Here is a 72,089-nt window from a genome sequence, read left to right as displayed (position 1 = left end):
GTTTCCTTCCCAGCCCAACCCTCTGGTATTGATGGAAGGATATGTCCCTCAACAGGCTGCTCCTAAGATTCAGATGTGTGGGAAGCAGGCAACAGGATAGAAACCAGGCATGAGTCTAGGGAGCCACACAGAATGTTCTAGAACTTGATTTCAGAGAAACCTAGCCTAGGGGCCAGTCATATCTTGGCTCCAATCTTAGTACCATCGCTTATTACAGACCTCATTCTTCCTTAACAATGAGGGAGAAGGTGACATCTTTGAGAAATGGAAGCATGAGGTGTGGAGCCCTGTCCAAAGGGCGGCTGCTGCTCATCTCATGGAAAGTGGGAAGAAAGACGCAGAGCACTGGCGACAGACTGGGACCATCACATGCACATCAGAGCTCTTCCCTCATACGAATAGACACCCAGGCAGTGAGTATCTAAAGGACTTTGCACAACAATCCCCCTTTCAATAAGTGACCTCTGAGCAATGCCAAGCTGCAATATAGGAAAAGAGAAGCCCCACGGTACAGTAACCCCAGAGATTGGTATACCCCCATGCTGTGCTTGACTGCCACAGGGCACTCAAACATGGCACTGTTATCTACTCTTCAACCTCTCTGAGCCCGCTGATCAATACTTCTTATTCATCTCCTAAGCCAGTAGTAGGTCACTGGCCCCAAAATATCACGGTACAATAGTTCACCCCGTAGTGTCTTACAAGGATGATGTGTTTTCGGGAAGCAGGATTCATCACCCTGAGTAACTGTGTCTTCCCTTCATGAGCTTTGTTAAAGAGCTGAGGCATAAGTCAACATCAGCATGTATAAATATCCAAAACTGTATAATTTGTCCCAAATGACAGGGGAAGAAAGCATGTCTGTAGTCTTTTCTATCCATGCCTCAAGTTCTTTATGTGTCTAGTAAAACTTGCACACATAAAACTGAGCAAAATCTTGAAAGAGGCATAAAGTATCTCATTCAGGCAAGCCCGAGTCCAATCAGTGACTCACCCATCTCTCAGCCTCTTCATAGTGATAAGGAGCCATGAAGCCTAATGTAAAGAGAGGTACCGAGATTCACTGCCTGCCAGGTTCATCCTTAAGATCAGGGTACCAAAGCTGGGGGACAAAAACCCTGTCCTCAACCTTCCCCAGACAATGCAGAAGAGGGTCCTCAGAGTGTCTCAGAAGTCTTGGAAAGTAGGCCTAAAGCAGTGCTGGGTGTCATCAAAGCCCCTGCCATTGAATCTCCCTTACCCTCGTCCACCTGCTCCTTGAGATGACTTCCTGTTAAGTCTCCTGTACCCCCACCCACAGGTCAGCACCCACCTTCTGGAGAATCTGCACTGCAATAATATTTAACATTCCCCGTGAACACTGTGGAAATCCACTGTATACAGTGCATGCTGTACACAGAATGGCTCTGGAATTGATGTCCAGGAGCTTAATTTTGTCTCTTGAGGCTTGGGCTGATCCAAGATCCCTGCCACCCCTATTATCTTAGGAGCTGGTATGTTCGACTATAGAATGTCTCCTTTGGTCTTATCTCTCAGATGTCACTCTACAGCCACACTCCTCTCCAGCTGTGAAAAATTCACCTGCCAAATCATTTCTTTGTAGCTCTGCCCAGGGGCAGTATGGCGGCATATGGCTCCCTGTGCCTGAGTTAATTATCTATGGAGTTCACACCCAGTGAAGATCCCTGAACCATAAGCAGAAACTGCACTTTGTAGACCAGATTCCAGGAGCCTCACTCCCCAGATTAGCTTTGGTTTAGGGGTGGTGATAAGCCTGGGGTCAAACTTGTACCTGTGACAAACTTTGTTGTCATAGCCCTTGAAGTTTAAGTGACCACCTCATCCATCCATCCATCCATCCATCCATCCATCCATCCATTCTTTCAGCTAGCACTTGCATCAAAACCCAGCGTCTTCCAGTTACTCTGGTTGCCAATGGGGTCCAGCTCATAGCAGGGAATACTGGATTCAGCTCATGAAATCACAGTGTGGTCTAGGAGTATGATGCAAAACAGGAGCAATGTGGGCTTTTGTGCTGGAATTCGGGACCCACCCAAGCTCAGCTTTCTAGCCACTACTACAATTGTACTTTTCTTTCAGCCCCTCATGATTCTCTCTTGAGCACTAGGTACCTAGACTCAAAGTGAGCATCTTTACTATCACTGACCCACTGCCTCCACACATCGTCTCTTCCAACTTTTGCACTGACAACAGTCTCATCATTCAACTCTCAGCTCCCTCTCGGGCCCCTCCTGACCTCGACCTGTCCACCTCCACCCACCTAGGCCCGACTCCATGAGACCTTCACTGCCTTCATCCCTACCCATAGCTGCTGCTTCTTCTTGTTTGTTCCCCTCCCTCACGCTGCAACTAGAACTCAGATACGTCCTGATCTCACCTATGTTATTCCTGGGACACTTACCACACTGCCCGGTGTCTGCATAGGTCACCTAAAGACTCCCAACAGGTGTCGGAGTTCCAACCATTAAATATCCATTGAATATCCATTGAATATTCATTACACATATCTGAAAAATATAAAAAAGTAGAATCTGTGATAGCACATTTAAAAAATGACACACAAACACAGACACACACACACACACACACACACACACACACAGAGAGAGAGAGACACACACACACACTGAAGAAGCAATGTCTTCACTGGAGTTATGGCTGCTCTGAAAGCAAGTGTTTACTAGGGAGAAGACAAACAAAAGGATATTGCAGAAAGACCCTGCAGCCTCTGCCATTAGACATCTGCATCACTTCCTGAGGGAGAGCACACACCCATCAGCTCCGGAGAATGGAAGCAGTTATCCTAGAGAACCCTCAGGGAATGGACTTGCTTCTGAGATTCTATCTGCTGAACCCCAGAGTTCACCCAAAGACCCTAGGCTGGGTCCTGGCTACAGTCCTCCTCAGCGAGACCTCCTATAGGTGCTCAATCAGAGTCCACTTGACAAGACCCATTAAAGGAATTCCCTGGGATTCCCCTGGCACCCTGGGGCCAGGCTTTCAGAACCACCCAACTTTGGAAAGAGAAATAAAAAGGACTGGGTAGCAGCTGTCTCCTGGAGACACTGACCACAGCTAAGAGTAGTGCCCAGTGTGAAAGTGTGTGGACGTGAGCTCCATACCTCACTGATACCGTCCACAGTGGGGTACAGACACTGTGCTGATGGAGCCAGGAGCCAGTGCACGCTGCCTAGGGTAGCTGTCGATGGAGGATGACCACTGAACCCCTTCACCCCATAAGACAGTGCACAGCTGCTATGCTCAGATGCTCTGAGTGGTACCCTTCCTCCTTGGTTATGAGTTTCCTTCCTCAGTACCAAAGATTACCTCTTTGCCTGACAGTGACACCTCGGTGATAAAGAGAGCATGACCCATGAGTCATTTTTCCTATGAGGAGACACATTTGGGCAGGAGAGGATTGAAGCCATTACCTGCCCCACCATAATTTCAAGGCTACAGTAGATGGTGGTGAAACTTGGGTCCATCTGCCTTGTATCCACAGAGGACATGTGATCAAGACACGCTAACAAGAAGGGAAGCCCACTCCCAGGCAACCCAGATCACCTCTGTCCTTTGAGGGACTAATAAAATGCCAACCTATACTTGTAATTCCTCTCCTCGGAGGCCACAGTGTCCTCCTGGCTTGAGGGTTAGGCACACCATTCAGCCTCAGGCTCAGGAGTGGAAACATTCAATTTCTACTTCATGGAAGCTAGGTATGTGTCCCACTTTGTGCTGGCCAGCCTCAATCTTTGCCCCTAACTCTTTGCCGCATCTACTCAATGTCTGGCTTGCACTTAAGAGCAAATTTGGTGGTGGTAAGATTTGTCCTGGCTTCTGTGTGCCTGAAGCTGTACAAAGGAGGTAGCTCCCTGGCCTGCCGCCCTAACTAGTGCAGACCAACACCCACAGTTCCCTGTCTGTGGCTTTGGGTTCTCAGAGCCTTCTTGGAGCAGAGTTCTCGTGGGAGTTGGGCTGAGATGGAGTGTAGAGACCTGCACACTCATTGGCTAAGTCAGTATGGAAGCACTTTCCAAGCAGAGGAAGGGGTTTTGAGAAGCAAAGGATGAAGAGAGAATTTCCAGTACACAGATGAGACTACTCTAGACCTTTAAAATACATAGGGTCATAAATCTGAAAAAAATGAGTAGGTAGGGAAATCGGTGGAGCTGGACCAAAGAACAGCACACGAGAGATGGAACTGCTGGCCTTTGGGTCATCCTGCCTTAGTCCACCCCCAGTGACCCCTCTTGTCACCAGGCTATCTGACTATGGAGTCTCTGGAGCAGGGATCTGTTGTGTTGCTCTAGACCAGGATAGAAGGATCTGGGAAAGTGCCCTGGAGAAAGTCAGAGAGAAAGATGACAGAAGCCCTTGAATGCTTCCTACCAAGCAGTCTCTAGTCACCTCGTGGCCACCTTTGCCCAACAATTCCCAGACTATTTACAAAGATTGCATAGATTGATTGACTCAGAGATGTTAACCATAATGACCCAGTTTGCAAACAGGGAAAGAGAGGCTTGGGGTAGATGGAACAGTAAGTAAATGTTAGACCGGATCCAGGTTTGCATGACTCTTGCCAAGGAAGACAGCTGGGTTCCAAGAGATCATACATCTGTGGAGGGACTGTGGGAAGAAATCGTTTACCAAAGATGCTAGTATATGTGTATATGTATAAAGAGAAAGAAACTGACCGTGGGGGTGGGCTATGGGGGTGGTGGAGAGTTCGTGTATGTGTGAAAAGAGAGAGAATGCCTTGGCTCTAACTGGAAACTTTGTTACAGTCTTATGCTTCTCTCTGGTTTCCTCTTTGTCTTGCAGTGTCTTACAATGTTACTTCTGTAATTAGATATTTTAAAAGCAATGTTTTTCAGGCAAAGTAACTCATTCAGGCAGTCCGGCTTGAGGACCTGACTCTCGTCCTAAGAACCCATGGAGTAGAAGGAGAGGACACATCCCACCCTCACCCCGGGTTGTTCTCTGACTTCCATGTTTGGGCTTCAGTGAACGCACAGACAATAAATACATAAACAAGGTAATGTTAAATGGGTTTTAAAAACCATTGTTTTATTGTAAACCCATGTATGTTTAAATGGGAGCAAGGGAGCTGGGTAATGAGGAAACCAGAATGGATCTGGGGTAAGGAAACTTGGCTCCCCTCCCAGCGATGGGATCTTTCCCTGGCCAGCTGTGTGGCCTTGGCCTGTTCCCCTTCCCTCTCTGAGTTCTGTTTCTCTCATCTATAACTGGAGCTTTGGGCCGAAAGTGCTTGCAGATCTTTTCCTTCTGTCCTCTGTAGGTCACAATTGCTTCAAAGAGGAGAGCAGCCCAGGGACTCCCAGACCCCAGCCTTAGGCTCTGGGCTTTCAGTCCTACCCCTCCTTCCTTGGAAGGGAGGTCACCGCCGTGGCTACTCCAGCCTTCGGAAAGAGTGAGTAGCTGATCTCTGTGAACCTGACAAGCTGTTTCCAGCATGCTGTTAGCAAGGTTTTCCTAACCCTCATGTCTCTTTTCCATAGTCTCCCACACTAGGCACAGTGGCTTACTTGTCCTTTTGCCCAGCTGGCCAGACCTCTGCGCTCTTGGGGGATGCATACACACTCTCCTTTCTGCTCCCAGTAGGGTCTCTCCTAGCAAGTCTCAGGCAGGTGACAGCTTAGAACCTCTTGGAGTTGTCTGGACCTGCTGATCCCTGCTTTCACTCTTGGGGCTGTCTCTGCTCTGTCCAGATGTTTACACAGCTGGCTGGATTACTTAACTGCACTGACATCATATACCTTGATATTTCCTCCATGCAGAAATGGCTCAGATGGGAGAGGGGTAGGCTGCTGAGAATCAGGGTTCTCTAGGACTGACCCATGAGAACATTCCCACTTACTGAGACCGCTTTGGACTCACTCACTTGCAAGCACTGCTCCTGGCCTCAAGAGCTCAGTTTCCCCATCTGTAATGCAAAGGGGTCGGTTTGGTCTGCCCCACAGTACCTTTGTGTGCATAGAAATAATCTTAAGGACCACTTTCCTCTTCATGCAGATTTGAGGCCCAGGAAGAGAGCTGATTCTATACGACTGGCAGCTAACAGTAGGGATCAGCCAAGAGGCAGGAGTGGGCATTTCTTCCCTGCACCCTCTGATCCCTCATGGTGCATGTTTCCAATGTAAGACTGGAGAGGGGAAACTGAGACTCAAAAGGGATCCCCCATTCTCTATAGACTTGTGTCCCTGGAATCCCCCTCTCATCGTAATTAATGCACACTGGGTTTCTCTCGGGAAGAGGCTGGCATTTCTTTTGAACCTCAAGCCCAGCAGATCTGGCTTTCTTTTGGATTTTGATACTGAAGCTCACAAGCTCACCAAAAGACAACCTGGTACCTGCAGGTTCTCACCCACGTGCAAACAAATGCCTACTTCCTTAACTGTTTCCCAGCACGCATGCCTGGCATTCATTCCTGGTGCTTGAGTTTAAACTGAGACAGGAGTCAAGTTAAAAACTAATGTTAACATACTCAGAAACAAAGTCTGTACCAGGTGCTCGGAGGACCCTGCCTTGCTGATAAGTGGTCTAGAGAAAGCAGTATTTATACTGGTCTTTGAAGATCAAGCAAGAGCCCCCAGGCAGCCTCTGAAGATGCGCGCTGGCTGTAGCTGATGACCCTGGTCCCTGCTCATTCTGGCTACCTCTGCTCTCAAAGCTTTCTCATCAGATGAAGGACCCACGAGGACTTGGATCTGAAAGATAACTCTATAGGCAAGAATGACCTGCTGGTCCAGGTCGCTCCTACTTGTCAGCTCCTCAAGTCTTGCTTGTGCCAACATCTGGCACAGGGCAAAACATAGTTCACATTTGTAGAACAAACAAACAAACATCGCATCTGCACGAATACTCTCCAGTGGCAGGAAAAAGAGGAACCCTTTTGCCTCCATGGTCATAGGCCACCAAAACTAAACTCCAAGCAGGGCACAGTTAAGTTCCCTACTGACTTATGAGATAAAATAACTTTTGTCCAAAGTCACCTGATTAACAAGTGGCAGAGGAAGGATCCATACACAGGCCACAGGGACCTCAAAGTCCATGCATCTTTACTATGCCCCTCAGTCTCCTCTTTGCTCCTGGAAGAAGGACCATGGCCTCAGGCCTGAGATGCCACAGCCCTAGGAACCTATTCTGGGTCTCCTTGTCTTCCCACATCTGGTCGTCACTCCCCTTCTGGGCCAGTTAAACCCTGCCTCCTGCTTGCTGTAACCCGGATATAAAGGAAGCTGGAGCCAGGGCCTGTGGTTTGAGCATTCTACCCAGCCAGAGAAGGGTGTACAGTGTACTTGGAGTATGTCTTGTTAGCCTGCAGCGGGGCTAATATTTCCACAGATATTTCCACAGCATCAGAAGTGTAGACTTCCCCTGCTTCTCAGATCTCCACACCCTCAGCATGGTCCTCCTGCAAGGTTCCAGCTCTGCAAGGTGAGAGGAAATGGAACTCTGCCTCCAGCCCCTCCCGGCATCTCCCACTGCATACTTCCTTTCCCCTATTCTGCTGCAAGCACCCACAAGGATGGAATTCCTCTTTGCCTCTTGAACAAGAACAGGGATGTTTTTAAAGTGTTCCTTTTCAAGGTGTGTTCTGCAACTATTGGTCCTAAGTGACACCTAAGAAAGAAAGAGACCCAGGTGCTACAATATATGGTCATGCTGTGTGCTCTGCCTGTGGGTTTCCAAAGCACATGAAGACCTATAGCGTGTCCCAGAAATGCTCTGTACCTTCATAGTACATGTTTCAATGCAAGACTGGGGGAAGGGTGCTGAGACTCAAAAAGGAGTGTCCCTTCTCTACAGACTTGTCCCTCTGGAGCCTCTTCTCATCACACTAAATACATGCTGTGCTTCTTTTGGGGTGGAGGAAACCTCTTGTTCACAAAAAGGGCTTTCCCTGCTAACTCCAAAAGCGAGAAGTCAAGTTAGGAGGAACAGCTCCAAGGAGCCTGGAAGTACTCCAGGCAGACACCTGGGCTACTTGAACACATGCATAGTCCATAAAAGTACAGCAAGAGGGGCTAGGCTTAGCCCCTTGCTTCTCCACAATCCTGAGCTATACTCAGGGGGAACTGGAAGGTGGGTGCTTAGGCCTCTAGGAACTGATCCCATGACTGGCACATGCAGCCAGGGAAGAGTTGGAGGGAGATTATTTGATTGTTTTATTAGTAACTACTGTCATCAGTTACCCTGAAGGTTGAACTCTGTTTAAGGGACATTGACTGAGCAGGAATATCAGTAAGAGAAACATCAGCTAAGTTTTCTTTTTCTACACACACACACACACACACACACACATCTATTTTAGGCTGAATATTCAACAGTCAGCTATTCTCAGCACTTTGACAAATAATTAGTTCTGTAGTAACTGCTGGCCCCTGCAAAGGCAAACTTCTCGGACCAAAGCTTTGATGCACTAGTCTATGGACAAAAACGCAAACATTTAGAAAGAAGTTTGATAGCACAACATACCCACTTAACAAAACAAACGTAGATGCATCTCCTCTCCCTCATATGGCTTTGACTGAGTTTACAGCTGGTTATGGGCACTGATGACTTTTTCTTATTCAGCTTCTATAACATCTTCTGGCATTTTGCTAGTCAGTGAGGGAGAAGCTTGCAGATCAATTCTAGCATCATCCATTTTGTGTCCTGCAACCGAAGCATGTGGTGTCTTCAGCAATAGGGTTATACCATCTAGTTCTGATGGCCAACTAAGAGTAGTGATAACACTGATTCTGCTGCCTGGGAAAGCCTTAAGGACCTCCCTGAACAACAACTTTCAGGAAGCCTACCCAGGGAGCCACATCTATAAATACAGGTAAGAAAGACATTGGCCTAGGGCAGCATCTCAGTAAGGTAGTTGATAACCCCTGGATCCCTGGTTCCACAAACCAGAACAAGATAGGCTTTCTCAGAAAACTGTTAGGAAAAAGAGCATGCATCGTATAGACCCAGACCCAAAGACAGGTTATTAATCAGTGCTGAGTGGCTTTGCTGACCTCTTCCTAGACTTGACATGCAGCAATGGGTGCTCAGTGGCCGATGTGGCATGGAGGCTTCGAGGTTTGGGGGTTGGAACAACTTGGAAGGTGCCCAGTTCAGAACTAGAGCCCTATTAGCATTCAGAGGTGAGGAGGAAAGTCCAGCTCGCAAGGAGGCCATGTGAACAGTTATTAAGGATTATGACAGAGACTTTATGGGTTCACAGTAACAGGCAAGGCACCGACTTGGTCCAGAAAAGTCCACTAAGAAGTCCTGGGAAACTCACGAGGTGTAGGAAGAATGAGATCACATGGTGGGTAGCACCGTTGTGGAGGACCTTTGTGTCTTCACATTCTTAACATGTTTCAGAGGCTGTCCTTAGCCCTGCTAGGCTCTTCATCCCCAGTCAACACGATCCTTAGCTCTTCTTCTCAAGACAGATTCTGTGAGTCCTCTTAGATGGTAGCAAGATTTCCTCACTTTCAGCATCATGGAAAATCTACCTCTCTTGGCTTTCAACACCAGGCCCATCGTACCCTTCCCAAAGCCTTCACCTAAATATCCACTCCAGAGAAAGAAAACCCCGCTCGCTTGCCCTACCTCCCAGTCACCCTATTCTATCTCAGCATCGTTGTTTGTCTCCATGAGCCTTTATTTCATAACTTGGTCTCCTCGGTAGCTCATTTACTTACTGTCTGGCTCTTCCATTTGCAAACCCCTCCAAGAGGGTGTCGCCCTCAGTCATTGGCAGCTACTATTCCTGCTAGTCTGTGTCTGTCATGGTGGTCATTACAAAGGCCTATAAGTATTGTGTGAATGCTGAATTAAGAATGGAGTCTCACTTGCTTGGCCTCCTGCAATTGTCCCTGCCACACTGACCAGTAGTCCCTCCTCAGTGGTGGAAGCCCTCCCACACACCTCTCTCGGGCTTGCCCAGTTACTAGAGTCACCCATGCGATCCCCCAGCACAGACACTGCCACCTACTCACCGTGAACTGTATTTAAAATGTAAATAAAAAAAGGCTTTTAGGAGATTTAAGTGTTTCCCTTGGTATTTAAATTATTCAATTATAACTAAAGCTATTAAAATACAGTTAATTAAAATTGTTAGATTGTTTTCCTTCGCACTGATCGCGGCATCGCCGGCTTCTCCCTCTAGCTGTTTAATTCCTATTAAAAATGATAATGCCCTGCTTTATTCATAAATGCAGCAACCTTCCCATACATTCTTCAAGCGCTCTCCCTTCCCCAAGCCACACCATCATCTTTGCTCCTAGCAGTGAAGCGGAAACTCTGACTTAGTCTTCAGAGGTTTAATCAGCAGTAAAAAAGACTCAAAATTTCAACATTAGCATGACTTACAACAAATAATACAGTCCCCTGGTTTTTTTGTTTTTTTAAATAGCCTTCCAATTTCAATGCAACATAATGTCATTAGAGACCAAAGTGGGACCCCAAGGTTTAATGGAAGGTGGGTCCCAGATAAAGGCTTTGTAACTCACGACATAAAATTACTAGATGGTACACTAAATATTTATTTGAAAGGTCCTGTAGCATTTCTGGGGGGAATAGCTCAGTGCTTTGTGCAGATGGGTATATGTCTCTGGAACAGGAAGAAAAAACTATAGGCAAAGCCAGTGCCTGCATCTCTAAACAGGTACCTTCTGAGAACCTAACAGTTACAGTGTTTCAATGCCTGAGCTGTGTGTTTCACCTCAATTATGACTCTCCTAGGTGATAATGGACCAGGCTGAGATGGGTTTAGCTTTCTCAGAAGGACCAGGTACCATCTCTAGTATTGGGGGTGATTAGTGAACACATCTGAATGGTGCTTCCTTACATGTCTCCAAATGTCACTGCAAAGGGCATGGCTACAAAGTGACTCAGTTACTAAAAGGTGTAGCTGTCCTCAGGGAACTTGAACCCACCAGCCATGCAAACTGCGCATAGGGTACAAGGTCGGACGGTACTGCCACTGATGCTTTGCCCTGTGGATATGGAGGATTCCACAGAACAGGTGCTTCTTTGGTTGACTGAAGTCATCTCCTAGGCAAAGGCAAAGGGAAGATGAAGGGGAAGGGACAAGAAAGTGGTGGTTCTTGGACACTGAGACCTTACTGCAGCTGGAACATGGATCAGGTGAAGCTGTATGGCAGAATTTAAGGACCTGGTTAAGTGTAACCCTATACACGTCTCCTCTGGAGGCTGCCCATCCAAAATGGATTCACAGTGGCTCATCAAAGACACATGCAGCTCTTAGAACTGGGCTGCAGGTGGTTGGTGAATGACCAGATAAAGAATACAGCACCTGTTGTGTTCTGGGTACTGACTGGAAATACCCCCAGGGCTGGCTGCTGAGCTGCTGGGGACCCAATCAGAAGCCCGGGTTAAGTAATCTGAGCTCATGGACCTTGTTCTGCAATATTCTGAGTACTCACAGTGGGACTTCAGACTTTCTTCCCAGGCCCACCTCCTTCTGTGCCTGTCAGAGCCTCATTAGCTGCTCCAAATGGACACAGTATTCAGGGGAAGTAGAGAGAGACTATGAGTTTCATTGCTGGTCATAGGGAAGTGTAAATCTAAACCACACTGACACCCCATTGTGCAACGAGCAAGGTGACTACAGGCAAAAAGAACAAAAGGTCAGCTCAGTCAGTCCATCATGGGGCAGAGATGAGGGGAAATGAGCTACCACCATACCACTGGTGGACATTTACTGTACACACAGTAGGCAGCTTCTTCATTCCTAGGGAGACAAAAGAAAGTCTATGTCCACTCTGAGATTTGGATGCAGCTGTTGGCAACAGTTTTAGTCAATAACAGCCTACGAGTGGAAACAACCTAAGAGGAATGGTTAACGAAACTGTGGTATATCCATTCAAGAGAACAGGCCTCAGGTGTGAAAAGGGACATGCTGCTGAAACGTGACACAGCATGAGCAAATGTCTGCGTAATTATTCACAGTGAAAGGAGGCAGGCAGAAGGGGGAGGGGTCTGCAAGCAATCCACAGGGGTAGAGAGAGTGCGCCTGGGCATGGATAGTGAGGTGGGCTGTCAGGAGGCATAAGGAAGCAGAAAGAAAGATTAGGGACTGATAGCTACATTCACTCTTGACTGCAGTGATAGATTCCTGCCTACAGACAGATGTCACAACGTATCAAAGCACACGCTTTTAGTTTATTGTATGTCAAACACACCGCAATAAAGTGGCTCTAAAAATATCAAAAGCCCAGACTTTAGAGGTTTCTGTTTTATAATTTTGACTGTGTTATGGTTCTGAGTGCATAAAGAAGCAAGAATAGTCAGGAATCCCCTAAATCGATTTTCCTCAATCAGCCCCCAACCCCAGTCTTTACTTCCCCTCTTCCCCTTCTTCCTGAACACTTTGAGAGGTAAGTCCAAGATGTTGTCTCCCTTTAACCCAACACCTCAGGGTATATTTCTCAAAACATGGTATCTTGCTTTCCATGGTTCAGCTCTTGAAATGGAGAACTTGGGCGTGGACCCATATGTGACTGTCAGCAATGGTTCTGTAATGTGGTTGACAGCTGTCTCTGCAGTGAGACATCCTTCCGGGATTCCCCGGCTCGTACAGCTCTGGCTCCTCTGACCTGAGTTCAAGTGCTGACCACAACTACTAGCAGTTCTGTGACCTTGAGCCTTCACTCCAGACCCTGACACATGCAGCAAGAATCGAATGAGTCAGCTCTTGGGATAAAGGAAGAGGAACGGGAGGATGACTGTGTGTGCCTTCTGCATTACAGAAACTGGGGTTAGAGTGAGCAGACACAGGCACTTAGGACCATCATCATGCAACAGTCGAAACACTGGATACTGAGGCTGGATATCCTGAGTCACACTGACCCAGCTCAATGAGCCCCTCTGCGACACTAGTCAGGAGCACCCTCAGATTGGTGTAATGACCTCTCTCTCTAGAGCTTGGGGCTGCAAACTTCCTTTCTATGTTTTGAAATCTACCCTACCATGGGAAGGAAGAACGGTAAGATTCTAGAAGCCAAAAGGTTGAGGACTCCAATGAGAACATAGCTCACAGAATCAACTAAGTGGGGTTCATAGGGCCTCACAGTGATTGAAATGACAACCATGGACTCTGTATGAGTCTGAGCGAGGTCTTCTGCTTATACTTTGTGAATACATAGCTTGGTGTTTTCGTGGGAACCCTGACAGTAAGAGTGGGGGTTGTCTTTGATTCTTCTGTCTGGACTTGAGAGCCATTTCCTCCTCCTCCTGGGTTGCCCAGCCTTGCTATGAGGATTCTGTATATGTGTGTACGTGTGTGTGTACGTGTGTGTGTGTGTGTGTGTGCACACACACACGTGCCTTGTGTTGTTGTGATTTATTCTGCCATATTCAGTTGCTATTCCTGAAAGTCATGCTTATGTGTTTCTTTGTTTGTTTATGGAAACCAAGGACGAGTGGGTATATGGGGAGGGGAGGGAGGAGGAAGGAACACTTGGAAGGGTTTAGAGGGGTAGAGAGGGTAAATCGTGGTTGAGATGTAATGTATGTAAAGAATACAATTTAAAATAAATAAAACCCACTCTTCCTTCCTCACTAACATTGTTCAAGTGCAGAGAAAATGAGCCTCAGCAGTGGGTGCCCCTGCCTTGGCAGGGTGTAACCTGCCTCTTAACATTTCTTTCTGTTGATGCCAGAACACAACGCTTGCACCTTATGGCACAGTTAATCTGCCAGGGGACCCATGACCAGGATAAGAAGGCATAGGACCTGCTGCCTAGGAGCCTTCAACTGACGGTGTTGCCTGTCCTGGTGACTTCTGTTTGTTAAATCATAACATTAGCTCAGGGTGGTGAAAGGTTGGCTAGATAATATGAGATATTCCAATAATATCCTAAGCATTAGAAAGCTCGGGATATGGTGTCACATGTGCTCCTAATTCAGAGATACACAAGACGAGAGGAGCAAGGCAAATTGGAGCTACTCAGGGTGTGGGGCGGCGGGGCCTGAAAGAAGCTAAAGGTCCCAAGGTGGGGAGCAAAGCAGAGGGGGCCCACCCACATTGGCAAAGGCAGGGGGAGAGCCTCATCCAGTCAGTCCATCCCCACAGTCCTTCGGAGCCCTGACCAGAGTCTCACACTGCCTGGTTCTGTTTGTTTCCTAGTGCTGCCTAGGTAACAAATGACCACACACTGGGTGGCTTTAAGCACTCTGTTGTACAAGCCAGAAGTCTAAAGCAAAGGTGCCAGCTAGGCTGGCTCTGCAGGGTGTGCAGGCTGACCTCCTGTGAGTCAGGCCTCCTCTCCCCCCCACCCCTCTGTGTGTGTGTGTGTGTGTGTGTGTGTGTGTGTGTGTGTGTGTGTGTGTGGTTGTCTGGCTATCTCTCTGTCTCTGTCTCTCTGTCTCTTTCTCCGTGTCCGCCCCCACCCCCCAGTGTTCTCCCATCTTGCAGTCCTTGCTACCCTTCTCTTCTCTGCCATGTCACCCCGGCCTCTACCTCCACCTTTACATGCACCACTGATGGGGCTTATGGGCCATAGCACTGAGTGTCTGGTCTTTTTTTTTCCCTTGTAAGGGACACACCTGCCACTGGATTCATGCCATTCTGCCCTGGGGTGGACTTACCCAAAGACATGTCGCAAAGAACCTTGTTTGACTGGTGCTCCATTATAAAATTTTGTGAGAAGCCATTGCACGTGGGGGGGGGGGGCACAATTCAACCCTACATACAGGTTGTGAGCAACCAGTTTATCATCACCATGGCTTCCCTGGATTCTTCCTGGCCTGTTGCTAGTACAATCAACTTGGGGTGTGTGGGGGAGTCATTTTCAATGGTCCCCTAAGCCAGAAGGAAGGAAGAACATAGACTTAGAGGAGGGGGTAGGGAGATGGCTTGGTGATCTCAGATCCTTGCCCTCCCCCTCCCGAATCTGAGCTTCCCGGTGTGCAATGCTGAGGTGCACAGCAGCAGATGCCAGGGTGAGGAGAAAAACCCAGAGCACACAACCCAGCTCAGACAGCTTCACTGGCCTCCTCTGGAAGCTCAATTTTTCAAAATGAGCTCTGAGCATCTACATTTTATAGCAGGATGTGGTGTGAGGGATAGAAAGTTTCTTGGCTTGTGTTTTTAGGGTCATGAGAGTTCAAGATAGTTGGTGAGAGCACTGGGGAGGGCAAACACCTTAAGACCAAGGTAGACAGAGAAATCCTGCACACAGCCAGAAGGAGGCAGGTAGTACTGAGCTATGACATAAAGGACATTTAAGAGTTAGATAGGACAGGGAGATGTGTATGGTGTGTGTGTGTGTGTGTGTGTGTGTGTGTGTGTGTGTGTGTGTGCCATGAGTCAGGGTAGACTGGAAAGTGTTTGATGCAGTAAGAAAGTGCATTTTGATTTCCAGTCTGGGGAGGCAGGGTGGAGTTCTAGAAAAAAAAAAATAAGTAAAACTTTGCAGAGACGTGGAAAGCAACGTTGGGTGCAAAGAAGTCAGAATTTTATTCTGCTCCCTCCGGCGGCTGATGGAGGCTGTTCAGCCAACTGCAGAATGAACAAATGTGTAATGCAGAATGATCACTCAGGCGGCTAGAGGGCACAAGCCGGGAGTGGGAGCCAAGCAGAAGCCTCTTGCCTCACCCTTGAGAGATGATCAGGGCTGAGGTGCAGTGGAGGGGAAGGAATGGATGCGGGAGGCTCTGGACGGTGGGCGGCACGCATGGGGCACGCTGACCTCACACGAGCCCACTTGGCAGGCCTGTCTCTAGGTCGCAGAGGAAACGGACGTGGCACACTTTGGAAAGCGAGGAACACCTTGCCCTGGCAGGGGCTAGTTTGAGCTGGATCCTGAAGTGCAGCCTCTCTCATCTCCTCCCGGGAGCCTCTCCTCCCTGCTTTCTTTGCCTGTAAGCAAAAGAGAGAGGGGAGGTGAAAAACAGACACATTAAGTGCCAAAGCTTATGTTAATACAGCATTAAGGTTGAAAATGTAATCTCCTAGGAGTCAGGAAATTCCGAACAAGGGGTTTCCATAGCAACTCAGCCACACTGCTCCTCTGTCCATTTGGGCCCTGTTTTCCTTGTTAAATATGATCCTGTCATATATTATATTTTAACCAGCTAAATGTGCTACCCACAGCACACGGAGCTCCAGCGATGGCTCACGGAGCTGCCAGAAATGAGTGTGTGTGTGTGTGTGTGTGTGTGTGTGTGTGTGTGTGTGTGCACGCGCGCTCGCACGCACATGTGTGGCAAGGAGCAGGTGCCTGCAGAGTGAGCCTGACATAACACAGCCACATCCCAGTATCTAATAAATGAGTCGTAATTGCATTAAGAACAGCTCCCTTATACATCAGTGAGCAAGGGCTCAGCAACCTTTGTGTTCAGAAAGGGTGGATCAGAGTGCCCACTCTGGGGGCCCAGAGGGTGGGTGGTAGGCACAGTTGGACTCTTCCCAGACCCCAAGAGGAAATCCAGCCTGAATGGTCAGGAGCCCTCTTAGATGGTGCTGTCAGGATGTGGGTCAGAATTACCTGGTCCACTGACTCTTCACGAGTGCCAGCCAATCAGAGATTATCTGTCACTGTTCGTTAACATCCCCGGGGTTCGCCCACACGGCAAACACACACGTAGAGGAAATGTGACCCTCCCACCCCCCACCAAACACACACAGTACAGTGGACAAAAGCTTTCTATGTGGCTGCAGAGATGTTAGGAAGGGAGCTAGGAAAAATGAACCGGAGGTGGAGCAGTGGAATGACTAAGTAACAGAATGTGTGAAAACATCTGCCCTGTAATGCAGTGGGAAAGGGCTGGAATTTTCGACTCAGGCTGCTGGGGCTCAGTTATCTCCCAGACATGTGGTCTTCAGCAAGCCCCTTAATTTCTCTTTGTCTTAGTTTCTCATCTGCAAAATTGGGATAAAATTACCATTAACCTCACACAGGCTTGTTGGGGGATTAAATGGGATAATTGATGCACACGCTTGCTGGAAACTTCTAAATCCCAAATACACATGTCGGGCTGCCAGCGAGTTCTAGAAAACCATGCTGCCTTTTGGATTCATATACTGGGATCCAAATATGTTGTGCTTGGTTCTGAAAGTTTCCAGTGAGTTCCGGGTGTATTATAGGGTCTAGAACAAGATTAGTCAAATGTTTTCTGGGGAGATTTTTCAAAGAGTATGATGTTGAACTTTGGAGGCCACATGTACTTACTCTGCTCCAGACCGCACACAAACAACTGAATGAAGCTGAGTTTCAATAAAGCTTTATTTTCAAAAACAGGAAATAGACAGACCTCCTGACCCATGGGCTGTAGTGTGCTGGTCCTTGGTCTAAGATATTCTATGTAGAGAAGTGTGTGGTATTTGAATATAGCTCTTTTGCTGAGAATTCAACTCTTTTCTCCTGACTCCACCAATACTCACACAGACACAGCCTCTGTTTGTAGCCAACATCACTTCCTAAAATCAGTAAGCACGGCCTGCAGGGAGCAGCGGTGTTAGCTTCCCTACCCTTGACTGCCTCTGTCATCAACTGGAACTCTAAAAGAGCCAGCTCTGCTACCCAGTTAGTAATTCTTAATGGTGCAATGATGTGAATGGTGTGTGTGTGTGTGTGTGTGTGTGTGTGTGTGTGTGTGTGTGTGTATGTGTATTCTTCCAACTCATTCGAAGCTTCTAGAACAGTCAGAGGCATGATCACCTCACCACGTCTGTGCCCACTTCGTGTCATGGAGCCTGTCAGCTTCCTCTATGGGTGTAAGGGTGAACCTAGACAGCATGCCAGAAGGAAGGAGCAGGTGGGCAGGAGGGTCTAGCTCTGGTGAGATACTCGACAGCTCCTCTCCCTCTGACGGAAGAGCCCTGTGTCAGCATGAGTAAGCATTCGTGTTAGTGACGCAGAACAGCCTCCGCATGCCCTCTCCTCCAGCTTGAGATTCTAGAAGCTTCCAGAAGTGTGGCAGACTTTCAGCTTTCATACTGGCAAGCTTCCCTCCTCTTCCCCATCCTGGACTGAACAGTTGGGCAGAACCAAGTTGTGTAACTCACCTCTGAGTCACACTTCCTTAGCATGGTGTCCGCTGTGTCCTACAGAACAGAGCTTCTTTGCGACATGAGACCCAAGCAGGTGACTTGTCCAGGAATCAGGGCCAGTTGGTGGCTCTTGTTCCAGAACTAGAAGTAGGGATGCTACTACTTCTAGTTACATTAATAGAAGAATATATGTGAGGATGTGTTTAAGCATGTGTGGTGAGGCTCCAAAGGTATCCACAGATCACTGCATGCAAGTGTTGGGGCAGACTGTGTGTGTGTGTGTGTGTGTGTGTGTGTGTGTGTTTGTGTGTATTTCTGTGTGATTTCATGTGGGCATACATGTGCTGAAGTTCTGTAGGGATGTGCATTATAAACACACAACTTCACATTGGGGTATGCACATGTAGCGGGCTCTATGTCTATACCTAGAAAATCTCATGCATGTTCTTGTGGGAGAATGTTCCATATGTGGGTTCAGGCACATACTCCTGTGCATGTTGAAGGTTGCCTGTTCCTATACATGCTGTGTACATGCCTGGGAACATCTGCTGCTCCTACAAATAATTCTCTCTGGGTCTCTGTGTGTCTTTAATGTAGATCTGCACTTTTTCTGGGGAACACAGTGACTTCTATTCTCCAGCCTCAGATGAATATTTCATCCCCTTGCTTTGTGGTGACATTAGGTAGTGTTTCTCTGAAGAGCCAAGGCCAGGGATTGACAAACTCCAGCTGGCAGGCAGAACTTGGGCTCTAATGACAGAATCTTGACAAATTAAGCCACCCCTACAGTGTCCTGGGGGGAGGCTCCCCATGCTGGTGGTAGTGTCATTAGGGGCTGATAAGATGGTTCCTTCTCCATTACCCCCAAGAGTGTTCTCCAAGTGAGAGGCCTGCACAGGAGGTGGCAGGGAGCTCCCTGCTGCTCCTGCAAAAGCCAGGCCAGAGCCTTTTCATGATTGCTCTCCATTTCCGCTGAAGCAGGGTGCTTCTGGGAGCAGAAGGTCACTATGTAACCCAAGGCAACAATGCAATCCTGGCTTCTCTTCAGGTACTGGGTATGTGAGCAAGTCAGCCTTGTTGAGAAAGAGCATGGACACAAAGCTAAGAGGCGGCGAGCATAGCCATCTTCCAGAATCTTCTAACAGTGCAATGGGTGTGACACCCCCTTTCCCAGATGAAGATGCTGAGTTTCTGAGAAGGCCTCACCCTAAGCCACCCTGCCAAGTGTGTGGCAGAGGTTTATCTAGTTCTGGGCTTGAGCATCCCATCTCAGATAGCTGTCACCAGTTTCCTACGGGTCTTTGCATTTCTTGAGGATAAGGAACAGCTCGGCTTACACTGGAGAACCCTTCATGGAGCTATCACTAGTAGAGAAGATGTCTGGCTCTGTATGTCCCCTGCACACTTCACCGGGGGTGACTGAGTGTTGTGTACCACAAGAACCACTTGAAAGATCTCAAACCATTCCCAGCCGTCTTCACACCACCCTCTGCAAGAAAATGTGTGGGCTTACTCCAGGAAACGGGCAGGCATGAGTCAGGTAAATGGATTTAAAAGGCACGCCCACACACCACTGCTGTGTGACCCTGCGTGGGTTACTCAGTCTCTCTGGTCCTGTTTCAACCCGTGGTGATTCAGACCTCCTCTAGGAATGCTGCAAGCATAGAACTTTCAAGATGACTACTTTAGGAAGCGCATGGTGACTAGAGGCCATGTGACCAGATAGTTCCAAAGTACAGGGAGATGTATTTGCGTGCATTTACCATGCAGGGTCCTGGTAAATGATGGCGTTTCTGAGCCACTCTCAGTGTGGTGACATTAAGGAATCAGTCAGGTGGTGGCGGCGCATAGCCCCATAGTAGTAAATATTAAAAATGTAAAGAGTCACCAGACACCATGGCACCCTACCTCCTGCCACCCTCTGTCTCTGTGCCTTCATGGCTAGCCCCATCAGCAGCCGTCCATCTAGTTCCAATGGCAAGTCGCTGCTGCCACACCGGTCCCATACAGAGACTGCCTCGTCTCATGGCTATCTGTAGCAGACTCTGATCACATGCCCGGCATCTCCCCACCCCCACCCCGTGGTTATTGTCACAATTCCAAGTGACCTGACAAAATCAAAACTCTAGAAGCTTGTAATATATTAACCAGAATTTTATCAGTAAATTCTCACTCCACAGTATCTCCACACAATAAACTCAGAGCCAATTGATATTGATATAAACTGCCAACCTAGAAAAGACAAATTGACCTGTAATAATCCATCCCTTATAAGATATTCATAGCTACCTGTGGCTATTTAAAGCCACACAGATCCAGATCGTCCTTCTCTCTCTCCATCTTTATTCTCCTTTCCTATCTCTCTCTCTCTCCTCAAATACTCTGCACCCACCTTTCTTTTTCACTGTCCAATCATAGGCCTTGCCTTACCTTGTGCCTGCCTTCACCTGCAGATAGATATCAACCCATAGGACGCACTTTTAATTCTAGCATTTGGTAGGCAGAGGCAGGGGGATCTCTGAGCTTAAGGCTAGCTTGGTCTACCGAGAGAGTATTAGGATAGCCACAGAAACACACACACACACACACACACACACACACACACACACAGAAAGAGAGAGAGAGAGAGAGAGAGAGAGAGAGAGAGAGAGAGAGACTCACTCTAGCTTGTAGGTCGTAGCAATTTGACCAGAAAAGGCACAAGTTTAGAGTTGAGATATATTGACAGTATACAAAATGAACAGTAAACTGTTTGCCAGATGCAGCCCTGTTATTCACTGGTTTCCATGATTGGCCCAAATACCTGGAGCCACAGGTGAAAAGCACCAAGTGCTCTGTCTATGCTGGCCAGAAAGTAGAACAGAATTGGAAACAGGATGGCCTGTCCGCCGTAAGGATACAGCAGGTCAGTTCTGTCGCCACAACCTGGCATTCGTCCAGCTGCCCGGTCTGCAGAGAGGCTGCGCCTGCACCCAGCCCTGGTCCCCTCATTGTCCCAGCTCTCCTGGAGCTCTCATGACAGCTCCTGCATGCTCTGGTTTGAGCTTGTCCCTTTGTGACTCACTCTCTGAATGGTGGCCCCAAGCGGGTCTTCTCTCCGCTTATCCCTTGCTCACTGGTCCTTACTTCAAGGAGCTCAGTAGCACTGTGAGGTGGAGGTGACTGGCCACTCTTCCCTCTACTCCCTGGAGTGCAACCCTACCAACCCCCTCTAAGACAACAAGCTGCAGGTGAGGCTGGTAGCCTCGGGAGTCTAGCTCATCAGTGGGCCATGAAGAAACTCTGGCCAGCTGTACTTGAGAATCCATGGTACTCCAATCAACAAAGTGTCCTGTCTGCCTCTTCTCAGTTCTCTAAGCCTCAAGACTTGTCTTCCTCTCTCAGCCTGGGTGGCATGGCAATGGGAAAGTCACTGAGCCTTATCCCCCCACCCCAGCCACCCACTCCCCCTCCAGCCGGCCTCCCATGCCAACCCTGGCACGGGCATCAGGCGCCGTGGAGGGTAGACTACCAGCTGTAGGATAAAAACCTTCATTCATGACAGTCTCAAACCCCTGGCTCTGAAGAGACAGAGATTTGCTCTGGGTCTGAGCTGTCGCCGGGAGAGGAAAGCCGATCCGCAGAGCAGCGTTGCTTAATGCGCCTCTGTTCTGCTCACCTGGCAGGCCAGCACAGCAGCCTACTTGTGCCTCTGAAATCCTAGCTGGCCTCTGGCTGGGAGCTTTGGGGACTGCAGGAGAGACACTGGGTAGAGTGTGCCAAGCATGCACACCCAGCCAACTCTACACCCAGCCAGGGCCAAGCAAAGAGGAAGGCCAGTGATAGCAGTCACACCCATAACCGTGTGAGGACCTCCATTTTTCTCAGCTCTTCTTGGAGTCTAAGTGTACACTGCAAAGCTGTACATAGGCACTGAGAGCCAAGCAGCTGTTTCTTGATTTTTTTTTTTCAGTGTGGAAAACTTCCTCATAAAAGTCATGAAGCCATATGCTAATGGGATTCACAATCCCAAACCTCTTGGCTGGCCCCGTAGAGATTATTCCCATACATTTCTAACATCTCCTTCCACAGTGGGGAAAACCTAGTCCAAATAGGGACATCAGACACACCCCCAGGGGGTGGGACATGGAGTGTAGTTGACAGAGAATGGATCGTATTTCACATATACTTGATTAAAAAATACTAATGGCTGTTTGCAGAATGTTTTTTACTGATGAGAGCTATTGAGCTCAGAAAAGCCCCACTCAGATCCTTTCTTTCTTCCACAATGAAGGATCATCTAGCTAGGTATACAGCAAGCCTGCCGTTTCCAGCCTCCCTTTCAGCTAAATATCGTGTTGTCTCTAAGCTTTGCCACTAAGATGCTAACCAACATGTATGGAATCTGATGGAAAAACTTGAAATGAATAAACACATTGGCTCTTGTGCTTTCCCCCTCAGCCCATAAGTTGGGTACTTCTTAGAAAATAAGGTTCATGTTGGTGCAATAATTTGGGCCTTGTAACCAAAGCTGGTTGTTGGGGTTAGCAGAGGTCTGGGTCTCTGACATTCAGTGAGCTACAATCATGGCCTGGGACCCTGTACCTGGATTGTCTATTTAAGCCACTGTCATTTTGAGTTCCTTTGATATCCCATTTGAAGAAGTAACTTAGCTAATTACCTCAATGCCCTAAACATCAGTAGACCCTACTTTTCACCCAGTTTACTTCCTGTAGCCCTGTTCCTTGCCACTCTTCCCAACCCTTGGTCTCCAATCTCCAAGCATGTTCTCTCTCTTTCTGCCCCCACCCACTCTCTCTCTCTCTCTCTCTCTCTCTCTCTCTCTCTCTCTCTCTGTGTGTGTGTGTGTGTGTGTGTGTGTATGTGTGTGTGTGTGTGTGTAGCATGCAAGGCCTCCTGAGAGGTCTTTGTGCTGCAGGGCTCCTGGCTTTGTAGCATGTTCTCAGACAGCCATGAAGGCTGATGGGAAGAAACTAGGATGCTTGCATGGGCATCTCTACCTCATCCCCACCAGAGCAAGACCTATCTCCCCATCCTCCCCACACTGAAATCCACCTCACCACACCAGTGCCCCAGCCTGCTTCCCTGCCCCTGTGTCATTTCCATCTATTAACTACCATTTGCAAGCATGTCTAACCCACAGCCCTTGAGCCACATGAAGCCAAATGATAAACATCCTTAAAGGTTTTTGAGGAGTTTGATGTTGTTTTGGTTTGTTTTGGAATTTTGAGGGGGGGGGGGCAAAATCAACACTGAAAGCTGAGTGGCAAAATCATTCTGCAATGTCAAAAAGGCTGGACACACCTGTATGTGCTCTTTACCCTCACCAGATGTTCCTAGAGCCCCAGATCTGTCTTTCTACCTCCTGAACAGTCAGCTGTGGTCATTCTTCAAGGTCACTCCCTTGGCCAGGACCCCAGCATTTGCCATATCTGTTTCACAACACTTTATTCATACTTCTGTGTAGCAGGCAACCTGTATCAATGAGGTCATCTATATCCCAAGCAGATGTAAGCCAAGGCCAAAAAGCTACCATGTGCCTTAGGATCGGGCTGCCCTCCACGTCTCCAAGCATGAAGCCTAACAGTTTCAGAAAATGAGGGCCAAAAGGAGTTTCCTTCGTAACTCTCCCTCAAGTGATCTAACCCTCAGCACCCTGTTGCCTCCTGAGGACTCCAACTCCACACTTACACCACCATCTCCTTTATCTGTAGCCTAACTCAAGAACAACCCAAATGAGAGATGCGAATTAGCTGCTCAATTAAATGCCAGTTGAACATATGAATATACATGCTTCTTAAGTAATTTTTTTTCAGTTTCCTAAGCATCCGGGCTTGCTTATCTAGCTGTCTGTCAGCATGCAAGCCGTAAGAGGCTGATGCCCAGTGTAGTAGATGGGTCAAATCCTCAGTTATACAAGAAAGAGGGGTACCAGATCTCTGGACACCCCATGGATGGGTCTCTGTAACCTTTTCTTTGGCTGAGTGACGTGAGCAGCTCTGAGTAGCTTGTGTGGGCAGGTCGGGAGAGGTGAGAAGCAGGGTGATCCAGGGTTGTTGGCAGCCAGAGAGTCCTTTGCAAAAAGACAGTCTTGTTCTGCCTGAGCTTTTTCCTCATGACTTCATTCTGAGGCAGGCTCTGCTTGGATCATATTTTTTGATGGGCCTCAGCCCCAGCTGCATGGAGAAAAAAATGGTCTCAGAGTCCATCCCAGAGTAGCCATGCCAGGACAAGCAGGGTCTGTTCACTGCCCCAGGGCTGAGCGCCTGGCTTACCACCCACCACCCTGCAAAGAGGCCAGTCTAGGCAACCTGTACTACAGCTGGAAGATATTGCACAGGCCTGTGGGCTCCCCATCTCTCTAACTTCGGGTTTTCTCAACAACAAATGTCAGGGCACACCAGCACAGTTCACAAGGTCAGCAAGCGTCCAGAGAGCACAGCTTAGACTTCACACACACTGCCTGGGGTTCCTCCCACATTCACTGTCCCAGACAGAATCCCACTTCTGCCTACCTGGACAGGCACCTGAACTACCGAACGTGCTGTGGGCCACCGCAGACAGGAAGGGATGCAGAGAGATGTCCCTGCGCTGAGGACTGCAGAAAAAAATCATGTGTGTGAGGGACACTGTGGGTGCTCAGAGGAGGTGCTGATGAATCCCATAGGCAAGATTACTACCCCAGTCTTCGTGAGCTGCAGTTTGGTGAGCAAGACCTGAGGGTGGGATTTACTGCAGGGAAAGAGAAGGAGGAGACACACTGGGTGTCCATCATCACGTGTCCAAGAGGCCGAGCATGGAGAACAGAGGGAGAAACAGGACAGCATGCCTTTCCCACATCAGTAGAATTCCAATATAGTCCTGGGAGGTCACATGACACTCATAGACACCTGAATCAGCCTATTTTTGCTTGGTCTCCTTCTATGAACTATCTTTTTGCTCCTTGGTTGGTTTGCTTTGGCCTGTTGCCACGTGGTCAAATGATACAGCTCCCAACGTCTCACTTACTGTCAGGGCAGGAAAAGCTAACGCTCACTGAGACTCTTTTCTCTGAAGAGAGAAGCTCATGGACTCAGACCTCAGACTGGTCACTTTTGGGGACAAGAGAGGTTAAGAAAAATCTCCATCAAATGGGATGAGATTTCCTTAGTTGGTTTACACTAAGGCCGGGCTCACCTGATACCACGGACCTCTCTCTGACTGATACCCAACTAATCCTGGGATTCTAATGAGGTAGCAGGAAGTTGGATACAGGGTATGGTTACTGCATGGGCAATGGTCAGAGCTGGCACAGACATCTACAGTGCATGCAAGTGTGTGGTTAGGGATGGTGTGCTGAGAGGTAGAGACATGAATTCAAACAGAGTTTAAATGGAAATGACAAGCCTCGTGATCCAGACAGGAGCAATGGCCTCATGAACTCTAGATCTGAGGCCAGTGTGAGTCTTGGAACCGCACTTCACATAGGAAGCATTTGCTGCTCAGCAGAAGGGACAGTGTACCAGCTGGGTCTTGTTCATCTCAATGTCCCTACCTTTCACAATGCCATGACTACCAGGAGTATATGGATAAAGGAATGAATGAGCGAATAAATGAATGAAGTCCTATCTCCCACAGTCAGTTCCCTGCTAGGCATCATGGGAACGATGTTGACACTTCCTCTTTGCAAAGCTACTAAGAAGATCAAATGAATTGATGACTGGTACTTAGTCAACAGGAAGGCTTTCTCGGGCAGCTAGAAAGAAGTGACCCGGTTCTGGTCACCCTGAACCCTCAGGAGGCCACACACAAGCCCCTGTTTGCTGATGGAGTGCAGCACCTCCTCCTCATGCAGGCTGGAGGGGTGGAGACAGCTATGTTGTCCCAGAGACATCCACAGACAAGTGGTGGGCATGAAAAGTCATCAGTATCTGCTAGCGTAATCAGGGGCAGAAGATTAAGCACTTTACAACAGGGCATATATCTTCAGCAGGATGAGCCACCTCTTGTGAAGCAGGCCTTGTCCAAGCAAAAAGCAAATAAGCCCATGTCTCAGGCCCAGCCCAACTCCCACCGCATGGTCACCAAATAAATTCCTGGGACTTCACAACATCGTGGGGCCAGCACAGGTGCAAATTACTTTTTCATTCCAGGGATGTTATAAGTAGCTAGCTGGGCCACTTTCAGGTGGGCTGGGGGTGGGTAGAAATGAAGCTTAGCAGCATAGAATCAATGTGAGAATCCATCACATGGGAGATAGGGTCTGTAGGATTGGCTGCTATCCATTGAGGAAGACTGGAAATATGAAACTTGTCCTGTGTCAGGGCCAGTGTCTGGTGGTCCTAGAATCCTCATAGTGCCATGCAATGGTGTTTTGCTGACTTAGATATCAAGACACCTATCTAGCAGGCTGATGGTGCCTCTAAGAAAGACCCAGCTGACCAGCTCTTTGCACTGCTGGTGAGGGACAGGCCATTTCATTGGGTTTATGCAGTAACGTGGGTTTGCTGCCCCTGATGGCAGAGTTGTAGCCATTTCATTTGAAGTACCTGAAAGGATTCAAGATACTTTACAGCCTGCCTAAAACACACTTCTAGGTAACCTAGAGCTTCCAGGCACATAATTAAAGAGCCCTGTCTGCCTAAGTGTGTGTTATCCCTGAATTTCCCCCTAGAGTCTAAAAAGAATATTACATGGCTCTCACAAGAGGGGAGAAAAGAGGTCCCCAAAGCCCTTCAATCCCATTATCATAAGACCCTTGTGGGTAAAAAAAAAAATGAATTTGAACCCATTTTCTAGATATAGAAACTGAGGCCTGACAGACTTCTCTGTGCCATGGGTGAACCGCTCCCACTGTTGCTGAATACTTGGTGCACAATGACCTCTGACTCTGGCCAACAGATTGCTATCCTTCCCCAAGGAACTTCTGGTCTACCCAGGAACCAGACAGATATTGGGATAGTCACCAGTATCATAAAGGATCAACTGTAAATGTCATAAAGGAAGGAAGAGGACAGTTGTCCGTAAAGGGGACCATTACCGCAGTCAAGGGACAGAGAAGATGACACAAAACTGTAGCATACTCTATTTTTTAACGGTGGCTTGTATGTCCACAGGGAGAGGAGCAAGTGCCAAGATTTCTAAGGACCCTCCCTATGTTGAGCCTGGATATGCATCTGAACTCAGGGATTCTAGCCTGTACCCAGCCCTCTGGAGTTACTCGAGAGTCCTACCATTCCCTCTTGCACATTGTCCCCACACTACGTCAAGAAACACCACCTCCTCTGCCTGACCCCACCTGCCTGCCAGAACCACTCCACAGCTTTGGGCAGAGTCTGAGACACCTCCTATTCCTAGGTGTGACCCTTGCAAACTTCTTATACCCTTCTGGCTACCTTCTCTCCACAACCAAGTCAGCAGGCAGCATTCTTAGGAGGATAGGGAGGGGCCAAGGATGAAGGGTGGGTATGAGCCCGAAGGCTGTGTGACTTTCATGAGCTGTACATCTGGAAAGGAAGACAGGAATGTTTGTGTCTGAATTTAGCTAATATCCCAGGAATTTCTCCTGGCGTTGCAGAGGGCTCCTAGGGGAACTGCAAAAGTGTGATGTCTGGGTTCTGGGGCAGGCGGGCTCAACTGAAAGCCTCTTTGTCTTCCTACTCCTCTTCTGCATCAGCCTGGCCATGTGGCTGTCTGTCTGTCTGTCTGTCTGTCTGAGTACTGGAGCATGTGAGGATGTGGAGGAGAACATCTATGCATGTCCATGACTGTGTACTTGTATGTTTTATGTGGTTGTCAGCATGGAGAGTGTGTGTGTGTGTGTGTGTGTGTGTGTGCATGCATGCATGTGTGTGTCTGTGTGCATGCTTGTGTGTATGGTGTGTGTGTGTGTGGTATGTGTGTATGTGTGTGTATGGTGTATGTGTGTGTCTGTGTGTGTGGTGTGTGTATGTGTGTGTATGGTGTGTGTGTGCATGCATGCATGTGTGTGTCTGTGTGCATGCTTATGTGTATGGTGTGTGTGTGTGGTTGTGTGTATGTGCGTGTATGGTGTATGTGTGTGTGTGTGTGTGTGGCATGGGGGAGGTGTGGGGGGTGTCTGCGGGAGCTCCTGGATATCTGTTTGGCTCTGCCATATTCATCTCTCCAGTGTCTGAGGGTCAGTCTCCCCAGGCACCTGTCCTTGCATGCCACCGGGCACTGTCCATTTAACTCTGCCAAGCCTGTGACTGCTTGGATCTCTGGAGTTTTGTTTTCATCTTCTCATCTTTTTTACCCCTTAGAGGATAGAGGCTGCCCTCCTAGTTAGGAAGGAATCTGGTGAGCATGAACTGGAGTTGACAAAGAAAGAAAGGAAGAAAGGAAGAAAGGAAGAAAGGAAGAAAGAAAGAAAGAGAAAGAAAGGAGGGAGGGAGGAAGGGAGGGAGGGAGGGAGGGAGGAAGGGAGGGAGGGAGAAGGAGAAAGGAAGGAAGAGAAAGGAAGGAATTAAGGAAGGAAGGGGAAGCAGAGGTGGTGAGAACAGTTTTAGAAAGCAGGAGTCTCTGGATGCCTGTGCACCCACCTATGTGCTTTGGTGCCCCTGTATGCACTAATCTATGGACATTTCTTATATGCAACCACATGTAACACGAGCATGTGTGCCTCTGTGTGTATCTTAGATGTGGACGGGCATCTGTTCTTCAGTTTGCATATGTATGCTCACATGTCTGTGATCCATGTGTGACTCTCTTTGCATCTGTCTGTCAAGGTGAGTGTGTAAGCACATGTGTTCTATACATGGCTTTCTTTATGTGTCTTTCTGGATGTCTGTGTACATGAGTGTGGTTGATACATGGCTACCCAAGCATTTGTCTGTGGATGTGGGTATTGCGTATCCATGGCTGTATGAATATATCCATGTGTATAGGATCACATGGGCATGGTCTGTGAATGGTCATCCAAGCATTTGTTGAGTCCTATCAGGTGAACCTCACATTTAGCTTATCACATAGTGCCCTGAAACCACAAGTAGGTTCTCTCTAGGTCCCCAGGCAGGAGTGGCAACCTGGATTTCTGTCTGCTCCCTTCACGGGCTTGCTTGCAAAGCACTGTCAAGTTTGCCATTCAGCAGAATCGTCCTGTCTGCCTCCAGCTGAGCCCTGCAGTATCAGTTGGGCGTCCTCCCCTCCTCCTGCTCTGCCATGGCCTTCATTATCCAGTATGTCACATCCCATGACCACATCACATTCTTCAAGGAGGCTCTTCATACCCGCTCGATGACCATGTGGAATCCTCTCTCAGCAGCCTCACAAAGCCAAACCTATGCCTCAGTGCCAGGAAGTCCTGCAAGGCACTCCAGGAAAACACCCGACTCTATGCCCTATGTGCTTTACCCCCGGACGTCCATGATCTAGCATTTCTGGGCTAGGGCAACTTCTCCCTGAAACCTTTCTTAGACAGGAGTAATTCAACTCTGGTTTCCCAGAACAGCAGGCTTGCCCTGTGCAGAGTCTCTGCTTCTGAGTGAAGACGGAGCTCCAGCATCCACTGGGTCCTATAAGGAAGCTGCAAAAGGTGCTATTCCACAGTTTCCAATGGCCACCCTTTTTCTGTTTTTCTTGTATCACTGTTCCTGCCCCCAACACACACACTCACATGCACTCACAACACTCGTATACACATATGCACACACAGGGTCACATACTCACCCACAAACACACATGTACATATACGCACACATGCACTCACACTCACACACGTGCATACAGACATCCACATACACTCACACACTCACATATACATATGCGTACATACACATTCACATATTCACCTATGAACAGACACCTACACATATGCACACACACACACACACACACACACACACACACACACACACCACCACCACCACCACCACCACTACCACCATACTCTAGCAGCTACCTCCAACTCTACAAGGGACTGAGCACTCGGTTGTCCAGCCTCCTTCCTAGAAGGCTACCTATCTCATGAGCCATCTCCCTCTCCTTTGTTCCCATCAAAAGGATTATCACAGGCCACACACACTGAAAACATCTCAAACATAAGGACACTCTGTTTAGAACTGTTTATTCTTTGTGCCGTCTACGAGTTTTCTTGAGCTAGTGAGACAAATTAGCAAGAATGCCTTGGCTTAAACCAGAAGTTATCGTCCGTGATTCAAGAGATTCAGAGACAGGGCATTGAAAATCCTTGCAGGCTGTGCTCAGAGAATCCTTCAGAGAATCTGGGGAAGACTCTGGCTGGTTCACTTCTTCAGACGTCTAGTGGCTGTTGCAGTCCAGGGCATCGCAGGAGAGTCAGCACACTCTCCCCTCGTCCCCGACTATGCGTCTCAAAACTCCCGCTCCGTATAAGGACTCCCGTCGCTGGTATTAGGGCCCACCCTGCATACAGGATGATCTCATCTCAAGATCGTTAACTTAGCTGCTTCTGCAGAGTCCTGGGAAGGGAAGCCTTCAAATTCACAGGCGGCATAGAGAGAGTTCAGGGACAGAGTTCTACCCCAGCTTTTCCTCACAGCTCTGGACATGTTACACTCCAAAGCAGCTTGCAGGCTTAGGCGGCTGCTGACAAGCATCGGAGGCAGGGTGTCGTCTGTGGGAGGGGTTGAAGGTTGCCTTACCTGCTCATCACACTGCAGGGTCCCTGGGTAGGCTGAGCTCCTGCAGGAGCAGTAGCATGTCCTCCTGCCTGTGTGGGCTTCGTGGGAGTTGAAAGTGAGAAGTATGGCAGCTAGGGGGATGAAAGCACATGCAGTGTGCATCCACAGCTGCTCTTTGCTGCCTGAATACTTGATGCTTCAGAGAGTAGGTGGGTACAGTCAAACCCAGGGCCCTGTGTGTGTTAAGCAAGTACTATGATACTTAGTCCTTAGATTTTTTTTTTTTTTCTGGAAAGTCTTACTATGCAGCCCAGGATGAACTAGATCTAATGATCTAATGAAACCTATTTCAGAAAGTAAGACACAAATAGGTACTGAAGCCAAGCAGGAACTTCGCCAGCCATGGGTCAACCATGGTTGCTAAAGAAGGTGGTACCACTGGGGTAGTTCTGGTCCAGGCTTCCGTGGCCCATCTGCAAATCTTTACACTAGGCCACATACGTGGGGGCGTCTTGAATGAGACCCTCCTGTTTTCTGGATACCACTGGTGGAGCAACACTATAAATTCAGTCTTAAGGTTGCTATGAGACCCAATTAGCTCATGATACGGGGCACCCAGGGTCTATGAAGACCAAGATCATCCATAGTAAAGAGAATAGAAACAGCAAGAGCAGGTTAGGAACACTAGCCAGGCCCATTTGCTTCATGGAAAAGCTCTAACCCAGGTGACATTGGTGTGCCGGGCACTGTGCCGTGGGTCCTATGGGGTACAGGGACTCTGACAGACCCTGACTGAGGTCCTGTTGCCAGGAAGCCCTTGGGTGTCTACAGAAATCTCCCCAAAGCAATGTGCAGTGAAGGCAGTAAGGGGCAGGACTGGACACATACATCCTGGGGCCAGCAGAGAAGTCTGGGAGGCAAAACAAACAAGCAGACGCTGGTTTCCCTGGAGAAGGCTGGACCACCTTCCCTTCTTTCACAGGCTCCCAAGCCAAAACAGCTGCTTTTTATCATTCCTCAGAAATCCATAAAAGGGATGGAAAATGTTGGTGCTTGTAGGGAGTGTGGATGCACACTTAAATTTAACTGTGGCTCCCACTGCCCGTGATGAGGCCTGGAGATAACACCTCCAGGCTTGGGGTTGCTTCAACCCAGGCATGGGGAGAAGTACGGTGTCTAAGCTCCACTCTGACCGTGGTATCTATCCCCCCTTCTCCCTACCAGATGCTGTTCTCTGTGTGTGTGTCTGCCTCTGTGTCTGTCTGTCTCTGACTCTCTGTCTTGGTCCCCGCCCCCCTGTCTCTCTCTCTTTGTATGTGTGTGTAGGCACGGTGGGGAGGGATGTGTAAGTTAAGTGCCTGCAAGCTCACATGAGCTGGTTAGATTCCCTACTCATGCCGGAAGGAAGCCTTTCTCCCCTGTTAACGGCCTTGCCTGCTCACTGTCTTTGGCTGAGCTTGAAGGTCAGACTTTGGACTCAAGAACTGACTCTATAAATCAGTCTGTTCACATTGTTGAGTGTGCAAGTAACTCAGGGCCCATGAAATCTGCTGCTCTTTCTCCTTCTTTTTCTTCTCTTCCTCCTCCTCCTCTTCTTTCTCCTTCTCTTCTTCCCCAGTGAACAAGGGGCAGAGGTGAGGGTCTTCAATAGGCTCTGGAAGGATCCATGTTTAACAGATCTTACAATCAGTCACTGGCTTCTTGAGTCTAAATGTATCCACCACAAGCCAGTTAAGGCTCAGTAGTTAACTGAGGTTGTAACCAGAAATAGGTTAGCAGGGAGTGACACCCACCCTCTATCCTCTGTGTGAGACCCTGAAATTCAAATGTTCCAGGGACTAAAAGAACAAGGAACTAGCCAGGCAGCCCATGCTTAGCTCCCACCCACTGTCACCTGTAACTCTACAGAGCCAGCATCTGTAGTACAGATGATTTCTAAGAGAAGCCCAATGTACTGGTCTTTTGCATACTCCCAAGTTTTAACACTGACAATGACTCAAAGCTAATCATGAAAATCCTACTAGCCACACCAGACTTGTTAGCAAGTTGATGACTTTGAAGTATCACTGGGACCCTGTTTTCTGCCCTGACTGGGCATATCAGTAAAGCCATCCCTTTCTAGTCCCTGAAGCCTGCTGCCCAGGCTCTCCCAAGGCTACCTGCTTTGAATGCTGAGGTCGATCAGATCACCCTGATAGAGAAGGTCAGTCATAGCATCTGATAGAGTTAGTACATTCTTAACCATCACCTTCTCCAACTTCTATCTCCTTACACGTAAGCATGGTAAACAGTAGCCCGTAACTCAAGCTTCTGTGAACAGAAAATGATAAGTTTAAAAAAGTTCCTGAAGCCCAGACTGCCCTGACCAGAATGGCTCCCCCACTTTCCAAATTTTGAGCTTTCACAAACCATGCCTTCAACTAGGAGATCTTAAGTGCTCCTGATACTGCCCAAGCTTCCTTCAGTACCAAGGCTTCCTTGAGCTGGACCAGTCTCCTTCTGCTTGCCCTTTCAAGCAAGCAGTTTTACTGATGTCCAGTTTTACTGTGCCCAAGCTCTGGCCCTTCCTAGAAATGTCCATATGCTACCTCCGGCGCAGCTTGGGCTTGACCTGCCAGGGACTGTAGAGGGATGAAGAACGGGCACACATGTGAAAAACTGATGCAGTGGCAGCAGTTACACAGAACCCCAGCCTGTTTATTATGTGCAGCAGGAGAAGAGGGGTTAGCTGGTCTCGGTAGGAGGTGTTGTCTGTAGTGAGCATCTCAGGCTATAAACATCCAAGAGGAGAAAGCTGCAGTTGCTCATTTTTGCACACAGCGCCAATGTTCAGGTTCAGACCTTCCTAGTGGGAAGGCTTTGCCAGTTTCCCATGGCTGGCTCATGTCAAACAATACACATTAGCACTGGACTTCATTTACTTAGGACTTTACTCAATCCCTACACCCATCTGTAGCAACACCTGCTCAATAGATGGTAGAGAGGACAGGTGTCTCAGCTCCATGGGAACAGCTACCTAGAGCATCCTGGACTAAGAAAGTCTTCGAGAAATGCTGTTGATTAGTTATGTCTGCTGAGGGCTCCATGGGGAGGCATGGGAGCTCCTGTGCAATGTGTGTGTGTGCATGCATGAATATGTGTATGAGTGTGTGTGTGCGTGTTTGTGTGTGAGCGCACGTGCGTGCACAAGCAAGTGTAGAAGCCAGGGATCAGCCTCTGATTCTCTGATTCAGAAGCCATCAATCTTACGATTTAAGACAGTGTCTCTCTGTGTATCCTTAGGTTTGCCAATTACGCTAGCCTGGCTGGCCAGCAAGCCTCAGACATCCTTTCATCTCTGCCACTCCAGAGCTGGGATTACAATATACACACCACACCTAGCTTTATATGTTGGTGTTGGGGATTAAACTCAGGTCCTCGTGATTGTATGGCAAACTGATCAAACCAGCTCTTCAGCCCCAAGGGCAGTTCTTCGTAACCTGGGCTTCTGAGTCACATTGTGAGATCAGTAAATGACCAGGGTAGGAGGGTGAGGGACTGAGAAAATCAGAGACAGGGGAATGAAATGATTTGCCTAGAGGCCCAGGAAGCAGCAGAAGTAAAAGCAAAGCTAACTGTGTCTGATTCCCTGTTCCCTCTATTTACCCTGTGACCTTATTTCTCCCTACCCTGAGAATCACCTAGGTCCAGGGACAGTCATATCCCTGGATATGTGTGATAGATCCAAGGCAGCACGTGGACCCCATGGGTTACACTTGAGGGAGGACACAGGCCGTACTCATGCTACACCAACCCATGTGACCCTGGAACCAGCAGTGCATAACACATGTGTCTCGTGGATCCAAAGGCCACGCGACCACATGGACAACTAGCTTCCCAAGGGACCTGCCCATTGGGAACTCTCACAGGAGAGCTTCTGACTGACTGCTACCTCCCCCATGTGCTGAGACCTACTGCAGCTTGGGGACTGAGAGCTCACCCCACCCCACTCCTCCCACTGCAGTGATCCTTTGAATCCTAGAGGCATTAGGTCATAGGAGTGTGCAGAACCTGGGACCAGGTTGATCTGCCCCAGAGTTCAGTGTCAGAGCCCTGTCCCGCCTGCCTGGTGACTCAGTTCTACCCTAAAAGCTTTGGCTGGTGACACCTGCCCTGCTGTGTCACCTGGCGGGAGAGAGCCGGATGAGATAGGGATGAGATAGCGTCTGGTCGGTCAGGGCTCCTGCTGTGGAGAAAAAGGCTCTTTGCACACGTGCCCAAGCTTTTCCCCTTATTTATTCATTTCTACTTGCAACTCTCCAACTCAGCAAACCCAGGCCCTGTGCGGGGATGGGGGTGGGAGATGGTGACCCACTCACGTTTTTCTGCAGTTTGGCTTCCCACATACAGGCCCCAAGTTGATGCTTCCAGGGTTTCCCTGCAAAGAACAACATTCCATTTAAAGACTCTCGTGGCCCAAGAATGCCTTTGGCCCAGGGAAACACAGTCTGCCACCCAAGTTCACAACTCTGTGGGAGGTCCTAGCTACACAGCAAAAAGAAACAAGGGGGCTAGCATTAATTTAGCACCTACTGTGTTCCCAGTAGATGCTAGAGATTTCGTTGCACTGAGTTTCTTTATCCTTAAAACAGTCACACTGGGTCCCAGTTCCCCTTGCCTTGAGAGCTTGTAAACACCAGGCAGAGATCCGGTTTCTTTGTCTGGGTGGGCTAGGCACAGAACTTTTATCAAAATGCCCCAGGGCATTTGAGTGTGTAACTAAGGCTGAGAACAGCGCTGAGAACTCAGCCATTCTTGACCTTCTAAGGACACATGAACGAATCTCTTAGATATTGTTAAAATGCAGATTGCAATTCAGCAGGGCTGGGCAAGGCGTTTCTAAGGAACTCTCAGACCACATGCCAAAGTCACTGGGCCTTAGACCAAGCTTTGAAGAGTGTGAGTGTATCTGACTGTCAACTCCAAGGAAGTGTATCTGACTGTCAACTCCAAGGAAGTGGATCTGACTATCAACTCTAAGAAAGTGTATCTGACTGTCAACTCCAAGGAAGTGGATCTGACTGTCAACTCTAAGAAAGTGGATCTGACTGTCAACTCCAAGGAAGTGGATCTGACTGTCAACTCCAAGGAAGTGGATCTGACTGTCAACTCCAAGGAAGTGGATCTGACTGTCAACTCCAAGGAAGTGGATCTGACTGTCAACTCTAAGGAAGCGGAGACTGGATCCCCTGGTTCCTCTGACTTGGCAAAATTAAGAGTCTGCTGATCAAACATTTGTCAAAGGTATAAAGTAACGAAAACAGTTTGCAGGCAGGGGTCACATGGCTATCACTTAAGCTGGGGCAAGGGACTGCATATGGATTGCTGAGACCCCCTTTCCTGTGACATTCATCAAAAGGCAGGAGCAATATTTGTGATTCCCAGGAGTGGTTTTGAAAATTAAACAAGAGCAAACCAAAACTGTTTGTTGGATGACTTAAAAACCAGCACTTGGGGGACAGAAACTGGGGGATCTCTGTGAATACAAGGCCAGCCTGGTCTACAGAATGAATTCCAGGATAGCCAAGGTTACACAGAGAAGCATTGTCTCAGAAAAACAAACAAACTTTCAAAAAAAACTATATTGCTTACTTTTAAAGTATGATTTCACTTAAAATTTCTTTAACTAGTTATAGCACATAGGTATTTATAAGTGAATGATATAATGTCTGAAGTTTGTTTTTGATACTCTAGTCAGAAATAGGGGAGGAAAGAAAAATGCAGAAGAGAAAAAGGGGAGGGGTGGTAAGGAAGATAAAGAAAAGGAAGAAGGTGTAGGGTAGAAAGCCAGAAGGAATAGATTAAAACAGTAAGGAAGGGAGTTAGATCCGTGGGTAAAGTGGTTGCCTCACAAGTCTGAAGACCTGAGCAGGGCTCTCTGGGGCCCATGTAAAACCAGGAGCGGCTGTGCACAGGCAGCTCAGCACTGGTGAAATAGGTAGGGGGAGGGGCAGAGGATCTTCTGGACTTGCCGCCTGCCTGTCCTGCTGAATCGGTGAGATCCAGGTTCAGTGAGAGACTCAAGGTCTCTGAAAACATAACATGAAAATCAATCGAGTCAGACACACAACAACAAACATCAGCCACCTCTTGTATGCATACACACATAATACATGCACATAACACACACACACACACACACACACACACACACATGTAAACATCAACTGAAACACAGTGATAGAGACAAGAGACAATTTAGCCTTTTTACGTGTACTTGAATATTCTCACAGTTAAAGGTGAACGGTCAACAGAAACATTTTGTTGTGCATTAACACAGATTACTTGGCTTGGCTCCTGGTTGATGTTACCTGTGAATCACATCCTCCCACCTAGAGTGACATAACAAAGCTCTGTCCTCCTGTTAGAAAGAATAAGACATAAAAGATCTTCCTGATGCTCAGCCCCAGCTGCAACCCACACTACGGCTGGCAAAGCAGTGCTAGTGAGCGTGTGTAACAATTAGCAATAGTGGATGGGTGTGAAGAACATATGAACTACTACTGCATGTGTGTACCGAGCCCAACACTTCTCATGATCTGAGTTCCCAAAACACCCTAGGACTAGATTGAACACTCGAAACCAGATAAGCAATGAGGACTCAGAAATGAGGGGCTTTGGCCATTGCATACAACGGCTACTAGGCACCCCCCCAAGTATTCCTGGGTCACTTCCCACATACCCCCTTTCCATCAAGAAGGCTCGGACTGCAACCTGGTTTGGGTTTGGCGTCTTGGTCTGCTCTAGGCTCTGAGGACAAACCATGTTCCACACACTGGTGCCATAAGCTCAAAGGCGACAATCCGCTAGCTGTTGTAGCCTACCTGCCTGCCATCTCTAGTTCTAGGGCCAAGTCACATGGAAGAGACAAGGCCTCTCTCATTCCATTCTCCACCTATAACCAGCATAGAAGGACCTCTATCCTGGCACTGGGCTTTTATAAGCATAAGCCTCTTAGTCCCCTGGGCTACATACCAAGTCCTGCTCCAGTCACTGTGAATGGCAGTATTCTCTACCCATACTCCAATGTGCCTCCTCTGCACAACCCTCTCCAGGCCTGTAAACACTGAAGCCACACAGGCAGCAGGGCCGTAACAGCCAATAAATGTTAGCCTCTGGTTTCCCTTAAAGAAGCAGAACGGGGAAGGACACTAGGCTAGTTCCAGACAAGTGGCATTGGGGCTTTCTAGGCAGCCCTCCGTGACTGTCTCTCATCCCAGCCCCAACCAGAATAAAGAGAAAAAAAAGAAAAGAAAAGAAAAGGTGTCACCAGTAAGCACACAAGGTTTGTTTTCCTTGATACATCAGAGCTCGAATTCCTCACTCTGCCCCTCACCCCGGGGCTGGCAGGATGGGGGACTTGAAGGGAATGGAAGTAATTTTCTCAAGTTGGTTCACAGGTTCACAAGAGCCGCTAGAGAAGCAGATATCTACCGGCTCTCCACTCCCCAGACCCCAGGCAAGCCCAGGCAGACAGTCAGCTCAGAAGGAAAAACAAACTGAGGGCAGATATGCACATGAAGCTGCTAGGAAGGGCACAGGGGCCATGGTTTGAGATGTGGCCTCCACCTGGTTTTAATGACCTGGAAACCAGGCAGGACCCGGATGGAGTCGGGCTTCCATCCACCCTTACTCTCCACAGAGGTGCTCCTGTGTGCTCTTGCTCCTGTGCTTCCTGTGGGAGCACAGCACGAGGAGCCCAGCTTGGAACCTTCCTCCTTGCTGTGGTGGATTCAGCTTTTCTGGAAGCGGGTTACCACAAGACCACAGACCCACCACATAGAGCTCTTTTGGGATTGGTGGTCTCTCTAGGACACCTCATTCTGCCTGTGTCCCCTGAAGCCTGCTTCCTGGCTAGCAGTTGGAGCCCTGCTCCATACACCCCTGCTCTGAGGAACGATGCAACTAGGTGGGATTTCAAAGCTCTTATGTCTCTGTGCCTGTTGGCTGCTTAAAGCACTAAGAAAGACATTGGCAGGTGCCGCTGGTCAGAGACTGGAGCCAGACACAACCAGAAGGAGCACCAAAGGCTCTTTGCCCCAGGAGGCATCTAGATTCTAAGAGATGAGATCTGCTACGTTTCCAGAATCAGAGTTGTATGGCTGTGTCAATGCCCAGGGCAGGGAAGCCAGAGAGCACATTCCATTACAGAGATAGCAGGTGGGGAAGTCAGAGGTCATGAGGAAGCCTGGACCTGGACCACCCATCCAGACTTCAAGTCCACCAAGGAACAGACCTCTGTGACACCGGTCCCCCTAACACTTTTATCCTTTGAACTCCAGACTCATGCTAAGGGGGAGCCAGCTAAGTCACAGGCACAGGAAAGTACCCAAGGTCACTCAGCTAATTGGGGTCAGTCCAGTTCAGAAAAGGTACCCCCCATGGGCCTTGCTTTGGTTGTGTGATTTTTATTACCCCTGTGGGGGCCACCAGGGGGAATAAAAACCAGGGTGTTTGATAATGTTGGGAGTCAATGATTAACGTGTGTCCTTCTGACCTTGGCTACCTGGCTGCCAGGGTGTTAGATGCCTGGCTGGCACCTGAGCCAGTGGTGACGTGAGAAACAAGTAGATCCGTCACCTTCTCTGGCCTCTGCGGTCTTGTGCCATGGTCTGTCCAGGCTTCGGAGCTTGAAAGGCAGCTCATGGAATCCAAAGCAGGAAGTGAAGAAGCCAAAGGTCACACAGCAGTCAGGTTGTGTGCACAGCTGCCCCCAGACAGAAATAAGGTGTCCTTTAGGGAGAAAGGAACAAGCAACAGCGGCGGCTGTGGGATGGATTCTGCCCAGCCAGAAAGGCAGCCCCTCCCCCTCCAGGGCAGGGCTAGAGTAGAAATTGAAAATATGAGCCAACAGACTAAGTCCTTCTTCGGGTGACGAACATCAAGCCCTGCTTCACATGACTAAAGAAAAGGGATTACCTCACCTTCTGTACAGAAAATCTAAAACCTTGTTTTGTCTCATCCCCTTCTGTCTTTCTTTCTCAATTGTCCCTAGGTCTGGGTCTGTGGGAACAGAACATCTACTCTAAGTACCCAGCATCTAGCACCCAGCACCTAGCATCCAGTACCAAGTACTAATGCCTAGCATTTAGCACTAGTCTGGCACCTGTGAGAGCTCAGGCAAAGTCTGAGGAAGGTGATGGATAACTGCACCCTAACCTTGGCAAGTGCCATCAGAGTACCAACACTACCCAGTGATGGTAACAGCCTTGCAGTTCGGGAGCCCTTTCAGGTTATGGGAAGGCATGAGACGTATGGACGCAGCCCAGGCCATGAAGATATGAGTGTGGCTCCAAAGCTGGTCCTGAGGCTGAACAGCACATTAGACTGCTGCATATCCCATTACACTGCACAGTCACCACCTTCAGAGCCGCCATAGAAACTGCGACAGACAGCAATGACCTCTGAGCCAGAGTGAGTGGCAGGCAGTGTCAGCCCTAATGCATGCAGATCCCTTGTGCCCCAGCATTCTGTCAGTGGCTGCTGGCACGGCTTCCTCGTGGATGAGAAAACCAAGCCATCTCGACAATTAGAAGAACCTCCTCTTGTCTCATAGCTGGGTTCTCCCAGATAATTCATTACCGCTGCCCTCCTGGGCACAAAACACAGCTCCCTTGAGGCCTCAGGTTAGCAAAACAATAGCTCTGAGCCTGGAAGCCAGGTAGACACAAGATGGATGCTTAGAGAAGGCTCCTTCTCCCGGGCCATGAGATATCCATGTATGTATTGCTCACCCACCTCACAGCAGGCTGTAACTCAGAACCAGCCCAGCTATGTGAACGTAAGACAGTCCTCACTTCTGACTCCTGGCTCCCGACATGACTCTCAAGGGACCCTCCCCAACTCCCAAGGGACAAGCAGCACAGGGTCGGTATGCACCTGAGGCGCCCACAAGCCCGCACCTTTAGAAGGCAAAGCATCCTGGCTCCCTTCTAAAGTCCTCTGGCTCCCATTCAGGGGACAGGAAGACACACTATGTCCGGTTGTAGGTGACCGGGTACGGAGGGGAGCAGAATGCCTCCTGGGAGGTCGGCCCACCCCAAGCCTAGATAGACATCTTCGAGTTGTCCTGGATGAAGGAAAATCTCGGATTCTCTCTCCTTCTTTTGATTGTTGCTGCTCTTATGAAGAGACAGAAGCATCTGGGATGGACAGGAAATGTCCCCTGTGCCTAAAGGGTTTCAGCTGTGACAACAGACTCCTGTCAGGGCCTATGGACCTGGCATTTCTTCTGGGCCTAGTGGCAAATCTTCTTCTGCCACTGGTACCCCAGAACAGGAGGCAGGGAGTCTGGTCCGTGTAGCCCTCCCTCTCCTTTCACGGTGCAGCTGGCACTGGCTTCTCCTGCCCATGTAGCCAATGCTTACTACACCGGTCGGTCTCTTGAACTTGCACGGATGCTTTTGATGAGAACCTGCTCACATTATCATAGAAAGGGAAGGCACATCTTTCTGAGATGACTATGAAATGGTTTCATGCAGATCCCCAAACCCCTCAATCATGTTGGGATAACTCTGCTCAAGCACACACACCCCCATTCTGCTTTCCCTGCCTCTCGGTCCTCATCACAGCGACAGCCCTGTAGCTAGAACTCCCCGTGTCTTTGCAGACATACTTACCCTGTAATATAGCTTCAGGGACTCCTCTCCCATTCCACTCAGCAACACCCAAGTTCATTCATGAAGTTCAATATTGATATCAGGCAGGGACCACTGGTTACAGTGTTTGTGATAGGCTGGAGGTAAAGGAGAGAGTAGGAGGAAGTTCTAACACTTAACGCCATGGCATCAGGCACAGACCGCTGCCACAAGAGATGCATTTTCTGTGCAAAAGCCACCTCAAAAGTTCAGTTGCACCGCTAATTGAATTCTCCCTAAAACAACTAAACCCCAGCTCCAGAATTCTCTCTCCCAACTCCATTTCTGCCACAGTGACCTTTGCAAGCTTTCTTGCGGCACTTTGGGGTACAAGTTTCCCTATGTGGCTGCTGTTCCCTTTGCCTCTCCGAGCACCCTACTGCTGGAAGGGGTCCATGCCTTGCTATGTCACACACTGTATCTGGCTCTCCAGTGATCTGAATCTGATCCCAAAATCTATGCATTGAGACTTAGTCCCCAACATGTTTGCCGTTGGTAAATTATCCAGGCTTAAGCATTCTGTTGCAACATCTCAGGTGGGACCCTGGAATGAATGAGGGAATATCCAACTTTCCCAAATGTCTATCTGTACTAAACCCAGAGCTTCCTGCTTTATTCTCTAGGTAGCCTTGCCTTTGGCAACTGGCTGCATCCCAGGATGCAGTGACTACTGTGTGTTTTATTACTACGATCGGACAAAGGCTCAGACATTAAAGATTCTGCCCAAGGTCGTGCAGTTATCACCCAATGGAGCTGTCACAAATATCCAGTCTAGCTGTCGTCCATAGCAGCTCTCTCATGATGGTGGGTCGGCCAACTGCTGTGCTGCATGTTGCAGCCTCTACCTGGTGAAGAGATTCAGCTAACATCAGAACCTCCAGGACTCTTGTTCCCCTAGCATTGCAAGTTCTCATGACCAGAAACTTTTAGTGACAGCCACTGACATGGGCCAATAATTCAATACCAGCTTTTGGAGACGTATGAGTTTCTTTTTCTACTCATTTCGCAAAAGGAAAAAAAATCCATTTGGCCTCGGTAAAAAATATGCTCAGTGCCAAACACGATTTTTGCACATGGTAAGGATGTGTGATTTTTTTCATATGTATTTTTTCCCTTTTTTTCCCCTTTTAGTAAAAACAGTTTCATCCCTGGCAAGAGACTGAAAGAAAGAGACTTTAAAAAAAAAAAAAAAAAAGCTATAGAAAACCATCTCTTGGCTATTATAGGAACCAAAGCCAAAAGTTTGGGAGAGTAAAGTAGTTGAAAGAGAGTAAAAGCTAAATAAAGATTATCTGTATATGAAACATTGGCTGGATTGGGGGGGGCTGACTCCTGTGTCCTTGCCCAAGCAGTCTGGTCTTCGGGACTATTTAGGTGTCCCTCAACTTGGAGAAAAGGGGGACAGTAATATTGCCTTACTTGCTGCCTTTGCCCAAGGCAGACATTAGTAATCTATCACAGCAGGGATACAGCCAGAAGAAGCTCTTATCCATTGATTAGAACAGGCATGGAAGATGAGACAAAATTGCTCTGCTATCTACATTAACTCCTTCATTTATGAAGCTACTGACACAGAGAAAAGGAGTGGGCTGACAAAAACTACCAGAGGAATGGGCGCCGGTAAGCCTTCCCAGTGTCACGGAGGAGAAAATCCTGGGGTTTGGAGAATGATATCTGTAGGCTTTAGTCTTCCGCCTCCAAGGACTTTCCAGCAGTATCTCTCTTGTGTGTTTATGTAGATCAGCGTGGGTCACAGTGGCATCCTCAGTGGGCACAAGACGCCTTTCCAGCAATGTGACCTTCCACATGCCTGTGAGGAGCACTCAGACCCGTGAAGGTCAGTGTTCCTGCTTCCCTGGACATGATTCTTGGGCAACGCACTCAGTTTTGAGAATGAAATTTTCTACAGAGCTAACACTCCCAGGTCCTTTCATGTAAAACACATCCCAAGCTGCCCTTGGAGGTTTTCCATGAGAGAAGCTGAACCAAAATGCAGATGAAGGGGAACAGAAGAGATGTTTAACCAAATGTACTAGACACGATCAGAATCCTCTCTCTCTCCCTCAGAACTGTCCTGTGTTCGTGACTACCAAGGCTCAGAGAAGTCCTGCGCAAGGCCCTTGTGTACCCTCCTTTCAACACGCACCCCCGTATAACCAGCTGCACTCGGCCTTTGAGTTGGTCCACTTTCAATCACTGAAACAAATACTTCATACGATCAACTTTGAAACAGGAACAGGTTATCTTTTCTCACAGTCTGGAGGTCTCAGGAAGGTGCTGGCTCTATGCCTATGAGCCTATCTATGCCAAGGCAACAGATCAGGTCAAATACATGTGATGAAGCACCCCTGGTCACCAGTGGCCCATAGGAAGCAATAGAAACAGAAATTGCATTCTGGGTTCCACTTTTCCTCTTCAGGGATGCTCCTGTAGTGATAGGAAGGCAGTTTACTCAGGAATCCCCTTCAAGGTTCTACAACCTCCTGACAGCACCGCTCTAGGGACCAAGAGTACCGTGCTGGCATTTACGAGAGGGTTACCATCCAAATGACAACAACATTTACTAAGATTACATTAGGTATAACTTAAAATGACCAAAAAAAAAAAAAAAAGTGGCATAACTACACACATTTAAGGAGAAGGCTCCTGGACTCGAGTACAGAAAAACAGACTTTGAACCTTGGCTGTGGGGTGTGTGTGTGTGTGTGTGTGTGTGTGTGTGTGTGTGTGTGTGACTGAGAAACCTCTCTGTTGTTTGGTTGTTTTGCATCTGTTGCTGTGAGTTTGTGTGATTGTTATCGTTTTGTTTTGTTACTACGGGGACATCCTATGCAGCCGGAGCTTTATCCCTCCTCCTGCCTTGTTCTCCTGAATGCTGGCAACAGCCACTGGCTGCTGTCTCTGCCAACTTGTGCTTTACCTTCTGTGAGCTGGAAAGCCACCGGAACTTACTCTGGACTCTTAAAACAAAAGCTCACTAACAAGGTGGCATATTTTTTTAATTCCAGCATCCAGGAGGCAAACACGGGTAGATTACTGTGAGTTCAAAGCCACCCTAGTCTACACAGAGTTCTGGAATAGCCAAGGTTACAAAAAAAAAAAACAAAAACAAAAACAAAAAACAAAACAAACAAACACCACCAACAGCAACAACAAAAACCAAAAGAGAAAATTATCCGTAGTTTGGCAAATGAGCAAGCACTTGGGAGACAAAGGCAGGAAGATCTCTGAGTTCAGGGCCAGCCTGGTCTACAAAACAAATGCAAAGACAGAGCTGCACAGAGAAAGACTGTCTTAAAAAAATAAAATAGAATTTGGCAACTGAAAAAAAAATTTATAGAAGAAAATTGAAATTGCTCATAATTTCATATCTATAAACCTATAAATTGTGTTTAATTTTTAGTAGATTTACCTTGCTTTTTCAGTATTTCAAATAATTTGCAGATACATACTTCTGTGGTTTTTTTAAAATGGTAATTCAGTTTGATATCCTGTTTTTTTTTAACAACTAAAATAATGTATAAATAACAAAAACATGACAATATCCTGAAAAGGGTGTGTTTAATTGATATAATAATATTCCATCATTTGAATATTATCTGAAAATATTGGACCAGCTACTTCAGAATTTGAAATTATTCAGATTTTTTGGTAAGGTCAGATTAGGGCAAGCACAATGGTGAGACCTTAAAAGTAGCCTGGACTTAGAAGATCCAGAAATGAGCCCTCACATATATGGTCACTTGATTTTGACAAAGGAGCTATAAACATTCAATGGTAAAAAGGACAGCATCTTTAACAATGGTGTTGGTCCAACTGGCATTCAGCATGCAGAAGAATGAAAATAGACCCTTTCTTATCTCCTTGTACAAAGCTCAAGTGCAAGTGGATCAAAGATCTCCACATTAAACCAGGTACACTGAAACTATTAGATGAGAAAGTAGGGAAAACCTTAGAACACATAGGCACAGGAGAAAATTTCCTGAACAGAACACCAATGGCTCATGCTCTAAGGTCTAATATCAACAAATGGGACTTAATGAGATTGCAAAGTTTCTATCAGTCTAAGGACACTGTCAAGAAAACAAAACAGCAGCCAACAGATTGTGAAAAGATCTTTACCAACCCCACATCTGATAGAGGCCTAATATCCAAGGTATACAAAAAACTCAAAAAGTTAGACACCAGAGAATCAAACAATCCTATAAAAAAAATGGGGTACAGAGGTAAACAAAAAGTTCTCAATTGAGGAATATCAAGTGGCTGAGAAGCATCTGAGGAAGTGCTCGACATCCTTAGCTATCAGGGAAATGCAAAACAAAACAAACCTGAGATTCCACCTCACACCAGTCAGAATGGCTAAGATCAAAAATTCAGATGACAGCAGATGCTGGCAAGGATGTGGAGAAAGCAGAATACTTCTCCACTGTTGGTAGGGTTGTAAACTGGTACAATCACTCTGGAAATCAGTCTGGTGGTTCCTCAGAAAACTGGACATAGTACTACCTGAAGACCCAGTTATTCCACTTCTGAGCATATACCCCAGAGATGTTCCAACATACAACAAAGATACATGCACCACAATGTTCATAGCAGCCCTGTTTATAATAGCCAGAAGCTGGAAAGAACCCAGATGTCCTTCAGTAGATGAATGGATACAAAAATTGTGGTATATTTACACAATGGAGTACTACTCAGCTATCAGAAACAATGACTTTATGAAATTCTTAAGAAAATGGATTCATCTAGAGAATATCATCCTGAGTGAGGTAACCCAGTCACAAAAGAACAGACATAATATGCAGTCACTGATAATTGGATAGTAACCCCAGAAAGCTCTGAACACCCCAGAAACAACTTACAGACTATATGAAGTTCAAGAAAAACAAAGGCCAAAAAAAAAAAAAAAAGAAAAATCATTATGCTTAATCTTTACACACCAAGAAAACTTTGACTATTTCCAGGTTACATCTTGTTTTACATGTACTTTATGCTCATTGTAACTAATAAGATTTTAATGGACACTATCAAACCTTTAAAAAAAATCAAGTACTAACAAAAATGTATTCATATACTGTTATGCAAAATTGCTTTTAAAATCTGTACATTTATCTTTGTTTTTTAAAATAAAGTTGTTCAATTAAAAAAATAGACATCTTTGGGAGAAAAAAAAAGTAGCCTGGACTCAAAAGGCCACTGACCTGTCCATGCTGATGGCCAAGATGGTTATTTTAAAAACCTCTCTTTAGTTCAATGTCAGGTTTTGGTCATGCTGAAGTTGCAGCAAGCCTTTGGCCAGTCTGTTAGCTCTAAAGTGCTTGTAGGTTTGGGGACTGCAGATGTCATGTTATGAATCTGCGCTCTGATTGCCAGCCAGGCCAAAATTTCCCAGTGAGCGCAGGCACAGTTCCAAGGCTCCTTTGAGGCTACAGTGAGCACAGTTCCAAGGCTCCTGTGAGGCTACAGTGAGCCTGCTTGCCACGCACTGTTCTGTTCACCTGTGGCTGCCTACTCATAGGCTGTTTCTACACATCGAACCATAGGGTTACCTGCATTGAGATTTTGGGTTCTCTTAAAAAGCATCCCCAAAATAGCCTTTATGCCTTACATCCCCTGCATCCCCTCCTATCCCAGCACCAACCTCCTGAAACAGCTTACCACAGACTAAATGCAAGCCCATCCTTCTTTTCTCAGTGACTTTTGCAATAGTGCAAACCTCTCTATTGAGATGTTTGTATTTTTCTCCATGACTATTTCTAGGTTACCTGCGAATGTATGGACACATACACACACACCACTGGATCTATATTATATGTTTCTAGTTTTAAATTTTATCTTCTATGTTTAAGTTGTCTTCTTATTTCTGAAGAATAGAATAAGGGGGAAGAGGAGGAGGGGGAAGAGGAGGAAGGGGAAGAAAAAGAGGAAGAGGAAGAATTATAAACCAAGATACTTTTTAAATTATAACATGCCGTTGTTGTCTGATCCATCATTGCTTTAAAAATTCTCTAGTTTGGGACTCTCATGTAGTCTCTAGGTTTTGTCCTTGTTCGAACTGTTGTAAAGAATGTCTTCGAGCCCCCATCTACCCCAGATCTCCGGTTGGTTCTTTGTCAGAAAAACACATAATTTGGGAATATAAGTTACAGGTATGTGTGTTCATTGTTTTCCAGTAACTGCAACCTACTGAGCCATTTTTATGACACAGAGTAGAAGTGAGAATCACCCAGAAGCAGCTACTGTTCAAATGTGGAACCTTCAGTAAGACTCTTCGTCTCCGAGATGTTTGTTTAAGTAAACCAAAGGTTATTGTCTGCACATACAGTGGGCAAGTGTATTATAAACTAAGATACTTTTTCTGGGTCAGTAAGATCATTCCACCAGTAGAAATGCTTGCTACCAACCTGGTGGGGGACAGAGAGGGGAGGCTGAGGTTGCTCTCTGGAATCTATGGGGAAGAGGAGCATTAGCTTTCTCTACATACCTTTTCTATTAAAATGTCATAGAGTGGTAAAATAGGGGTTCCTTAATGAGTTCTGAGATTTAAAATTAGTAAAATGAGTTATTTTTCGCTTTTATTGACCACATTTGTGTTACTCCTCTGTCCCTCGGTCTTTCTCACTCACCTACTGGGATGTTTATCTTTCTCTCATTGTTAAGGGCTTTCTGTATAAATCAAGCATATTAGTGCACCACTTTCTGACATCAGTGACATATTGTAGGAATGACACCACACAGTCTCACCTCTCTGAACTGTCTTCATAATACTTTTTGTCTACAACTGCCTTCCAATGGTCTTTCACACTGGGTCAAGTCTGACTTACATTTTCATCAAGTGTCTTTGTGAATTTATTTTCATATACAAACTTTTTTTTAATTCTTCAGAAATTTTATTTTTCCATTTATGATCGTTTGATTGACTCCCCCCCCCCCCATATCATTTCTTGAATAACCAATCTGCCCTCTGACCTCTCTGTTGTGCTGGGTCTAAGAGATGAGCGCTTCCTGGTGAGGGCAGGCATGATATGATGATCTACTAGACATGGCAGGGCTGAAGTGCTCTCAGCCCTAAGAATAAAGCTGTTTTGGATGGTAACTCTTTGTAGTGAGAATAGAGGTAGGGAAGAGTTCTGTTATTCATTCTTCAAGCAGAACACTCACTGAATCCATCGGGACATAAAAAGTCCACTTAAAAGCTCAGCTAGTGCAAATGTGTACAGAAACTCAGTCTTACTCTGCTGGTGAGTGGTAAATACCAAACCTGCCACAGCCTAGAATCGTCCTGGAACAGAGTCTTAATGAAGAATTGTCTTCATCAGTTTGGCCTGTGGGCATGTCTGTAGGGGACTGTCTTAACTGTTATTCACGGTGAAGTAGAAAAGCAGAAAAGTTAGTGAGCATTTTCAGGCTGAAGTCTTGCAGAGAAGCAGAGAGAAAAGTAAGGCCTGACCAAGGACTCTGCCCGGAAGTGGGGGCAGTCCTTCCAAGATGGGAGGACAAAAAAGGGGATAAACCCACCATAGCAACTCTTGTTTTTATTTCCAGTGGCATGAAACAAAAATACTTTAGCCCTAAAGTCCAAATACACAGTAGGAAATATGCCACGGGAAATAAGTACATGACCCAGCTTAGTACCTATCCAGACCTCAGTTTTCCCATCTGGGAAGAGCAAATGGCACAGTGGCATGTGGTACCACATCATGTGGATTAACTAAGTTAGTTGACAGAACTTTGGAGATAGCTAATGACAGATATTAGCAGCACATGTAACACACATGGGTAAAAACTTTTAAACCAGGCCTACCGAGAGACGAACTATAAATAACTCAAGTTCTCTTTAGCAATGCCCATCCATGCCCTTTCTACATCCACACAATTATAATCTATAATGCCTCTGCATGCATGCTTTTTCACACCCGGGCAAACATATCAAAAATTAGCCCCCAGCTACTGCCTTACACTCAGAGGTGACTTGTGGCTCGTCACAACGTTAGTGTGGCATTCTGCTACATGCACACACTATCACATAATCGTGTGTGTGCGCTCACGAGAGTACAGAAGCAGTAGGCCAGTGTTGGATAGCTTCCTCAACCACTCTCATTCTGAAGACAGGGTCTCTAACTGACCTGGGGTTCATGGATCTGACTAGACTGGTCAACAGTCCAAGGAATCCTCCTGTCTCAGCCTCCCCGTCACTGGGAGGATTAAAGGAAAGCCTAGGGGTTTTTTTTCGTAAATGATGGGGATCCAAACTCAAGTACTTATATCCTCAATGAAGGTAAAACCCTGTCTCTTCTTGGGATCCTTGAACTCCAAAGCCTAGTTCCTCTCCCACAAGTCAGTCTTCTTGTGCTTTAACCATGTTATCCCTCAGTTGATAAGAAAGGCTGCCTGCTTCCCGTGTGATAAATATCTATATAGTCAGCAAACAAGATGTGCTGCATATCAGCACCATAGAGTCTGCGAACTCTGAGACATAGAAAGGAATGGTGTAAACTCAAGAAACAAGTGAATATGTAATTCAGTAGTTCCCAAAACATGTAGGCAGTTCTGTGATGACCTGGAGAGCAGACGTTGTGACTAACACAGTCAGTCTATCCTTGGTCCCCTTGGCTTTGACACTGTGGCCTGAGCAACACTCGGTCTGTGGACATAGCTCACCTGGGATGTGTCCTCATGAATAAAAGACAACAAAGACCATACCCAACATGTAGACATAGTCACCTGTTATGAGTACATCTTGAAGGTTGTCTGCTGTTATTGGTAAATTACATACTTACCAAGGAGGGTACAGGCAATTTGTTATCTTGACACATAGAAGCCAAGTTTTCCTACAGTGAGAACCCTGGGCAGATGAACAAGTGAGTGAGAAAGCAACCCAACGATGGTGTGGGGAAAGAGGTGAGTTGGGGTGAGACTCAGCAATACAGGAAGTGCCTCCCTCCATGTTCTTAATGAGCAGGTAGATTTCAGATGTTCTACATGCAGTAATCATGTTCAGTCTGAGCCCAGAGGGGTGGCTGGGGCTTCCACAGCACCAAATCCATGAGCGAAGATGCGAAATATCAATTCTCTGTCCATTCTTCTCTACATTCATATGCTAACTTGGGATTTTCTTACTTCCAGAGTCTATCTATCATTCAATAACTGCTCACTTAAAGTAGCAGCTCCATAAGGGTGGGAACTTTAGTCTAATCTGTTCCCTGGTGTGTCTTATTTATTTCACCCAGAACAGACTCTCAATAAATGTGTGTTGGATATTATGAATCAAATAGAAAAATTCTACCTGGGGGTTAATATATTTTGTTTAATCTGCCTCTGTGTCTCTCTGTCTCTGTTTCTCTCTGCCTCTCTGTCTCTCTCTGTCTCTGTCTCTCTCTGTGTCTCTGTCTGTCTGTCTGTCTGTCTCTCTCTCTCTCTCTCTCTCTCTCTCTCTCTGTGTGTGTGTGTGTGTGTGTGTGTGTGTATGTATGCACACGCACACTGGGAATTTAGTCCAGATCTTTACCCATTCTACACAAGCACTCTTACCAATGAGTCATAACCCTAGTCATGCTTTCTTTGGTTCAGTGTTTAATTTAAAGACAGTCTTACTAAGCTACTGAAGCTGAACTTAAACTCGGGATTCTCCTATTTTTACTGCCCAAGCAGCCAGGATTGCAGGTTGTACCCACAGGCCCAGATGCTTAATCATCTTTAAGACTCCCCAAAAACTTTCCAATGCCCCCTTGTGAGCAAAGGCAAAGATAAGAATTCAGTGACCTTGCTTCAGTTTACGTATTAACTTGACTGTCTGAGTTGCAAAGTGCCCACACGGTCAATTTGAGAGAAGAAGGTCTTAGCCCATCACCAGTTGGTCCCAGTGCTTCTGGGTCCATGTGTAGTAAGTAAGACAGAACGTCACAACAGGGAGCATGTAGTAACAAAGAGTAGTGTCCCTCACAGAGGACTAGAGGCAGATCAAGTTTGAGAGAAGAAGCCAGGGCAGATCTGCCTTTCAAAGGCATGACTCTTCTTGACCCATTTTTACCATTCAAAATTCATCTTCCTATTTTCATTCCTTTTAAGAAAGAGAGCGTTCAGTTATGAATCTGTCAACAGTGCTGTCCTCTAATGAGTCCAGAGCCCTTGGAAACCTGTCCTGCCCCTTCCCACCTTTGAACATTATGTCAGGTCCCACTTGGCACTTGAGATTTGGAGGAAAAGCTCCAAGTTCAAACTTTAGTGGTTTTGCTGGGTTGGGTGGGTTGGTTGGTTGGTCGGTTAGTTAGTTGGTTAGTTATTGTTTGGGTAGTTAGGTATCCTGATGATTAATGAATATTCCAGTTCTCCTTCTCTTTGAAGTTTGTAGGATGTGAGTATCTCAACCCACTTTGAATTTAGTCATTTCAAAGATAGCTTGCTTAGGCCGATGGGATGTGAAGTACATCAAAGTTTACAAGTGAATTGTTGTTGCACTGTCTAACCTATTTAATTATCCAATTCCATGGAAGGATCAGAGATGCCCATGGAGGTGACACACAGAGGGAGCAGGGAGCAAACAGGAAGAACTCCTAAGAACTGAGGCAAAAGAAGTCCTGATTAATCTTTCTCAATGGAAATGTTCCCCTGCCTCTTTAAAAGCTGGATCCACATAAACCCAGAGGAGAGGGTTAGAGTGAGCATAGCCAAGGAGTCTCCTGATAGATGAGGGACTAGATGAGATTTCTGAGGTCAAGGACTGTGATACGGCCACCTCTGTAACACTGGGTGTAACCTTTTTCTGCAGTAGCCTCTGAGAAAAGATTTGACAAATAGATGAATCTGAGGCTGATTCTAAGAGAATGCTCAGCACTGGGGATTCTGGAGAGGAATAAACCTGGCCTCAAACGCCACTTCACATGACATCGTTATGTGTGACTTTGAGCCAGTTTCTGAAGCAACCTGACATCAGTTTCCTCGAGCATGGAGATAAGGAAATATTGATTAGTCAGATTGGTACAGGGGTGGGGGGTGGGAGTAAAAGATGGCAGTAGTGGGCTTTGCTTAACACCTCCATGTGGACAATTTTTACACAATTCTGGAGCCACATCCAACTTTCAGTCCTGATCTCACAGTTTCTGACCACGCTGTGACCTCAAGCCAGGTCTTTCCTCTTCTTTGTCACTCCTTTTGTGGCTGACTGCAAAAACAAGGACAAAAAGCTATCTAACTCCCACGAATTCAAAGAGCCGTGCAAAGCCTCCAATATGGAGCTAGGCACAGTCTGTAGGCAGCGTTTGGACTTTTTCTCACTGCAGTGCAGATCTGGGCTTAGGCACCGCAGCACAGCTACATGCTGGGCTCCTCCATCACGCCTCTCCCAGCAGCAGTGTGGTTTGACAAATGAAGCATCACGGGAATGATAATGGGGGATAATGGGTTAGTTTGTTATGTCTCCAGGGTCAGCCTCAGAGCTGGGCCTGCTGTTGGATCTCTGAGGACTACGCTCTACAGGACTTGAGAGCAGGTTGCTCATGTTCTTGGATGCTTTGTGCAAATTCTCCAGAAGCCATCCTAGGCATGCTCATCTGCACTGCCAGCCAGTGGGTCGGTGCTAAATGATGGCCTCTCCAACTTGCTCGCCTGCTGCCCCTCAAGAAAACCCAATCTACATCCCCAGCTCCCAGCCCCAAGCTCTGCTCGAGATTATTCATAAAGGGGTATCAAGACACCTTGTCTTCTCCACATCAGGAAGTTGTTATCTCATCTGTTAATTGAGCGCCCTCTGTATACCAATGCTTGGCAGTTTTCCAGTGTCTTTTTATTTGGTCTTTCCAGATACTCTGTGAGTCATGCGTTACTGACCTTGTTTCCCAAGCAAAGGGTTGAGTTTTGGAGATGGTAATTAAATTGCCCCAAATCACAGAGAAGATGATGTAAGTCCTAATTCAGACCCCAAAGCTAATCTACCGTCTGCCTCATTCATTGTCCTTCCTTATTATCCAGAAAGCAAAGAAAAGCTACAAAAATGACAAATGGCCATTAGGGGGTTGGGATGATTTTATAAGTGAGATTTCAGATACCCCACAAAGAACAGTGTCACTAGAGGGTTTGCTCCTCTGACTCTGCCTCAGCTAGCCATTTGGAAATGGTTATGTCACCAAAGTTGGAACATTATGACATGAGGGCTCTTCTCAAAGAAAAGTGTCTGTCTCCTTCAAGAAGGGCACACACAGTTTAGACCTTGTTATGCTCCATCTCAAGAGCTCAACTCTAAAATTTAGGGAACACAAACAACTCCCCCATAGCACAGGGAAAGCTTCTGGTCAAGGCAGGGTCCACCCTTCAAGGGCTTTTGCCTTGCTGAGTTCTCCATGGGGGGAGATGGGAAGGGGTTCTGACCAGGAGGAAGGGAGTCTGGGAGAGGACTGCAGTTACTCATCTCTGCTCACCCATCCCTTCCCTCCCACAGCTAGGGACTATACCTTTGCTGTAACCCCAGGTTTAACCCCACGTGTATCTGACATCACCTTCCTTCCTTCCCAGTCTCCAAGCGAAGCTTTGAAGGAAGCACTGGAACCATTAGACCTGAAGAAAGGAGCCCCGGGTAAATAGCACTACTCTAAAATCTCTGACAAAGGGATAGATGCAGTCTGTGTGACCCCAGTGGGTAACAGTGGAGCCTGCGAGTGTCTGGGGGGTGTACACTTAGCACCTGCCAGGAATAGAATGGAGATTCTAGTGCTCTCCTCAAACTCAGAGATCACTCTATCGCAAGTGGCATCTCCTGGGGGGGAGGACTCCCCACAAAGGGATAGCAGTCCATTTCCTAGCAACCCCAGCAGGTCAGAGGGCTAGAGGCCACAGGGCTCTAGAGATCAGGAACACCATGATCTATTCTTTAAGTCTGGGTCGGTGAGGAACCTGGGGCCATGACCTTGTAACTGGTGTTATACTATGTGGATGGCTACTCAAAACACGGTGTGTGAAATCGAACAGACGGTCTCTGTCACTCTCAGTTCCATCTCTCCCCATCCATGACATCTACCACCGCAGACCCCAAGGCACTGAGACACAGCACCACGTGTGTCACTACAACTAGAAAACAGAGGCAAGAGCTGGAACTAAAGCCCCACTGACCTGGCTTCGAGCCCCATGTGGCCATTAACATGAGGCAGACTCTGTTACCCGAAGACGCTCATGCAGAAATAGGTCCCATGAGGAAGACTACCTTTGAGGTACTCGTAGGGCTGATGTGAGGTGACACTCACTGGTCAATCACTTTGCTCTGACCTTGACCCATGGGCCGTGTTCCATAGATGGTAGCTATGCTAATTAACATAGGTGTAATAAAGTACAAGCCCCCAGCGGAAAGGATGATAATGACCGGTGACCAGGCTGCCAGCTGTGACTATCAAGTGCCTAGCTCTCAGGAGCTCAGCGTTTCCTTGGTCACTGAAACTTCCTGTGCAGGAATGTGCCCACCCCAAGCATGTAGTGCCAAGAAAAAGCAGAATGATATCTTGTGATGGGCCACATACCCACACTACCTGTTCAAGCACTTTGCTGAGAACTAAGGTTGATCATATCTATTTAACAGATAGGGATCCAGAACTTTCCTGAGGACCCAGACTGGGTCAGGGGGCAGTTCAGGGATACAGGCCCAGCTCCTCGAGGATATAAGCCCAATGTGTCCTCTGCCTCTGAATTTAAATTCTTTCCCATAATCCACAGATGCTTCTAGAAAAAAAAATTGACATGCCATTAACTTCCCAGTCATGCACAGATCACCCCAGAATCCAGGACTAAAAGCATGGAGGTTTCCCACAGGTCTGAGTCCCAAAGATGCTGCCAGTAGAAGATGCCTTAAACCTTCCTCTTGACAGTCTCTCTGGCAGAATCCCAGAGCTGCAGTGCTGAGGGACAGGGGAAGAAGTCTTTGAAGTCTCCCTCATATGGAGCTGCAGAAAGCGGCTTGTTGTCTTATGTAGAGAGCAGTTGAAGATATCAAAGGGAAGATGGGATGTTAAACTTGAGTGATCAATGTTTAATAGCCAGGGTTGTAAGCTGTCACGAGGGATGCAGTGGGTGGGAAGCCTCACATACTGCAGAATTTGAGATGATTCTGCTCTGGTCTGTGGAGGAGCCCTCTGGCATCCCTGTAAATAGAGAGGACAGATTGAGAGAGACAGGGGTTAGCCTACACTCCTCTGCCTGGCTGCTTATGGTGGGCATTGCCCAGAATAGGGGGTTATGTAAACATTCAGACTCTGCCCAAGGAGCAACCAATTACACAAATGTTGGTCTTTCCTCAACAGGATGGTTAAGGGCACCCAGCAAGGTAAAGTGGGGTCCACCTTGGATTTACGAGACCTGAGGATCTTCTAGCCCAAGTCAGGGAAAACTTTAACACTGCACTGAAACATCTCTGGGCAGAAATAGGAGGCTGTGTGGGCTCCGGAAGATACTGATGCTAAAAGGGGTGGGACCGTACTCTGTAGGCAGACCCTTTCCTGGGTCTTCTAACATCTATACTGTCTATTGTCAATCACGGGGGCTTGGTGGAATGTCAGCTCCACTGTTTTGCGACATCCAGACCCTAGCAGATGGGGTGAGCCCCCCAACCCAGGCCCTCTGTCAGTCACCCTCACAGGTTGTTCTGTGGCAGGGAACTTGGCTCTGGTTCCTCCCCCTGGAGCTCATATGCATGGCTGTGGTTGACAGGGCTGAGGACCAGAAGGAGCACGCTCCCTAAAAGCTTTCTTGGCTGAAGAGCAAGAGACAGGCTGGGCTGTCCCCACAGGCAGCCCTCATCTGTTCCCAAATTCGGGCATCCCAAGAGAGCATCAGGAAGGGCTTGCAGGAGTGGGGATGCGGACTGACTGACAGAAGAACAAATCCTGAAACTCCAGCCCCTGCGCCTGCCTAGGCAGGGGCCTCCAGACCTCACATGGCTGCCTGCCACCTCCTGAGCAAAACACAATTTCACGACTCTTTGGGGGATAAAGGATTTTATTTACCTCTTTTCAAAAGCTTCAGAATTCTTCCTGAACATCAAATAACTCCTGGCAAACACATCCTGATGAGTAACACGAAGTGAAATAGAACCAGATGGGCTGACTCGCTCTGGGCTTGCGCGGGAGGGGGAAGGGCGGATCTCCCTCGCAGAGAGGCTGGGCTGTGGGCCACAGGAAGTGTATCGGGAGGGGGGCACAGCCTTCCAGGCAGGGAGGGGACAAAGTCCCCTGGACTTTGCCGGAGATGGAGTCACACTGCCTGCCATCTGGCTTTGTTGGGAAGAGAAAAGAAATGGAGTTTCCGGCAGCCTGTTGGTGGCACCCCAGCAGTGTGGATCATGCCAAGCCTGGCATCTATGGTGATTGGGACCCAGGGGACTCAGAGACATAAGCTCATGTGATAGGGAGATTGGATGGCCAGTGTATGTAGAAGCCTCTAAAAACCTCCTGAGGAGTCTGCTAATTATCCAAACAAGAAGCCCACCCCCCCCTTTCCTCCCCAACTCCTCTCTTTCCGATTTGGTTCCACTCAGCTGAAACACACTATTTCCCAGCCTCTTTTCAAGTGGAAGTACTGTAGGAGCCCTGACCAGTGGGAATCGGCTGGTGTCTACAAGGATGACTGTACACTTTGCCTTGCTTCCAGACTCCGCTCCTTTCTTGTGCCATCCTTGACCTCCAGGAGAGAAACTACAGCTGGAGCTGGCGTTCCACAACGGGATGAAGAAGCCTGGACCCCACAAACTCTTCGGAGCCACTGTCTTATCCGTGAACATCTCTGGGCTCATTTGTGCCTATCAGTAAGGGTGAAGTACTGTGGGGTTAGGCAGATGGTGTTAACGTTCTCTGGAATATAGTATAGAATGATCGTGACACCAGACCAGTGGTTCTAGTCCCAGAGAGGCAGCCCTGGCTATCCAGACTACATGAACTCATCTCTTATGCTCCAGAGACTCTCCCAGTTGCCTTAGTGGGTCCCTGGCTCATCTCCTTCAGGAGGCTCATGCTGCTTTGACCACAGCAGAGACTGCCAGCCTCGATGCTCAACCCAGCCCCCGTGACCTCTCCAGACAGTAGCCTGTCTTTTAAGAGCAGAATGTTAAAATTGAGGGCACTGACCTTCTAGCTTAATGGGGTGTGGTCATCTAGATAAAATGGATAAGACAAAATGGTCTAGATCAAATGGAACTTGTGTGTGGCAAACCAGGCCATGTTTGTCGCCCAGGGTAGTGAGAGCCACATGGAAACTTATACGTTGATTTTTTTTTTTTCTGGCATGAACTTTAATGGCAGGATCTTTTCTATGACAAACATCTGAAGTGAACTTTTCCATGGAAGGCAGACTGATGGGTCTCTTCTGGGGAAGTCCTAGAGATTCTGCAGAGCACCGTCAGACGTCACCATGGCTGAAAGCAAAGGAAAACCCAGCCAGCTAGGAAGCTGGGCAAAGCTAGGAGTGGTAACAGGGTTCGACTGCCAGGGGTTCCCAGCTCCTCCACACCAAAGACCCCAATGCTGGACACATGTGCTTCTTCCGGCAGATCCTCAATTGGGGTTTCACAGGGCCGTGAGCGAGGCGCCCAGCCTGCAGCTCTGGCTTCCTCCCCCTTGCACTGCATCTTCTCTCCAACCACTGCCCATACAGTTCACCATCCATACAACGTTCCCAGAGACTGGTCTAACAGCAAGGCTCTCCCGAAGGAACATGTCCATTGATCCATTTTTATATGGCATTCAAGCTCGTATTTCCAAACCCCAGGCTGACCCTCAGGCTATCTCCCCAAACTTTCATCTTCTCACAGACACCACCCCACTGTAGCTCTACTTCTAGTCTGAGCCTGTGTGTGGCCCTGTGTGATGCTGAGACAATTCTAAGCTTTTGTGGCTCTGCCCCCTTTTCTCTTTGCCCACCCCGCAGTCCTCCTCCAAGGCCTAACTCATCCCACCTTTTCTCTGGAGCAGTCCTTGGTCATTTTACTTACCTGGGTGTCTGGAAGGCAGTCAGTGCTGTATCCCGAAGGCTTTACAGTGTCTGCACACATGAAGGAAGGGAGAGATACATTCCCTCCACATAGGGTGCACACCCTATTTACTTGGATAAAGAGAGATTTGGTTAGCACACATGTGTCCTGTTTTGCTAACTGCGCTCCCACACTCCTCATTTAACAGTAGCCTGTGTTCCTTCTGGAATTTGCCTTTTCCCTCACTGTGTGTGGTCTTGGTGGAGGGGAATTCTAGGCTTCTGCCTCCCATTATGAAAGCCAAAGGGCTAACTCCAGTCTCCTGGATCCCATGGGGAGCAGGAACGTGCCTCGACCTCTCTCTCTGGGAACACACATCTGCTGAGAGTCATTTAGAATGTCAGCCAAGCTTCTGGGTTGCCAACAACAGAATCCGGCTTGGTCAGTTTGAAGCAGGCAGGGATTTATCCCATAGAAGGTGAGAAAGATCACAGGCCTAGTGGGGAGACCGGCAGATGGCGGGCAGCAAAGCAGCCAGGCCACAGCTGGGATCTTAGCCGAATAGTCCTCAGGACACCAATCCATGTGGCCACTACATGCAGGATGCCACCTTGCTTCCCAGGCTGAGCACAACATGGATCTCCTTCCAACTGGTCACTGCTGCACCAGCTGCCCAAACGTCCTGCCGTCTATGCAAAAGTGCCTTGACAGTGTTCTAGGACACTGCCTGCTGCTTGTTTCCCTAGGTGACATGTAACTGACCCACTTGTACATTTATGTCTGTGCCCTTCCTCAAAGGACGTGCAGACCTTGCGTTACAGAGTCCTACAAAGAATGCTAAGGTCTACAGTTCTGTCCACAGTGGGAGCACGATTTCAATGCTTGCCTGCAAGGCGTTAAGGCCGGGTATTTCAACAAACCTGGAAAAGAGGGATCCTCAGTTGACAGACAAGCAAGGGAAAAAAAAAAAAAAAAAAAAAAAAAAAAAAAAAAAAAAACCACTGAATCCAGAGACTAAGCTAGAGGTCACCATCTCAACCTCAGCAGCATGCAGACCAGATGTTCCTTTCTGTATGTGATGGCCACAGCTCTTGAGCTAGGTGATCAGAAAGGCCCAGGCTCCTGCCCGCCCAGAGTCTGCTTCTCTAGGTTCCTGTCACTTCTCCAAGCTCTCGACATCCTGCCAATAAATTCCTCTTTGCAGAAGTTAACCAGTGTTAGTGTCTGCCGCCTGCAGCCCAGCAACGCTAAGCAAAAGCATAGTAAACATGCTTTTATAAACCTCCCTATGGGCTGCAGGCCCACTGACCCTTCCTCGGCACCCACTCCCTGGGAAATCCAAGGGTGCAGCTGGCTGTGGGGATCCTATAACTGCCTGTCAGGCTTCAGTCCAGAGCAGGGAGCCCCAGGAAGTACCGCCACAGAAAACAATTTAGTTGATTGTACCTCAGTGTCTTCCTTTTTAAGCCAGGCCATTGGGGTACATGCTACCTGGAAAGAAAAGGCATTCTAATTAAACCACCACTCCCTAACACAAAGGGCAGAATGGAAGGCCACACTACCATCTCTGGATTGATATGTGAAGAGATGCACCATGGTAAATAAATAAATAAATAAATACGTAAATAAGTAATAAAATAACAGTTCACTTACTATGTCCCAGCCAGGAGCCAGTCAACCACCCAGAAGCCTTGCTTATATGACTCAATTCATTGCTGACTTCCCTCCATAATTTCTGGAGATTGAAATATAATTACCATATTTTCTGGATGAACAGACTGAAGAATACATGGGTCAGATTGTTTCCCCTGAGTTACAAATCAGGAAGGGACAGGCATGGATTCAGAGGTTCCGTACATACAGCTTCTCTTCCCACTGATCCCATGATATCCCATGTATATCTGATATGTATGTGCGTATTTGCATATGAATACAAAGACCCAAATAGGTTTCTCCCTGCCCCCTTCATTCAACTGTCATAATCACACTGGCAGTGCTTGTCTGTAATCTCTAGAGAAGTTGAGACAGGAGTATCACAAGTTCAAGACCTGCATGAGCAACAGAGTGAGTTCAAGACCAACCTGGGCTATTTGGTATGACCCTGTCTCAAAATAATAATTATTAAAAGGTCTAGGGTGTATGTCAGCCTAACATGTGCTGGTCCTTAGGTCCCATGCTCTATACCTTCCTTGCTTTGCTGGCCTAGCACATACTTGAGGAGCCTTCCTTCTCGATGTACATGCATCTTTTTCAATCTTTGTGACTCCTGAGATGCAGAAGGACCATGGGCCTTCCGCTGGCCTCTTCCTCATAGCCATTAGGATTGTCTCCATTTCTGTTGGCTTATTTGGTTGGTGGGCCGATTTTGAGACAGAGGTTTTTAAATAACACAGCATGCACCACCATTTTTGTATGGTGCTGGGGTCCCTCGCAGGCTAGCCAAGCACTCTAACAAAAGAGCCGCATCGGCAGCTCCACTTCCATTTCTGAGCCTCACTGATGAGATTGTGATGAGCAACTTTGACCAGCTCTGCCCGCTCCTCTGTATAAGCAGATTACAGAGAAATGAAGTTTGCTGCCTTTTAAATGGATGACATAGATCCCCACCGAAGGCACCACCCTAATGTGCATGCATAATAGCTACTAGTATGGGTGTGTGTATCTGCCAGGGATTTAGATCCCAGACTCCTCCTCACCAGGTTTCAAAGTTCTGGGGCAGGGGACATCTCTGTTCAGCTGACCACATTGTTCACAGCCTATAAGTGGCATAGGCTGTCAACAAGAACTATGAGGGGACAAGAAAAGGCATCCAACTGTCCAGTGTACCTGATACATTGGAAGAAGCAAAAGTTGCTACAGAATTTCTTAGAGCTTTTACTGAACAAGCTAATTCTTTATAGTAATTCCCAGAGAAGATGGGGGAGTCTCAGGGAAGCGGCCCTCACCTGAACCAACTTCAAGTAATGGTGACATAAGGCCAGAGATGATGAAAGTCACAAACAAGATTAGACAGAGGTAAAGTTAGAAATAAGAACTATTTCTTTGGGTTTACAGTTCTTATCCAAGGTCAAAAGGTCATGTCTGATGTTGGCCTTCTCTCTGGCAAAGTCCCAAAGAAGTGTAGGATGTCATATGGTAAGGCTCATGAGGAGAGAGAAAAAAGACAGGAAACGTGTCTTCTAGCTTCTCTTTGCTCGCTCAAGACCACCAGCGTCCAATCACAGGGCTGCACCCTTTTGATCTTCTCAAACTCCCATTTTCCCCCATAGCTTCACTCTACCTGCTATAGGCACCTTCCTTCCATCTTTATAACAGTTCACAATGGGGCTTCAACAACGCTGTAAGTTTTTAAAAGTATTTCAAGCCATCCCAGTGGCGTGTGCCTCAGGCCAACCAAGGCTGTAGGCAGCCTAGGAACTCTCCTCCTTCCACCTTCCCACAGGGCTGGTCCAAGACCCTCCATGAGACCTCCATTCCCTCTATAGGTTTGTCTTACCATGACCCACCCTATAGCTCTCCACCCTCAATAGAGCAGAGGAGACCTTTCTGGGAGGCAGAAGCCGGGAGTCCACCTGACCCCAGGCCCTACCAGTCACTTCTTTGTCAGCTGGAAAGTAGGGACAGATGCAGCACCTAATGGGTGCTGTGGCTCAGCCTAAAGGCATGTGTATGCACACACACACACACACACACACACAAACCTAGTGCATGTAGCATAAACTCTACATGGAGGGAAACCTCAGAGACATCACCAATGCACAATAATAGCACAGCAGGTTGAAACAGGGATCACGGCTACTGTGTACCAGAGTCAACTCTCTCTTACCTTGTCTCCTAGTCTTTTAGTGGAGAGAAGATTATTAGAGTCTCTGTCCCCTGAGACCCGAGTTCTGTCCATCCTAATCTCCCAGAGATCTGATGAAAATGACTTGCTCCTTGGGATATGGCTCAGAGACCACAGTAGGGGCTGAGATGATTCAAGGGATCCCAGGCAGGAGAGGGAAACTCTCTGTCTAGTGACTTAACAGAACAGCCAGGTTCACTGGGACACCCACTGGGGGAGCAAGAGAGTGTATATGCCAGCTGAGAACCCTGCCTGGCACACTGGGGGAACAGACAAGGGTGATTTTCAGGTCACCAAGAATCAGGAAGAGAAGGAAAGAATTCAGCAGAGGCTTCAAAAAGAACAACTCCCTCCAGACCAGCGTGGGGCAACAGGTAAGAATCTTCCTGATGTCAGAGAACACACTGGGTTCTGCAGGCATGACAGTCCAAAGTAAGTGGCAAGAAGAGAGAGTTGAAGAGCAGGAGGCATCTGAGCAGATGACTGGGGATGCTCCCCCCTTGGGGGAGAATCACAGACAACATTCTGCAGGGGTGTGCAGATCTCTCCCCTTTGAACAAAGCTCTGGCTTCTTCTGCTATTCCAAAGCTGGGCCAACCTCAGCAAGCTCGGCAGCACGCGACGGGCTAACAGCTCCACAGTGAGAGGAGCTTTGACAGAGACAAATGAGTCTCAGTGTCAGCTAGGCTGAGCCACCTGGGAGTCAATGCACCCCTGCCCAGAGGACCAGCCCCACCCCTGCGTCCTCATTATATAAGGTGGGATGTCCTCAGGCCAAAATACTATGTACAACCCCTGCCTGAACCTGAGTGTCATTATGACAACTCTCACTTGAAATTATTTGTTTTTCTCTATTGATCTTGATTCGACACTGGAAAAATGTATTCTTTGTACGACATTCCCAAGGGCTTAATTTGTCCATGTTGGAAGCCTTTTTTAATAGGATTCTGCCCCATTGTTTACTCTTAACATTGAGTTCTGAGACTCGGGATCCAGCTCCGTTAATAGAGCCTCATTACCAGGGTCCCTCCGCATCAGGGAGCTGATAGTGGCCTAGTAAGCAAGAGGCTGCTGAGGGGGCTCCAGGAGCTGTCAGATCAAAGACTCATGGGAGGCCACACTGTCATTGTACACTGGCACCCTCCTTCTATTTGTAAAGCCAGAGCAGAGCAGTAACAGCCACTGAGCTGAACAGTTTCATGTGAACCCAATCCCAGAAGGTCTGCCCACCTAGAGTGACCACAGGAGCAACGTTTCCCAAAGTAGGACCTGTGGAACCCCTGTGTGAGTGTCCCTTGTGGTGCCAATGTAGAGGCAGTCTGCCAGGCCTCTGCAAAAGACTGCCTCAAGATCTAGACACCTCCATGAAGGGACTTCCTTCTGTCCAGGACTGGTCAACTTGGTGGTCTCCATCTAATCTCATACTTGAATCTCTGCGCAGTCCTGTTATTATTTGTAACTCTTGTTCAGAGACTGTCCACCTTAGCCCTACTCTGATGACTCCAGGGGAGGACCAGTGTGGCAGTGAGCTCCAATCATTCTTCCATGGGGTGGGCAGTGTTAGCCAGGCAAGCCGGTGGAGGGAGCGTCCCCACCAGCCAGGGAAGCATTCTTATGACAGGCCTTCAGGGCACTGAGCCAGAGAGATGGTGCTCACACAGTTTTGAGTGGCTCAGACGGTTTACACAAACAGTCTCCTCTCTGTAAAAATAAAATAAATAAAATGTGCTGGCCTAAGGTTCTAAGCAGCCCAGGGCAGCTCTGCCAAGACCCCCCAAGACAAGAGCTGTGAGGGTAGAGCCTGTGATATATGAATCTGCTAGAAATGTATGAGGAAATGGGTTGAAGAGACAGACAGTTTGAGATCAACCAAGCCAGGCTGAAGCCTGGTGGGCTACCGGGCAAGGATGAGTGAGTTACTAATCTTTCCTGGACTTTAATTTGCACTCATGAGTGGCTTTGTTTCTAGAACATTCCATCTCCTTTATGCAACAAGACAGCCTGGGAATCCAGCTCACGTGAGTCCAGGACCATGCTTAGGACTTTCTTAGAATCACAGCTCACTTAGCAGAGGAAGAAGCACAGAACCTGACATTGCTTAGGCATTCCAGTGTTTACTGAAATTTGCCCCCAAGGCACTGTGCTCAGCACTAAAAGACAACAAAAAGTTCATCCCTTTGGCCTTATGGGTAGAGGCAGATGACTGACAGATAGAATAAGGTTCATAGCCATCCATTTCATCGCAGTGGTAGCTGATCCTATTTGGGAAACAAGAAACACATTCGTGACTTACCTGAGGAGTCAGGGTGGGCTTCCAGGAGGAGGCGCTCATTTCCTGGTGCCACAGAGGCAATATAGGACTTGCAAAGCAGAGAGAAGCGGGGGATTATGCCTTCTGTTGTGAGGGGCGCTCTTGCTATTCACCAGCCCTTTCCAGCAGTCAATGAAAACGATTTAAAGCAACAGCTGCTTCACCCAGCATACACACGAGCTTACGGCTTTGTAGAGGGTAGAAAAGTGAAAAGTGGCATCATAGGTCCTGGCTAAGAGCCACAGAGCACCGAGCACCCTCAGGGATCTTCACACCAGGCCCCCAGGAGGCCGTGTAGGAGAAGGCCAGGGACTCAAGCTTAGGCAGTGTGTCAGCATCTGCACTACAGACTGAGGCCCACACCCTCTGCCTGTGTTACCATGTCCTTCACACACTCCAAGGTCCTCTCCACATAGACAAGGAAGAAACACACTGGGGTCTAGTACCTTAGTTACCTAGGAAAGCTGACTACACTATACCACACAGACATGAGTGTCCACAAAGGGCAACCTTGTCTTTACAACTCTAGGATGATCTCCAGCTATCGCTGTCTCGAGAAACAGCCTGGGCCAGGGCTGTGACCTTCTAGTGACATTCCTCAGAGGCCTGGCTTCTTCAGTCTTCCTTGGGTTGCAGGTTGGCTGCTGCCTCCAGCAATTACCCCCAAGTGAGCGCGGGTTTCCACAGCAGGCAGGTGCTGTGATACCGCAGCCTGATACCGCAGCCAACATGGAAGAATGGCCACGGCTGTCTTCGTCTTCATTACTCTTGTCTACTAACACGAAGGGGGCAGAACCTCATGGTGAAGCAACCCAGGAAGATTAACACAGGACTTTAACATGGAAGCTCCAGGCCAGGGAAGAAAGTGTCCAGAACTACCCTTATCATGACCATGACCACAGGTTTCTAAACAGAGGCCATGAGGATGCTGAATGCAACAGCATCCTTGACACATGAGGCCATGTCACTTCCCCTCCTGCATCAGGTGATTAACTTACACTCAGAGGGAACAACAGTTTTGTGGAGTTAAAAGGCTGTTCAAGGCTGACTGAGGGGATGGATGCTTGTTATCACTATGCTTAGAAGGCAGAAACAAGTGGACCCTGGTGGGCTCGCTGGCCAGCAAGCCTAGCCAACTTGATTCTAGCCCAGTGAGAGATCCTGTCTCAAAAAGAAACAAGCAGGCAAACAAAATAAACCAGAACAAAAAACAAAACAAAACAAAACAAAAAAAACAAAAAACATAGTGAGCCATTCAGTGAGGAATGACACTCAAAATTCTTCTCTTGGCTCCAAATACATCCCCTCATACACACACACACACACACACACACACACACACCTGAGGGAGTCCCCAAGGAATCAGTCAAGGCAGGCCAGAATAGCATCCATATTCAAGACCCATTGGAGTTGAGGTATAGACATCATGTCAAGTTCTGTTGGAGTCGAACTCATGACGGCCAGGGCCACAGCCAGGGAGCTTCTCCGAAGGGGATAGGATCACCAGAGCTTTCTGCTGGTCTGCAGCAGCAGCTACAAACAGCCATAGCTAATGTTTATTGAGCACCACATTAGTGAGGAGAGCCAGATCTGGGTCGCAGTAATCACAGCTTGCAGATCTTAGTAACTTGACACAGATGTGTGTTTCCTGCTCACAACATCCACCGCAGACCCTGCCCCTCTTCAGGGTGAGGGACACTGTGCAGTGACCCCACCAGTCCACCACCATGAGTACCACACCATCAGCAACACGTCGATGGGAGGGCGGTGCAAAGGGTTTGTACCATCTGTATTAGTCAGGGCTCTGCAGAGCAACAGCCTCCAGGAAAGACAGACATGCAACAGCAGGGTTACTATGGGCATTAACTCATGCAGTTATGGAGGCTGAGAATATTCCATCTGACACCTACTGTCGGGGATCTGCAGACATGGAAGCAGAGGTAGATGGCAAACAGGCTTAAGACTGAATGCCTGAAAAGCAAGACCTGATCCTCCTCACCCTGCTAAAGTTATCCAAGGGCAGATGGATAATCTGGCTCAAAAAAGGCGGCGGGGGTGGGGGGGGATCTGCTTTCCATTTCTGTTGGTATCCTGGCTGAATCTCAGATGAACGTGGTGATGCCTGCCCCTCCGGTGATAAAAGGGAGTTTCTTCATTCCTTCTCCTGATTCACAGGGGACCACTTTCAGAAACTTCCACACAGACACCAAAGTGACATTTTACCACTTACTGAGCCTCTCTTAGGCCCACTGGGTTTACAGATAAGATTGCTTGTTACCGTTCCTCTTGCATGTCATTGTCTTGAACCACACAACCTTCATGTGGAGGTGTCATGGGCACTGTCGTGCCTCATGTGGCCGCAAGCATGGCTAAGCAATAAACGGTGCCCGCCTGGGACATTGGCTCAGTGACTGGTGTTGATCATGTACCTTATGTAGATTGTTTTATAAAATGCTGCTATAACAACCTTTGGCACAAATAAGGAAACTGAGGCACAGAGAAAATGTATAGAAAGAACCTCCCCAAAATGAAAGGGCCAGTACCAGAAGACAGCCATTCACACTGAGGTACACTGGGCTCTCCTCACTCTCTCGCCTCTCCTTGGCCAGCGGACAGCACTTCCATTGATTATCTTCCCGACCTAACGAGATGGCAATCTTGATTGACTATAAGCATGGAGATTGGTGAGGATCACCTCTGGGGGTGTCTAGAGTGATATTTTCAGAGATGATGGGGGCTCTGACCTAAGTGGGTTCGTTCCTTGACAGATTTGGATTATGATGGTGTTACTGGGAGGTGGTAAAAGTTGGGAGTCAGGTGTGCTAGTTTAGTTTCTGTTGCTGTTATAAATACCGTGACCAAAAACAACTTGGGGAGGAAAGGGTTACAGGCTATCATCAAGGGGAGCCAAAGCAAGAACTTTCAAGGTAGGAACTTGAAGCAGAAACCACAGAGGAATGCTGCTTACTGGCTTCTTCACTCTGGTTTGCTCAGTTCCTTTTCTTACATAGCACAGCGGAGCCCACCTGCATAGGGACAATACTGCCCACAGTGGGCTGGAGGCTCCTACATCAACTAACAACTAAGAAAATAGCTCACAGACATGGCCACAGGAGAAGCTGGTCAAATCTCCAGTGAAGGTTTTCTCCTCTCAGGTGGCTTTATGTTTATGTTAGCAGGAGCTAACAGGGCAGTGGTTCTGCAGAAAGAAGTAGGTCATTTGTGTGCAGGGGGCTGACCTTGGATGCTAGGTTTTGACTTGTCCTCTTTCTGCTCAGTGGGGTCTCTTTGCTATACCCTCCCCAGCATACTGCTCTGACATCTCTGAAATTTCCTTTCTTACATCCTTTTGCCAGTTATTTGGACTGTAGCAATGTGTACAGCATATGCTGAGGTGCATAGAGAAGGATGCCATACTTCTCTGTGTCCTGGGCATCCCAGGGTTTTCTTGTTGTTGTTGTTATCTTTTTTGTTTGTTTGTTTGTTTTGGGGGTTTTTTTTTTTTTTTGTTTTTTTTTTTTTTTTTTTTTTTTTGGACCTAGATACCCACAGGCTGAAATGTTTCTCCATTAAAAAAAAAAAAAAAGCACTGGTCCCATTTGAGGGCAGACCACCTCTTTGTGGCTTTTGAAGCCACAGAGGAAAGCTAGCACCCGAGAGCCACTCAGGCTGTCAGAACACTCTGGGTACGCCTGCCAAGCGCAGAGGTTATACACAGACCGTCTCTGTGGTCCAGCCTGTGACCTGGGTTGGAGACATCCAATTCAGGGCAGGGAAAATAATAAGTACGCATTGACTAGCAAATCCAGCTCTATCGACTTCAAAGGTCGCATATTGATGACAAAAAGCCAAGGTCAATATTTGATTTTGAGGAACAATAAATCTTGAGACCAGAGAACGGAGGCATCGATGCAGGTGCTGTTAGCTGGAGCTGGAGCTGCTGTCACCACCAGTAACCACACTTCTGCCATGACCTGGAAAATGGGGGGTGGAGCGCCGATTATGTCTAACAGTTTCTACCAGTCTCTAGGTGGCTGTATAGTTAGTTTCTTTGACTTTTTTAAGCCCCCCAAAAAGAGAAAAGTTGAAAACTGTCCCCAAAGGACAGCACACATTGCAGACCCTGTTTGCACAAATGACAGAGACTAGGTGTCCTTAACCCCTCCCTAGACTGTTCCTCAGCCTGCTATGATTGGAAGGTTTTCTTCTTTCTCCTGGGCTGGGGTGTGGAGGGGATGTTCCCTCATTTGCCTTCTTATTCTTTACTTAGCTATTCCTTGTTGGCTATTCCTTTTATCTCCTGAGGAAGGCACACTGCCAAGTGAGAGAGAGGAGCAGAAGAGGTCACAGCTGCACCCCAAAGGGGTCTCCTCTGCTATCCCACTTTTCCAGGCTCTGCCCCAAGCCCCATCTATCTTAGCACACAAAGTCACCAAGACCTGTGCCATTCCCCAAATGCCAGGCCCCCACATCTGTGGCCACTGCGTTGGTGTCCTTTCCCTGGGGAACTCTCCTGAGCCTCCGGTGGTCTGTTTGACATTGCCCTTTCAGAGAGCCCTTTTACCTTCCCCAAGCAGTGTGAGGGTTGCCTTCCACCATCCCTGTACCACCTCTAGTTGGTCACCCCATCCTTTAGGCAGTGACTTGAATGACCACCAGGTTTCATTTTCTAGTGATCGACTTCTTTCAGGACAGGGAGTCAGGAGGTTGTTCCTACTACCGCTCCAGGCCTGTTACCCAGGCAAAGATGTCACAATGTGGGTTGGATACATGGCTGGACAGTGGGTAAAACATGTGCCAGGTAAGGGGTTTGAAGAGGTCCCGCCAGAGCTGAAAGATGGTTGAGCAGAACCTGTAAAATGTGGGAAGGGCAGTGCCCCTGGCAAACCCTCGAGGGGGAGCTCGGCAGAGTCCAGACCTGCCGGCTCCTCACCCTCACTGGCCACTGCCCTGACCGTATTAATCAAGGGCTGAGCTGTGGAAATATCACTCTACTACATTCTATTCAAGTTCCCTGGAACTAAATTATGTTGTCAGGATTGGACAGAGCAGGAATGGAAAAGACCAGGCTGGATGACATGGGGCTGTTAAAAGGAGATGAATGAGCCTATGGTTTCCATTCAATTTTTCAAGGTTTCCCAAGGCAAGCCTGACAACACCACCTTATAACTCTCCAGCGCCCAGCACATTCCCTCCACCATCTCATTTTTTTTTTTTTTTTTTATTTCTGCCCATCAGATTAGAAGGACAAGGATTTCTTCTTTCGGCATCACAGATGAGGAAATAGAAAAGCTGGAGTTAAGGGTAGGGAACACATCGACTAAGGTAAAGGTCGAGGCAAGGTCAGGCTATAAATCTGTGAGACAACCAACAGGACAAACTCTGGGCTCATGGTTTAACAAGGCTTCCATTTCCTACTTGCTCAGCTTCTTCTGCAAAATGGAGGTGAGCAGCCCCATCTCCTAGGAAGTGACTAAAACCTCAATCCCTCATTCATTTATTCACTCACAGCAAGTCGGGTGCCAAGGCTTTGTCAATGACAAGCTAGCCCTTAGCACAGTTTCTTTATGTGGTGAATGCACACCTAGGTGTGTAGACATGTGTGCACCTCTGTGTACACGTGTGTGCAGGCCAGAGGCCAATGTAGGTGTCTTCTTCAGTTCTTCAGTTGATGTCTATCCTGTTTTTTTTTTGAGATCGTTTCCTACTGAATGCAAAGCTTGCTGATTTGGCTAAGCTAGCTTGTTAACAAAGTCCTGGGGTCCTTCTGTGTCCTCCCCAGCCATGAGATTACAAAATTACACTGCCACAGTCAATTTTTTTTTCCTATGTGGGCACTGGGGACTGAACTCGGGTGTTCATGTTTGTATTTCAAGTACGGTACTGGCTAAAGCATCATCTCGCCGGTCCCCAGCACAATTGCATGAAGGGAGTAAGTTAGATGTAAAGACTTTCTGCACTGAGTGTGTCCTCTGACAAAGGAAGGAGGGCTCCTCCTTGTCAGTATGAGGAACATCTACTCTTCTCATGTAAGGTTCTTAATTTAAGAGACTGTCCCCTTGATAGCTATCTGACAGCAAGTCGGGTGCTAAGACTTTGTCAGTGACAAGCTAGCCCTTAGCACACAGTGTACATGGAATAACCAGCTTCCAGCTCCATGGTGTGCCCCTGCTAAATGCATCTCGCCATCCAGTAGTGAGTGAGCCTTGGTGTAAACAAAGGCCTAATTAAATTAACATAAATGATTTTATGTAAATTAAAGATCCACATGATGGCTGTTTATTGGTAGCAGCATCATATCTTGCTCTGCACATGCTTGTTTAAAATTAATGTGCATAAATGCTCCAAACACCGTATTATTAATAACGATAATAATGTTGATGAGGACGATAATAATAAACATATTCTCATAACAATGGTTCCCAGCTGACTCTAAAATCTCAGCAGGGAGTGTGTTGAGTGTCTGGGCTCCTCTGGGAAACGGCAAAATTATATGGGCTTCTTAGTCTCCCCAGCCTTCATACAGGGGTTCATGTTGATGTCTTCACTGGGTCCGGCTAAAGAAAAGCCTCTTAAACTCCTTCCATCTTTTGAAACCTTACTCCAGACCAGCTCTTCTATAAATCAGCATGACCAGCACAAGCTCCAGAGTGCTCTTCCTCCTCCCCACCTCAGATCCCACTTTCCCCAACAGTCTTTCCCCTCTCTTGTCTTCTTGGATTCCCCTCAGATGTATGAGGTAGGTGGCAGGTATATTGATGGTTCGTTCTTCATAGGCAGGTTAATGGAGGTCAGAGAGCTGAAGCAACCCAAGGCCTACAGCAAGATCACAGAGCTATCGCTTAAGTTCTTCTGACTCGGGTACTGCTGAGGTACACAGACAAGAAGTATTGGCTCAAGCACATAATCACTCAGTTGGACACATCTGCAAGGGAGATGAGGGAAGATGTAAACAGAGGATCAGGTGAGAAGCTGCCATACTGAGATTGTGGAGCACCTTCTCTGTTTCTCTCTAGCCTAAAGTCAATCGGCCAATGACACTGAAAGACTCTTCTCCACCCCCCCCCAAAAAAAACCTGACCTTGAGGGGCATCTACTGAATGTGAGCCCAAGCACAGGCCTTTGTGTGCCTCGAGGGAAGATGCTCCAGACTGTCCCCAGACCAGAAGGCGAGTTTGCATTAACTTCAGCAAGGTACCAAACTCCCTGACATACACTGGCCGAGTGACTGGAGCATATGTGACGGTCCTGAGCTTACCAAAGACAAGTCAGTGAGCAACATCACCTCCCCCAGAGTCCCAGGCCACTCTTTCTCTTTGTGATAGCAGACAATGGTTGTTAGCCTCTCAGAGTATGTGTGTACATGGGTATATGTGTGAGTGTGTATATGCATGTGTGTATATCACTTTGGAGTATAAGTCTATATATTTGTATGTGTGTATACATTTATGAGAGGGCACAAGTGTGCCTCTATATCAAAGTATGTATGTGTGAGTGTACACATATGGGCATGTGCATGTGTTTGCATGTATGTGCATGTATGTGTGCCTGTGTGTGTGTTAATGTATACCTTTGACCATATACAAGTGTGAGGGTATACATCTATGAGTGTGTGTATATATGTGTGTGTGTGTGTGTGTGTGTCTGTGTGTCTGTGTGTGTGTATTCGTGCATGGG

The sequence above is a fragment of the Micromys minutus genome (genome assembly GCF_963924665.1).
Source record: "Micromys minutus genome assembly, chromosome: 12".
NCBI classification, from domain to species: Eukaryota; Metazoa; Chordata; class Mammalia; order Rodentia; family Muridae; genus Micromys; species Micromys minutus.
Note: the sequence above shows the minus strand (reverse complement) of the source record.